Source organism: Thamnophis sirtalis, unplaced genomic scaffold, assembly GCF_051295495.1.
Source record: "Thamnophis sirtalis isolate CommonGarterSnake01/CBP01778 unplaced genomic scaffold, rThaSir2_p1.2 scaffold_1, whole genome shotgun sequence".
NCBI lineage: Eukaryota > Metazoa > Chordata > Lepidosauria > Squamata > Natricidae > Thamnophis > Thamnophis sirtalis.
This window is the reverse complement of record NW_028261381.1, coordinates 140,436,998-140,509,086: the sequence shown is the minus strand read 5'-3', so window position 1 is coordinate 140,509,086 and position 72,089 is coordinate 140,436,998. Positions and strand designations below refer to the sequence as shown.

General features: G+C 37.5%; 1 pseudogene; it reads left to right on the top strand.

Moving 5' to 3' along the window:
- The first annotated feature begins 23,077 nt into the window (after positions 1–23,077).
- Positions 23,078–33,713, top strand: LOC106542251 (cleavage and polyadenylation specificity factor subunit 7 pseudogene; annotated as a pseudogene).
- The last annotated feature ends 38,376 nt before the right edge of the window (positions 33,714–72,089 follow it).

Below are 72,089 nucleotides of genomic sequence, written 5' to 3'. Positions count from 1 at the left end.
GCAAAGAAATCTGTATTTGGACAAGATGCATTTATTTGGAAGTGATGTGTTTTAAAAACTATATATTAGAATAGTTGCCTTAAAATGTCTATGAAGGAAAATTGCTTTTGATGAGGAATCAAACAATGCATGAGAAAGTTCACAACTGTAAAAAATAAATCCCTAATTTGTTTTACCTCCTAGACACATATATATGATTGTGGTGTTATTTTGCTAGATGAATACCATAGAAAAAACAAGGCCTGCATTTAACTCTTTAAACATTTCACATTTGGAGGAGGAATGCAATTTGAAACCCATCACAATACCCTAACATTTCTAAGAACAATTTCCCCCACCCCCGCTTTGTACATTTCGTGCCTGCAACAATGCTTCAAGTGTTTGCTCCCACAACCGCTCTTCTGATTTATGTCTGTCCCACAACTCATGCTACCTGCCTGGCTTTTCCACTCTCCACCTGCCTCTCTCCTGCTCTCTCTCATCTCATACCACAAGGGCTGTGAGGCTACATTCTGATCACCTCTTTCTCAATGTGCCACTTCCTCCAACATGTTGCACTCTCATGGTGTTTTATCTTTCAGGAGGTTTACAACTACAGATAGAATCTGTGGAACGGTATCTACTTAGGAGCAGATACATACTTTTGCACCATCATATTAATTGCCATGCTGTGGCTCACCTACCAGAAGATGTTTCTTCATTTTATTCTTCTTTATTTCACGTTTTCAGATGATTACTGGCAGGAAAACTGGCAAGATGGGAACTATAGGCATAAACTCCTCTGGAGTAATTAAAAACTTACAAAGAAAGATAGGTTTTGAGATCCCTACCAACTAGATATCTAAAGTCTTTAAAATGGAATCTTCATTTTAGAATGAATTTGAAGTGAACCCAGTGTATTTTAAAGCAGAAAAATCAACAATAATAACCCACAAAATTGATGTACCTCAAGCTAAAATGCTATGCAGTCTTACTGGAAAATAAGCCACAATTAAACCAATAGAAATGGATAGTTTGAAGCTAAACAAATGGTGAACTAGTTTCCCTTAACTGACAAAGATTGTTCTTGCTCTAATTATTTAATTGAGTTAGTTTATTTACTGTGCAGTATATACTGCATACTCCCAACCAAGTGGATGCTTTGTGATTGATAATAAAGCTTCTTAGCGAAGCAATTTTTTTCAGAAATGCTAATATAATTAACGTGGAGTTGGCTTTAAAAACAAGTCTTAAATTGTTCAGATACTTACGGATTGATGTGGTACAATTCTCACCCAATATTATTTTAATTCACTTTTCACATGGTAAGTTGCTTGGTAGCTTCTTAAATGAAAACAAGATGCAATGAATCTTTTCCATTCTAACAGTCTGAACTAATTCAAGAATTCATAAACAATTTCATTCTTCTTGTGAAGAGAGCTTTGAAAATTCTCCATTTGAAACAGAGACAGGACTCATCCAATCATTAGTATTGAGTGTCATGATAGGATGTCAATTCTCCTTCTCCTCTTTCTACTGTCAGGAAGAAACACCTGCAATATGTTTTGCTCTCTGTTTGATGAGGATGCCACTTTGTTTGTCTTGGGCAAAAAAGTGCCTTATGTCACTCTTGCTAACGTTATTAGGTGGGCACCTTTCTGTCAGTTGTGCTGAGATGCTGGGCTAAGTCAGACACTTAGCAGAGGTGTTGTTTGCCACTCATAAACTGTGTCACTTCTTTTTCTTTTATGTGAGAATCACTTGACCTTCCATATGGAACTAAGTTTGTCATGTGAGCCTTTGAAGAAGTCTGTTGGCAAGAAGGATAAAACTGAGGATATAGAAATAGAAATAGGAAGGATAAACACAAAGCCAGATGACAACCTGAGCGAAAGCACACTATTTTTGAACAGGCAATCATTTTTCCCAGTAGAAGTGGGGGCTGGACTGAATATCTACTGGGATGGAAGTGGGAGAACCAAATGAAATTAAATTCAATAAATATAAAAATGGTATTTCCCAATAGAACATTGAATTCAAGGATTAAAATGCAGCTTTTGTGGAAGGGTTGTGCTTGCTCAGAAGAGATCTGCAGTGTTGGGTTTTTTTCTGATCCTCAGTTGTCTGGGGACATGGGAAATGGATCTTCCATTATGAACCAATCACAGACAGTCTGTGGAACAGACCTCTTGAAAATGCTCCTGTTCTTAAAAGTTTTTTTATTTGGCTGTGAAACATACTCCCTTGGCAATAGCATTTGCTTCCATTGCTCTCTGTCTTTTGAATAGTCCTGCTAGTCCCTCCTGTTTGGCAAAGGCTGCTGGTCCTATTGGCACTTATGCTTAGGACTCCTTTTGATCAAATCAGCCGAAATGCACTTTAGTAAAAACTTATTTAAGTTCAGCTTGACCTATGGGAACTACATAGACATAACACATGACTGACTGACTTGGCAAAAATATGGAATAGTTTGCCATTGCCTTCTTCTGAGATGTGTCTTGACATACTGGTCCACCTATTGTCCTCAGACCTCAAATGGATATGCATGCAATTTAAGCTTCGCAAAAGAATAAAAAGCCTAAGTAGAGGTTCCTAAGGAGCTCAACTCTGTTTTTACAAGCCTGATGCAGAGATAAATCTGAACTCACTGAGCCAAAAGCAGCTGTGCTTGAAGTCAAGATAGGTGGCCCTCAAATTGCTCAAAAAGTCAGTTTATTTCCTAGAATGGATGGGAGACAAACATAGTGGCCATCTTTTTCTTTGGATCTTCAGGGCTGTCACACTTAATGCTATGGGAAACCGGGAAGGGAGATTGCAAGGAATGGTAGAGATAAATAACCATAACATTTTTTTTCCTCTGGGAGTCAAGGATGATTCAACCTGCACCTGGAGTGGCATGACTGGGAGGCATCTCCAGTTGGGACAGTGGAGTGAGTGGACTGTGTGATGGGCATGCAAGTGCAGGGGAAGGGACTTTGACTTCCTTTTAGGTGGGGAAAGCTTTCAGATTCGGGTTTTCTCAGATGTGCCAATAAGACATCACTAATAAAATGGAACTTTGAGGAATTTTTAGCTCAGAGTCTTCTTTCGTTGGGGGTGTTACTTGGAACCCTGGGACATAGGCATTTGACTTACAACAGTTCATTTAGCAACCTTTCAAAGTTACAACCACACTGAAAAAAGTGACTTACGACTATTTTTCACACTTATAATCGTTGTAGCATCCCCATGGTTATGTCATCAACACTTGGACACTTGGCATGTATTTAAAACTGTTGCAGTGTCCCATGTTCATATGATTACCTTCTGCAACCTTCTGACAAGCAAAGTCAATGGGGAAGCCAGATTCACTTACCAACCAGGTTATTAACTTAACAGCTGCAATGATTCACTTAACAACTATGGCAAGAGAAGTTGTAAAATGGGGCAAGCCTCATTTAAGAAATGTCTCACTTAGCAACATAAATTTTGGGCAAATTGTGGTCATAAGTTGAGGACTATCTATACTTTGTGAATTGTGCTTAAGTTGGTAAACCAAGCAGCCTGTTTATTGCTACTATTTGCTTATTTGTTACCACCAGAATAGCCAAAAAGCTTCATTTTCTCAGAATAAGTAAAAAAAAAAAAAAGATCAGAAACATTAATTATTTCTATGGTTGTAAAGTATACGAAAGTTTACATGTGGAATGAATAGGAAAATTAGACCACAATTAAAAGAAAAGGAGAACAAAATCTAATGAAGGTATAATGTGGATAAGTAAGTCAAGAAAATTGTTTATTTAAAATGAAATATTTATTGCCAGCCAAGGCAAACTCTCATAGTGGGAGTAAAAAAGATTATGCTGGAGTTCTGCTATTACTTTAAGGTGATCACAGGCAGATGAAAATATAAATGCTGTTTGAAACATAGAACAATTTATTTGATGTAGCAAAAAACACTTGGCACTTGACTAGTACTTTAGAAGGACACTTAGAGTTAAAGCTAGTGTTTGACTGTCCTCCTGATGTCATATTACAGTGACAGAAGCTTGGATATATCCATTTAATCTTAGCAAAGAATAAAGTTCCTTTAGCAAAGCAAATGGTCTTTTATAGTTTTCTAGCAAGAAACTAAGTAAACAACTTTTTAGAGGTGAATTTTTTAAAATGAAGTGTAGAATATTTTTTAAAAGTAAGCATACTCCTCTTCAGTTAAAAAATAAGGAATTTGCTGGTTTAGTGATGGCAAAGCTTTCAAGGAAGGAAACTGAATTAACAAGAACAAATATGATAGATGGACTTTCTAATATATTATAGTAGAGCCTTATTTATTTATATATCGCATTAATACCTCTACGTCTGCCCAGCTCATCAACTCTGGGCAGTGTACAGATTTTAAAAAAAAAACCTAGAGTAACAAGAGTCAAAAGAAAAAGAAATATTGTCGTACTGATGAAACAAGGCAGGACCATTTGAGTCTCTGGGAAGATGCTATTCCTGAGGGGAAAGTACCAACCTTCTCCTGAGAGATCTCAAGCAACTGAGCTCTTGCTTTGTAGGTAACAACCAGCACGGTGGTGGGATTCCATTTTTTTACTGCTGGTTCTGTAGGCGTGGCTTGGTGAGTGTGGTAGGGAAAGGAAACTGTAAAATCTCCACCCCACCCCACACCAGGGGAAGGTTACTGCAAAATCTCTAGTTCCTCCCAATCAGCCGAGACTCAGGAGGCAAATAATAATAGGAGGCGGGGCGAATCAGAGGTGGCATTCAACAGTTCTCCAAACTACTCAAAATTTATCCTACTGGTTCTCCAGAACTGGTCAGAACCTGCTGAATACCACCTCTGAACCAGCACCAGTTGCACCCAGAACAACACATGTAACCAGTGAAGCTCCCATAGCAGAATTGTTACATGATGTAGAAGGAATATAGAATAGCCTTGAAGGACAGAAGTAAGAGCTGTTACCAAAACAACAGTCATATACTGTAGTTGGGGCTTAAGCACATTTATCTAAATTATTTTGAGAATATGTCTCAGGCTACATGACTCCCTCCATGACACAAAGATGAATGAAAGAGGGATGGAGGATGGCATCACATTCAGACTTTCAAGATTCTGTTTATATAAATGTTATAATAAAAATAGTTTCAACCTATATGGCATAGTGTCTTAGTCTAGTGCACCTTATAGGGCTGATATATGCTGATATACCACAGCACACCTGTAACAGCTCATGCTGGCTCATTCTGGAACAGCTAGCTCTTCCAAGGGCTCTTCAAGGGCAGATCGATGTAGAGCATACATGGTGTTTAGGTTATGAGTGACCATAAGAAGCCATCCTGGTCCAGGAAAGAGGACAGTTGGTAGAAACTTAAGACACTTCACATACTACTTTAGTGTAGCTTTCAGCATTAGTTACTTACTACAGCTCACTTGAATTGCAAGAAGATGCCATTTAGCAATGACTGGAGAACAATAGCTTTTCCCCTTTGGAAAAATGAACTGGATGATTTTGTCTTGAAAAGTCTGTCTTGTTTTGATAGCCTGTCCCACAAGATTCTTCCTGACAACCCACTTGAGATTAGCTTATGTTTTATGTTTTTTTTTTCTGGTGAGGGGGTCAGATGTTTTTATACTTCTCATTGATGGAGAACCAAGGAATTCTATAATAATGGCTTTGTAAATCACACATAGATATATATTATGAAATCCTATGGTTGCAGTTTTTTTTTTGCAGAAAATCCATTTCAGAATGGGAGAGATTTAAACTGAAAAGTTTTGATGGAGAATTGTTTCCTATTTTCCATAGCTCCAACAAAAACAGGTCCAAAAGATCTTCCTTTATAAGTTACAAGCACATATTTTCTGCATTTGGAAACCTTCTGGTAGTGAGGTCACTTTGCTAGCAGACAATCATGTTAGGAAAACATAACATGAGAAAGTGTCTGTCAGGGAAGAGGTTAACCACCTCATCTTCCCCTATCACTTTTCTTTTGAAATTCACCATTACTCTTGAGCTATTTTCCATTCTGTTTTATCTAACTTGGTTTTGGGTTTTTTGGGGGGGGTGGGGGTGGGGAGTTGTATGTGTGTATTTTATCACAATGGCTTTTATTTCTGAAAGAGATTTCTAAGCAAGATCGCAGCAATCTTTCCTGCATTGTTCTGTTGCAGATATCTTACACCTGTAACCAAGATCAGTTGTTGCTTATTGTTGGTTTCTACCACAGGGGGGGAAGGAAAAACATAACATGAAGCCACAATCTGAATCACTTGATGAGTGAGCCATGAAATGTTTCTAACAAAAGATGGTACAAAGAAAATGTTATTAGAAATTATGTACATACATTAACTTTTCTCCAGTTCATTGTTTAACAAGCATATCCAAGTAGCAAAAATCTCTAAGGCCAGGTTTAATCAAATTCAGGAATTACATAAAAGTACTACTTCAAGTATCTCCTCGAGATACATTTTAAATATTTAATATTATTCCTTCATGTTACTGTGTTTAGTAGCTCAGTCATGATGATAATGATGATGATGATGATGATGATGATGATGATGATGATGATGATGAAGAAGAAGAAGAAGAAGAAGAAGAAGAAGAAGAAGAAGAAGAAGAAGAAGAAGAAGAAGAAGATCTTTTGCACAGCAGTGGGATTCACTTACCTTCCCTATCGATTCGCAAATATGAGCGTGTATGCGCATGTGAATTACCTTCGGCGCAGTGCTTACTCATTACATTGGGGCGGGAGGGGGCGGAGCCTCCCAAACTAGAGAGAACCAGATGCTTTTGCATTAACTTCTCCATATTTCATTTTGAAATGCCTTCAGTGGATCTCTTAGCTCAATTTAAATCATGTCCATCCCAGATATGGCGGTACTTGTAGAGGTCTGCTGCTAGATTGTGGTGCAGTTGCCTTTTGTCTTCAGATTATTATGTTCACATGTTCAATTTGAAAAAGTTAAACTTCACTTGGATAAAGTGCTTGAAATTGGAGGGGGAAAATGGGAGGGAGGCATGGACAAAATACTCTAGGATCAAAGTGACATACAGGTAATCCTCAAGTTACAACCACAATTGTGCCCAAAATTTCCATTGCTAAGTGAGATGGTGGTTAAGTGAGTTTTCCCCCATTTCATGACCTTTCTTGCTACAGTTGTTAAGTGAATCACAGCAGACCTTAAGTTAGTAATGCAGTGGTTAAGAGAATCTGGCTTCCCCATTGACTCCGCTTGTCAGGGGGTTTCAAAAGGGCATGTACATATGTTCCTAGGACACTGCAACCATCAAAATCCAGTCACCAAACATCTGAATTTTGATCATATGATCATGGAGATTCTGCAACAGTAATGTGTGGAAAACACTCATAAGTTACTTTTTTTCAGTGCTGTTGTCACTTTGAACAGTCCTTAAACAAATTGTTGCAAATCTAGGACTACCTATAGTCAGTTTAAACTGATGCCATGGTACCTGTTGGAACCACATTACCAATCTAATCTACCTTGTGGTCCAGCAAAACATTCTGTGATGGTTTAATAATCAAAATTAGGAAAAGTACCATTGGTCTAACGACTATATTTAATAGTAGTTAAATTAAGTTCATCATGTTTGACACTAAAATGTGGATTTTAAAATTATTTTTCTCTAAGGCAAAATACAGTTTTGATTCTTTATCTGAGCATGAAACTTGACTGAAATGGGTCCAGATAATTAATTTTCCCCAGGCTCCTCCACCATCTCACTTAGCAATGGAAATTTTGATCACCTTTCTTAGAAAGGAGAGGTGGGAGATTGGGCAGAAATTTTTAAAGATGGCATGAATGTTCTTAGCCTGACAAGGCAACACCAGACAATTTCCTTCACAATAGACAATATGAAAGTTTTCCTAGCTGTTGCTGAACTTCATCTGTAAGTTCATCAACCACCTTTTGACAGATCTTTTAAAAAGTCAAATCTCTTCAGATTGCACTGATCCGACTTTTGAAATTTTACATGATCTTAGGTGCGAATGCTGAAACTGTATGAGATTTCAGATTTCTCTCTCTCTCTCTCTCTCTCTCTCTCTCTCTCTCTCTCTCTCTCACACACACACACACACACACACACACACACACACACACACACACACACACACACAGAGTTGATGTGTTTTTCTAAAGAGTGGAGGGGAAATATGCCATCCAGTGGTGCTGGTGTTGCCTTGCTGCTTGAATCTAGTGAATGGCCAGCACATACTGTAGGTCATATACTGTACATAGTACAGAGCCGAGGTGGCGCAGTGGTTAAATGCAGCACTGCAGGCTACTTCAGCTGACTGCAGTTCTGCAGTTCGGCTGTTCAAATCTCACCGGCTCAGGGTTGACTCAGCCTTCCATCCTTCCGAGGTGGGTAAAATGAGGACCCGGATTGTTGTTGGGGGCAATATGCTGACTCTGTAGACCACTTAAAGACGGCTGAAAGCCCTATGAAGCGGTATATAAGTCTAACTGCTATTACTATTGCTACTGCTACATATTTTACCAAACCATTGAACAGAAATACTTTTAATAAGTCTGCAGAATGTGACATGTTTCTCATTGTGGAACTTTTTCATACCTCATAGCTGTTTAGAACTACCAAACACTTAATATTCCAAATACAAATAAAGTCCAAAGATTTTATAACATTTGAGGGGAAAAATCCTGAGATTCGTGATTTTGATGGCAATTTAATGTAAAATAATTTGAAGGTTTAAGCAGGAATGGAATCTCCAAATCAAATAGAGAAATTTTGCATTGCTCATGCAACATTCCCAGTTTTTATAGTTCCCTGCTCCCAGTGAAACTCATTAACACTGCAATTCATAATAATATTCTGTAAGACTCCATCTTGGCCTTCTAGAGATAGCCCAGGGAGGGAAGGAACTGAAGGGAAAAGCATATATATTGTGTGAACTTTTCATTTCCAGGAGCACAGGATTTCAGCCCATTAACTTTTAAAAGTTTATCCATTAGAGACAGGGCAGATTTTGAGACTTTGGCCTTTTGTCTGGGGACAGAATGCATTTGATTGCCCACCTGTTCATGCACTTTTGTCTTCACTCTATTAATTAATATTAATATTATTTTTTTGTTTATTGAAGTCCAATAAGCTGGGGAACCACTAAAATATTATAGCCACACATACATCATGCTTGTTATATTTTAACTGATAAGTTCTACTGCTCTGAATGCAACCTATTACAATAGTATATTTGGTCATTTCAAATACTGCATGATACCTCCGATAAAGCTCTTTCCATATGAAGGTCCTTAGGCTTTGAAAAGGCATGCTCTGGAACTATGTACTATGTTTGGGATAATTAATAAAATCTCATTTCAAACATTAAAACAATGCCTCTTCTAAATTTATATACAGATAAATTGACTATAGAGCATATATTTGAAGACAGATAAATAGACAAATATCCCATGAATTAATGGATTCTGAAAGCTATACAAATCTTTGCAAAACAGTTATAATTCATTACAGAATGGGGGTTTGTGGACAGAGCCAATGCAAGCTTTGGAGAAGATAGGGATTGCATGCCACTCAGAATTGGATTCAGCTGAAATAGCTTATAAGCTTACTAAAATAAATAGATTAAATAGCTAGCTATATAGCTATCCAGATATCAACAGAGATATGATGAACAGCAAAGGCAGAAGGCCAAGCTGGCCACTTTTGTAATGGATTTAAAAAATCAAGTATCCTGAAATATTGGACAAGGGGATTGAGGCAGGTACTCTTATAGCATCAACGACTCCTTTTCAGCTCCTGTTCACTTCTGAGTTTTTTTTATACAAGTATGGTACAAAATTGCATTTTATATTTTATTTTGGTACAAGTTATGGTACCTTATGGTAGATGTTTATTCAGATGATCCCTCCACAAAGAAAAAATAAGATAATGATTTGGGGGGCGGGGGATAACACAACCAGAAATACCATTGATGTTGTTCCTGTTCGGTCACTAGGTTCTGTTTGACACTTGATGATCCCATGGACCTTTCCTGACCTCCCATAGTTTGCCCAAATTCATATTCATTGTGTTGATGACACTATCTAATCATTTAATTCTCTGCCATCCCCTTCTCCTTTTGCCTTCAATCTTTCACAATATCAGTGATTTTCCAGTGAGTCCTCTCTTCTTATTAGATGGTCAAAGTATTTGAACTTCAGCTTCAGTATCTCTCCTTCCAAAGAACAGTCAGGGTTTCTTTCCTTTAGGATTGACTGATTTGATCTCCTGGCAGTCCAAGGGACTCTCAAGAGTCTTCTCCAGAACTACAATTCAAAAGCACCAGTTCTTCAGAGCTCATCTTTCCTTGTTGTCTAACACTTACAGCCACTCATTACAGCTGGGAAAACTATAGCTTTGACTGGCAAGGTGATGTCTCTGTTTTTTAATATGCTGTCTAGGTTTGCCATAGCTTTCATCCCAAAGAGCAAGAATCCTTTAATTTCATGAAGAGGTGGGCATCCCATACTGTAACAACCGGTTTGCCCAGAACTAGAAATGTGAGCGCGTGCTTCAATGTTAGAGTCCAAGAAAATAAAATCTGTCACTGCTTCCATTTCTTCTTCTTTTATTTGCAAGCAAATGATGCGACTGAATGCCATAAACTTAACTTTTTAAATGTTTAGCTTCAAACAAACTTTTGCACTTTCTCCTTTCACCCATATCAAGAGGCTCTTTAGTGCCTCTTCACTTTCTGCCATTAGAAGAAATAAAATACAACTCACCAAGTGCCTCAACAGTGTTCAGTCCACTCCTCAATTACTATATGTTGATGTGTAGCTCCCAGGTCCATAAAAGAGGAGATCACCTGGTGAACATTTCAAACTTTGACCTGCCTCCTTAAAAAAAGAAAATGTACCCAACTTTTTGTGGCCTGCTAACCTCCTCTTTATATACTGAATAGCAGTTGAGCAAGGGTAGCTTAGCTTTGCTCAAGGCAAGATTAAAAGTCTTAGATAGCCAGTCATGTGAAGCAGCAAAAGGGTATTTCAAAAGCCACTTGAATGACCATAGAACAAACTCCCCAGTTCTTGACAGTCATACCCAGAGGCAAAGTGTATCAGAAGCAGAAGGAGATGAGAAAGATGACCATTTTTTAAAAAAAGAAATGCGATTAAAGTTTGAGATTTAGTTTGCTTTTTCAGGTAAAATACTAGATGGGCTAATTTTGATAGGAAAACAGGAATCTTTAAAAAGGTTTTCAATTCAATCTTAGTTACCTTTTCTGCTACCTGCAAAATGTATTAAGAAACATTTTAAAACACCATCCATAAGCAACAATCAAGAGTTATTTGCTATAATCCTAATAATGATCTCTCTCTCTTTTTCAAACACACATACATACACAAGGACAAACACACCTGCAAACACAATTTCTAAAACATTAGATCCAAAATTTCCTCTGCTATCATACACATTAGAATAAGAATACCACATTACTGGAAGATTTCAAAGTACATTTTGCTGTCTAAATAAAATCCTTACAACTGTAAACCATGACTAATGCCATGGTTAAAGTTCAACCATTTTTACAATTGCATATACTCAGAAATGTAGATTGTAGGAGCCCTTGGGTGAAACTGGAGTGAACAATGGACTCATAGTTTAAATCTTAAACCTCAGAGAAGAATGCTAAGACCTGACCTGTACATCTGTTTTCAAACTTCTCTTGCGATGCCCCGAATGGAAGTCAAGGACAACATATGGAAATTACTGCTAAAATGAGTAGCTCCATATTCATCGCGTTATTGGATAACTGTAAGTATTTGTTTTTTGAATTATTTGAATGTAAGGGTTTTGAATATGAACTAATCATATTTTCATTTTTTAAAATTGCAATTGTTTTCTCCTGCCTTTATTATTTTTAAACAATTCAAAGCTGTGAACATAATTAATACTCTTTCTTTCTCCTATTTCCTCCATTACAATAACCCTGTAAGATGAGGTGGGCTGAGAGGGAATGACTGGCTCAAAGTTAACCACTCAGCTTCCATGCATAAGATAGGACTAGAACTCACCGACTCCTGGTTTCTAGCCTGGCGCCTTAATAACTAGACCAAAATGGCTCTCTTTTTGAATTTTGAAAGTATCAGGCCTGCAGCGATCTTTTATTTTGAATCTTTGGCCTGCCACACTTTCTGTTATTCTACTATGCATTTTCTATTGTGGGAAAATGGGAGGGAAGATTGTGGAAGTTAGATGCTATGTAGCCATAACAAAATTATTTCTAGAAAGCCATCCTTTGTTTTTGAACCTCTGCACCTGATCGGAACTGGATGGGCGGAACTGCCAGCATGGCAGTGGAAGATTAGACCATGTGATGGACTTGTGGGTGTGGGGGCAAGATCTTGAACTTTCAGCTGGGTGGGGAAAACCGGGAAGCTTTCAGATTTGGGTTTTCCTAGATGTGCAACATGGCTTTCTTAATAAATTGGAACTGAGCAATACTTTGCCTTGGACACTGATTTACTTTTGAGTGCTATTTGGAAACCTGACAGAAAGGTTTTATCTTGCTAACACAGGGAACCAAGTAGGTCTGAAATATAAAAAATGAAATTGAAATATCCGTCCCTAACTAGTTTCTGTAGTTACAGTTTGCCATTCTTGCTTCAAAGAGGAAAAAAATTAAACCATTATTCAGTTTTGAACCCAAAGATAATTGAGAGATACACAGACATGCTGAGTGTAATGCACATGGATCATAGCAATAGCAGCAGTTAGACTTATATAGCACTTCATAGGGCTTTCAGCCCTCTCTAAGCGGTTTACAGAGTCAGCATATCGCCCCCACAGTCTGGGTCCTCATTTCACCCACCTCGGAAGGATGGAAGGCTGAGTCAACCTTGAGCCGGTGAGATTTGAACTGCTGAACTGCAGATAACAGTCAGCTGAAGTGGTCTGCAGTACTGCACCCTAACCACTGCGCCACCTCGGCTCATGTCAAACTAACTTCCATTCTCCATTTTCTTTTAATACTATTAGTAAAGGGAGGCAACTTTCGATGCAAGAACTGTCTCAGATGTACTTTGACAAACAGAAGGCCTCAAATTTCACTGCAAACATTATAATTTTAATTGAAGAAAATTCACTCATTCTGGTGAGGCACACATGCACACGTATTACATTTGGGTGAAACAGCTCTTCTTCTCTGATCCAGAGTCGCATCTAGGATAAATCAGCAAATGCACAAACCAATGCTTTGGAGGTCAAAACTCTTCATGTTAAGAAAGAAAACAAAATATTTTTGCTTCTATGAATCATTAAACACAGATACCTTCAAATCAATAAAGGCTGAAAAACTGAATTCAGTTGCAAACAACTGAACCATTTTTTATAAAATGAAATAACCTAATGATGTTACTTGCTCTTATTTTTTTTAATTTTTTTATAAAACCATACTTCGAACTATTGCATGATAGAATATTCAAATAAAAATAAATTAGGTTACTATTTTTTCATGGTACTTGCATTAATTCTTGTTATAGAGCCGTGATGGCTCAGTGGTTAGAGTGCAGTACTGCAGGCTACTGCTAGATCAGCAGTTCAGCGGTTCAAATCTCACCGGCTCAGGGTTGACTCAGCCTTCCATCCTTCCGAGGTGGGTAAAATGAGGACCCAGATTGTTGGGGGCAATATGCTGACTCTCTGTAAACCGCTTAGAGAGGCCTGAAAGGCCTATGAAGCGGTATATAAGTCTACTGCTATTGCTATTGCTATTGCTACTTCTGCTGACTGCCAGTTGCCTGCAACTTGTCAGATTGAATCTCGCCAGGCTCAAGATTGACTCAGACTTCTATCCTTGGTGGGTACAATGAGGACCCAGATTGTTGAGGGCAATATACTGATTCTAAAAAAAGCAGTGTGAAGCAATATATAAGTCTAAGTGCTATTTCTATTAGTGCTAGCTAAATAACAATTTAGGCTTGGCAACTAACTCACAATTACAATGGTCACCTTCACTGTCAGCTTCCAAGTGTGTCAATGGGTCATTGGTTGGCAGGAGGTTGAACAGGGCAATCACATGACCATGAAACACTGCAACTGTGTGAGAGTCACCTAATTATAGCAACTGGAATTGCTGCAATACTGCCTTAAGATGGCACAGTCACATGACATCATGCTTTACAACCACATTGCTTAGCGATGAAGTTGCTCGACCCAATTATCATAATTGAGCATAAAGAACTTTTATTCCCAACTTTGCTCTTCTTGGAATATTTCTTTCAGTTTCTAAGGGTGAGGAATTCATATCCATGAATGCAATGCCTATTGTCCTCTACAAGCAGCAATATCTGCAGGGAGGGAGTATAGACTAGCAGAGTTGGAAGGGACCTTGGAAGTCTCCTAGTCCAAACCCCTGCTCAGGCAGGAAACCCTACACCACTTCAGACAAATGGTTATCCAACATCTTCTTAAAAACTTCTGTGTTGGAGCATTTACAACTTCTGGAGGCAAGTTGTTCCACTGATTAATTGTTTTAACTGTCAAGGAATTATGGTGGCACCATAACTCAGCAATTATAGCCCAATCCATTTTACATGCATTATATCCTTCTGGAAACAACCTTGACTACCAATGATTGTGCTGCCTGAGAATGATAGAATCCAGCTCTTAAATGAGCTACAGGTTTTCCAGTCACACACAGAGAGAAAAAAAATCAGCTTTATGTTCATTAATGGCCACAGCATTACCTTCAATTATTCATCCCCCAGAGCTATTTTTCCTTACCTAGAAAGTGGGTGGAAGTTTAGTTGTTCAGAACAGATGATGGCTCTAATAGCAAACAATTTAGGCTATAGTCCTACAGCATCCTAAGTTTTGCATTCATGACATACTGATACTGAGCTTCAGCAATTTAAAAACTGAGCAGAAATTTAGTTTCATTCAACTTTACTTGTGCTTAGAAGCTTGAAGTATAATACACTTTGAGCATGTATGTGTAGCAAGAAAAAAGTAACTAAATGCAAGCAATATATATTTTAAAGGAAAGAAGTGAAACACCACTTAGTATTTGCCCTTGTATCTCCTAAGAAGATCTCCAGAGATCCTGGATGCTCTATAAAGAGCCTGCAGGAATCTCTCTCATTCTTTCTATCCAGATCTATCAGATCTATGCTTCTACATACTGCCTGCCACTTTTAGTATCTAATACTAACTATTGTGGACTTTAAATAGTCTACCTTGTAAAAGTGACATTATAGCCTACCTGGAATCTGGATATAGACAAGAGTTAACCAAAGGTCATCTCTGATTGTTCACCCAAGAAGAAAGGATGGGTGGCAGGAAAAAAAATAAGTAGTTAACTGGACTGAAGTAAAGGTTAAACATGTTTTAGGCATAAAGGTTAACTCTTAGCTTCCCAATTCTTTGTGACAGTACTAAGTATATTTCTTAAAGACCTTTCACTTTATCCCTTTTGACCTTTGATGCTACATATTTGGCAGGTTCAAGTAATGATTAGAAGGCTTGACTTCTGGTGACAAATTGGTCCTTGTCAAAGACTTCTTGAAATTCTATTCTTTAGCTTGATTTCCTATCTGCAGCAAGGGCATTGTCCCAAATCTCTTTGTTGAATCTTCACCGTTTCTATTGAAGCATTGAACAAAATCTTGTGGCATACCTGGAACTGCGGAGAACTCAGCAAACTTTCTTTAGATTTTCCTGGAATGGCAAGTCTGTGGTCTTTATCTACTTGTCTCCCTCCTTCTTGATTTATTTCTTAGTCACATCTGGAAGAGACGTGCAGTTTTATTCTGAGCTGTTGCCAGAACTGTCAGAAAAAGAGATACTTCTTTAGATTCTTTAATACCATGTATTTGTTTGGACCTGACTTATTTCTCCACTGGCTAAGTTTCTTCTTTTTATTTATTTACAAAAAAACAAACCCATAATAAAATAACACTTTAGGTGAATAAAATAACATTCACCTACAATAAGTCCATCTTCCATTGTCCTGTCATTCTGGAGCAAAAACTGTGGGCAGATTTTAATTTATAAATATACATTTTTAAAATGCCCGACTCCCTCCCTCTAGTAATTTTGAACACTTTGCACAATAAAAGCTGGAACAATAAAGTAAAAAAGATTTTTTATCTTTTTATATTCCTAGCAAAAACAGATCTTTATTTCTCCCCTTCCTCCTGTCTCAATGCCTGGGACGATAACCAAGTTTTCAGTGCCTCCCAGCAACCAAATTTACACTATAGATAGACCTCAACTTATGACTGGTTACTTAATGACTGTTCAAAGTTATGACCTATCCTTAAAAATATGACTACGGCACATCACCCTCCTCTCTGTGGCATCCCCTCAAATATTGGAACACTGCTGTCATGTCTCCCCAGTCCTTCTCTTCACTAGACTGCAACCGTTTTAGCCTCCAGTCCCCTATGCTCTTCTCTGCACTCTTTCTAGAATCTCAATATCTTTTTATAGTGTGGTGACCAAAACTGGATGCAGTATTCTAATATTGTTATCCATTCAAATTTTTAATGCAGGGTAGTTTTCGAGCAACAAATGATGGATTCCTTACCAACTTTTCATCTCTCTGTCTCTATTACTTCCCTGCTGAATGGATCAGATCCAACAGAGCTCTTTTATGTTCTTATTTGCATGGCAGGGTGTGATTTGGGAAATTCCAGGTTCTCTTTGCAGAACATTTTTTTGGGGGTGGGAGAAATGAAGGAGGCTGGCTAGAGAACTATCTCAAAATCTTATTTGTCACACAGCAGGGGGGGGAAAGTTTGGTTTGTTTTATTTTCTATAGGATTATGAAGATCAGGAAAGTCTCCAGGTACTCCAAAGGCCTTGTTGTTTCCCCTGGTTCCATTCCTTTATTTAGCACTTTATTTAGCACAATTATTTACTCTATTCTACTTATTTACTTTACCTCCAAGGGAATATTTCAACAAACTGCCATAGGAGAATAGTAGTAAATGTGATCGAAAATAAAATAAAATGTTCATTTGTACTGGGATTATTCATTTTCGATATCATTCTGTTACTAACAGGATTTTAAATAATATGTATTTATTTAAGAAATTGGCTACGAAACTCACTCATAGAGATTCCAGGTGACTTACAGGAATAAAACCCCAAATATGAAGCTCATTTTATACCTGCACCCCAATATTATCATTTGCCGCACAATCAGCCAGATGGATTTGGCATATTTATCCTGCTATCAAGTCCTTCCCAAGATCATGGGATAGGCAGATGTTAATGCCTGATGGTGTTAGAAGCATCATTGCAGGATGTAAGCTGCCTTTTGCAATTGACAGATACAAATATTATTATTTATTAAACTTCTATGATGCCAACTCTCAATGAATCTGGGTGCCTTGCAACAATCAAACAGATCACAAGAATTTGTTGTGTCTTGTAACAATGAAACAGATTACAAACAGATTATAAAATATAACTATAAGACATATAATATAAAATATTAATATCATAGATTTTATTTATATATTAAGTTTTGTTTTCTTCTGTATTAACAGTCTTTAAATTATTCCTTTGGAAAAATTGGCATCTTTTTGGTAACATTATTTTAGAAAGAATGTAAAAGAGATACTTTAAACCAATATAAATTTAATAAATAAATACATTGAAACTTAACTGAAATTTGGGGTGGAAAAAAATGATAATCAGGACTTATTGAATATTCTTTATTCTGTGTGAAGGAATAAACCACATACACGGAAAGAAATAATTTGCTAACCAAGATTTCGTCCTGGAGATCCTACAGAGGAAACTGCAATCCAACCCACTCAGTCATGTTTAAATGATCAAGTATTTAAGTATGACAACATCTGACCTTAGCCATGACTGTGATTAATTTAGGTCTTGTTTGGCAGCAAACATACAGCCTGCAAAGTTCAAAGTATGGGATCACACCACAGCAGTGTGCCCTAGAGTACATGTGCAAGTTTTTTCTCAAGCTGTGGCTTGGATTTTTATCAAGGGAGAGACAACTGTGCAGGGTCAAAATGGCAAACAAGAGCATAGACTTGACTCTGGGCCACAAATAATCTCCCGTGCTTCAGTGCTCCTGGCTAAGCATGTCAGAAATTCCTAATATCTTTCATGCCACAAGTTAGGTGATCATAATTAGATGATGTGTGGATTTGAAGAAGGAAGGTATAAAATGTGCAAAGATTTCCAAGGAAAATAAAAGTCTTGACTGGTTTCTCTACAGCCTCCTGTAATTGAAGAACGTAGTGAGGCTGAGAAAATCCATCATTCCTGATGGGCTTTAGGGCACCACTAAACAAGACAGCAGGACAACTACAATGAAATTTCTCACACATCTCTGCACATGGAAACCCTTTTAGGTAAATGACCACTATTAGGAGGCTTGAGACTGACTCCATAAACACCATTTTTTTAAAAAAAAATCCCTTTCTATTTGTTATGACTTCATTTATCATCTGAACATTTTCCCATTTCTAATATTACTGTATAACTTTTGGTTTATAATGTTATAATGATTCTGCACACAATAGGTAGACAAGACCACAAGAAGAGAGAAATGTTCATTAAGTAATGATGGTTGCTTAATCATTATAAAAAGTATAAATTTATAAAGATGCATAGCACAAGATATTCATTTCTCGTTGGTTTAATATAGGCTTTTGATCAAATTTTACATCTTTGCACATACAAAGGAACTTTGTTCCTCTTCATGGTCTTTGAAAAGGTTGACTGGCCATTTCCCCATCCTAGAATGTTCTGACAAGTATTCTGATTTATTACACTATTCCCCTTGTATGTGTCATGTCTATTTAGAAATTATTTGGAAGGCCTTTTTTGTCCTTATAGTCAAATATACACAAGAATATTCAAAGTTCAAATAGAAGCTGAAGGATTGTTGCAGATATTTGGGGTTACTTTAGGCCTTTAGAGAATTCCAGTTCTATTTAGGTTTTGAACATCAGTTGTAATCTGGAATCTTAAATGCTCTGATTTGAAGGTCTTCAAGGAATGACATTTATATGGGAAACAGGGACAACAACCCTTTTCTGACCCTGCTAACATGGCTGAGCACTGTTGTAATAAAAGAATTCTTGAAGGATTATGAAGCAATAATTAATGGTGGAAATACAATAACATAGTAGGTGTGTGAGTTGCCCTAATACTGCAGGACTCGCCTTTCCCCAAAATGTATTAATAGTGCATAGAGATGTTTGAGTTATGGAAAATGAACCCTCCTTAGTTAAGAATGTTTTCCTGGATTATTATGCGCTACTTGTGGGTCTATGTGAGTGTACAGAGGTGGGGCAGGGATAGAGTGGGAAGACAAACACTCCAAGAATTATATAATACAAATGTTACAGCCATTCATCCTGAAATGTTACAGGTTTCTACAAGCACCTCTTCATTATCCCGGGAATGTAATGATTAATTATATTATAAGGAGATTCCCTGCCTTTAGAGATTGTTGTAGACATTGTTAAATTATTGCCTGTAGACATTGTTAAATTATAGAAACAAAATGAGATTTGGACATCATTATGAGTGCTTTGCTGACCTTTATTTATTTATCCTAGATTTAATAAGATAGTCAGCAAAGCTGAAATCAGGAATTTTCAGAAGGCATTTATAAATTAGGCATCCTAAATATTATATTTTATAAATAAAAATGGAAATATAGATACATTTAAATGGGTCACTACTCGTATTTATTTATCATTTTGGCTTTCTAATAAATATCCATATTTTCCATAACTTCATAAAATCTTGATCAAGTTTTTTATTGTAACATATGGAGATTTTTATTACACATGTAAGTTACAATTAAGTCTATAATATCCAGGGCATATTGAGCTTTATTTAAAACATATTAGCGTTTTGCTATTGATTTTCCATTTGGTTATTTGCTGATTATTTGCTTGTTATTTACAAACTTACTACCCTTACAGGATATCCATTATTCTTATCAGTGGACATCTTCTTTAAAGGCTATTTCTATGAAAGAAAAAAAATGAATGGGGGCAGGAAGGCAGAAAGCTTTGGCCCATCTACCCTTGAGCACAAAACAACAACAAGCACTCTGTGACCCTTGCTAAGGCTTAAAATAATATTTCTAGTACTGACATGATTTAAATTTTCATGAACAAATAAGCTGTTTCACACAGTAGAGAAGCGTAATAAGCTAGGATAGGAACCGAGACCAGCCTGGGTCCTCTAAGAGACCCCCCAGGACCTTGCAAGGCTCAGTTCTCTCCATTTCAGGCACAGCCTCCTGTGCAGGTCTAATTACCTTTTAAAATTCATATCTAGAACCACAGGCTGCCACATGGGATTAAGCACAGTGTGCTTTGCAAATTGAAAATAAGATAGCTGTTAGACATATACACTTGCCTCTATGATTACAGCAACAAACAATGGGAAAAAAACATTAATTTGCTTCTATTATAATCGAGGAACAAAACCTGGGATGTTGGGGGAGGTTGAGAGGTGGATATTATAGGTAAGGGATGAATTTGTAAAGGTGATGTTCTGAAAAATATATTTTTTAAAAGAATATGTAGGCTCTAAAGGATAATTCTCTGTAGGGCAGATAACTAGCAATAACTGCAACTATAGCAAGTTATCAGGATTCAGGGGAAAAATCATTAATTTTATTTGCAAAATGTTGGGAGGTTTTTTTTTGGGGGGGGATAAAGCAGAATTATTCAGTTGTGATTCTAAAGTTTATGCAGGTGATAAGAAGAGGATGAGGAAGTGGGAACGGGCAAGTGTGGTTATAACAGCAAACCATGCTGGTCGGGTGTAGGATTTTTTAAAGGTGCTTTATCTGCTAGAAATGAATACAGCATTTACAAATTGGAAATGACTCTGTAAACTCAGATAAGATTGTCTTGGTAATATTTTACCCAGGAATCAGCTCACCACTGCTTACTTTCAATTAGCCATCTAAATCATTGCCTATACAATCCCTGCTGCTTTGGGGCAGGAGGAGTTGGGGAGCGGCAGTAAGTTAGAATAGTTCCTAGGAGTTTTCATTCACAATGCTGAATATGGAAGATCTGTAATCTTCTCCTTAGTTTAATGTAACCCCTTGAAAGTACTCTCCGTTAGCGGCTAGGAAAGAGTCCCCCACCGCACTCTTCCCCTTTCTTTTCATAAATGAATGTTGATTCATTATAGATAACCATTCCTGATTAATTTTGTTTTGACTTTAATTTTCGAACAGGAATGTTAGTGCCAAAGTCCCCTTTTCCAAAAATCCTTCAGCCGGATAGCAACTATTTTTAGACAAAAGTATATACTTTGTAGAGAGGAAGAACTAAATTTAGAGGTGTTGAAAAAATTAAAATCCTTGATTGTCATCAGAGTCTTGGCTGTCAGATAAAAAGTGGCAACTTTTTTTATTGATGTGTCTGATGAATTATAAATAAGTGGCTTTCTTGGATTTTATATTCAAGTTGTCTGGCTTCTGTCAACAAGATCCATCAGCTGAAAGATGTGAAGGACTGGTTAGTCAAAACCCCACTCATTAATTTTGCCAAGATGCATCCGTTTTATTTTCCCCCTAAAACTTATAAAATTCTATAGGCATATTCTTTAGGTTATTTTTTTTTAAAAAATGCTAATATGGAGATAAAAAAATATTAAGAGATATCAACCCTTGAGTTATATGTGTATGAATATTAGTTTTCTCAGCAATTTATAGCTGATAAATAATCTGTTTACAGGTGTTGCGTAATAGTATTACTTAAGGGGCAGAATTGTTTTTTTCTGCTAGTTGTTGATATCTAAGATAACTTATAAAAGCTTATAACCCTGCAGGGAAATTTTCCTTGCTTAAAAAAAAAGAAAGTGGCCAGTTGAAGGATAAACTTGCCTTTACATCATGTTTGACTCCTGGTCTCTACATGAAATATCTGTGTTGCTTCTTTAACAATAATAGGGAAGTGATGTGTCATTGTTCTTTCAAGCTTTAAGTCCCAGTGTAGGAGGTGGTTTTGCCAAAGAGTAATTAGCCTAATGCTATATAACTTCCAGATCCAAAGTTGGTCAATTGTTGTGCCCTGCCAAATAGTGGCACAGTACAAAGCCTGATTCTTCAAGAACAGAATGAGTATATAAGCCCTCTTTGCTATCCTGGCTAAGAATGCTGGGAGTTGCAGTAGAGACGTTGGCAAAAGGCTCCCTTGAGAGACACAACTCAAAGCTCTCAGGCACTCAAACAATTTCCAGAGATGTAGGTCATTGCCATTGTGACAGATTGCCTAATTCCTCTTTTGTTCCCAATTCTATAATGGCTTGAAGAGAGATCACCCTTCAAGCTGCCCCTAGAGAAAATTCAATCACGCTATTGAGTCAAAGTGTTCATCTGTAAAGAAAAAAAAAAAGAACTGTTTTTCCTGATTCTTCCCATTTTGTTAAATTTCTCCTCTTTCCCATTCCTCTTTCTGCTTCCTTACTTGGTTATCCATATTTATGAAAATGAAAGATTTTTTTAACAAGTTGTACTTTGCAGAAATTCTATATTTTGCTTTTCAAGTAAATCACTTCTGTACTTTTAGTTATTTTCCTTCTATGGATTCACTGTGATTATCAACTTCATATATTAGACCTGTCCCTCATTCCAGTTGCCAGTGACCAGAAAAAGAATTTTTTAAAAAGTTGACCTTTTCACATATGGCTTCTGCTTGGCCATTTTGATGCTAACTAATAACTGATGCAATAATTGCCTACCCCATCAAAAGTCTTGTACACACACTGCATTGTTACACACGACTTGCTCTTTTTTTTAATTATGTAAAAAAATCATCACATTAAGCCCAATCTAATTACTGCAATGTATATTAGAAGCAGGGCACCATCAAAATTTTATTTAAATTAATCAGGTTTTGATTTAAGATATTAAATTCAAATTAATCATGTAAAAATGGAAATGATCCTTGACGTGCTTCCAGCTGTGACTTCAGTCTGTTTTCTCGTGTGAGTCACTTTCGGGATGTCTTGGGGGGAACATTACAAAAATTCACGCCGGTGCTATTTCAATTAGAGTTATTTAGCAGGACAGATGTAAAGAATACGGTATAATTAAAAAGGGGGCTGATAACATGGCTACAGATTTTCAGGATCAAAATGGAAAAACAGAGATGGCTGTAACTGCAAATCAAAAATTGGTATCCCAGGTTCAGAAAAGCCAATGTACAGGTAGCCCTCTACTTATAACCATTCATTTAGTGACTGTTCAAATTACAACAGCACTAAAAAGAGTGACTTATGACCGTTTTTCACATTTACGGCATCTCTACAGTTGCATGATCAAAATTCAAACATTTGGCAACTAGGTCATGATTGTTGCAATGTCCCAGGGTCAAGTGGTCCCCATTGACAATCTTCCGACAAGCAAAGTCAATGGGGAAGCCAATTTCACTTTACAATTGTGTTACTAAGTTAACAACTAGCAATAGCAGTTAGACTTATATACCACTTCATAGGGCTTTCAGCCCTCTCTAAGCAGTTTACAGAGTCAGCATATCGCCCCCACAGTCTGGGTCCTTATTTCACCCACCTCGGAAGGATGGAAGGCTGAGTCAACCTTGAGCCGGTGAGATTAGAATTGCTGAACTGCAGATAACAGTCAGCTGAAGTGGCCTGCAGTACTGCACCCTAACCACTGCACCACCTCAGGTCACTTCAGAATGATGGCAAAGCAAATCATAAAATGGGGCAAAACTTACTTAACAACTGTCCAACTTAGCCACATAAATTGTGGGCTCAGTTGTGTTTGTAAGTCAAGGACTACCTGTAATGTATCATTAATGGAGGAATAGAGTCTTCAGGCTTCATTGTTTCTCATCCCAACTCTCCAGAGCAACAAAAAAGTCAGATGGTATCCCTTTAAAATACCATCAGCAGCCAGATATTACTTGACAATAGAATAAGTGCATTCTTAAAATACGTAGTTTCTCTTTCCAGGCTTTGTTTTCACTAAATGGTTTCATGGATTTTTTTCCAAAAATCTCCAGAAATATCTGAATTTCTGTTTCACTGAAAACTAGTTAAACCAAGCAAAAAGATGACAGGAAGACAAAAGAATAAACTGTAGATAACCTCCTGGACTTTTGTTCAGACAGCAGACTGTTAGGGGCCTGCTGGACTGGTCTTCTGATGAAGAGGAGGAGGAGTAAATTGAGCAAGGAACATCTAGGGATAATAGTTCTGTTCAGTGGTGGGTTTCAAAAATTGTTCAAACCTACTCTGTGGGTGTGGCCTCCATTGTGATAGTGGCTTGCCGCCCATGTGACCGGATATGAAGATGCTGAAGACACTTGTCACAACCACCTTAAATTACCTCACACACAGCACTGGCATGCATAAGAATATGATGTAAGCTTGTTTTTTAAAAGGCATTTTTGGTTTGTGTTAAAACAACTTCAACACACGAAATGTTCTGATTGCACCACAAACGCAGTAGTCATCCTTACCTTTCACAGAGGCACTGAGTTTTATAAATATGAGCATGATAGTGTAGAATAATCATATCCAAGGACCAGTGGTGGGTTTCAAAAATTTTTGGAGCCTCTTCTGTAGGTGTGGCCTGCTTTCCGGGTCCACTGGTGGAACCTCTTCTAACCGGTTCGGTAGATTTGACGAACCGGTTCTACCGAATAGGTGCGAACTGGTAGGAACCCACCTCTGGTTCTGTTGGAGGTGAGTCCAGCAGAATTACTCAACTTTGGATGAAGCAGATCCCCTAACATCCAAGACACCCTGCCTGCACCCACTGACAGCCTCTCAGACTCTGAAGTTCACCCATCTAACCCCAAGAAGAGGCATACTCTGAAGCAACAACAGCAGAGGCCTGTGCTCCATAGGTCAGATGGCCTGGCCAAGAAGCATGCTATCAGGAGATAGATTGTTCTACAATAGAGAGCACCACAATTAAGTCATCTTACCCTATATTAATAAATTAGATGTTGAGATGTCTCAACCTGGCCTTTCTAGGCTCCTCATTAGAAGACAGAGGGTGCTTACTCTAAGGGCAGATAATGAGCTCAAAAAACAAGACCAAGACAAGATGGGGAATGCACCAACCATTCTAAACTGTAATGCTGAATTCATTCATGTTCCAATGAATAGTGTTTGAAGACATCAGTGTTGCAAAGCCAGGCGAAAGTATAGCTTTGCTTTCCTCTTTTGACAGAAAGTTTTGGTTAGTTCAAGAAGTAACCCTCAAGCACATGCATTGATAGATTCCCTCATTCCTTCATCACATTTATATACAGGTAGTTCTCAACTTACAACAGTTTATTTAGTAACCATTCGAAGTTACAACCGCATTGAAAAAGTGACTTATGACCATATTTCACACTTATGGCCATGCAGCATGCCGTGGTCATATGATCAAAATTCAGCTGCTTGGCATCTGACTCATATTTGTGATGGTTGCAGTATCCTGGGGTCATGTGATCACCTGTTGCAACCTTCTGACAAGCAAAATCAATGGGGAAGCCAGATTCACTTAACAATCAAGTTACTAATTTAACAATTGCAGTGATTCACTTAACAAATGTGACAAGTTGTAAAAATGGGACAAAACTCACGTAACAATTATATCACTTAGCAACATAAATTTTGGGCTCAATTGTGGTTGCAAGTCGAGGACTATACCTGTACCACCCACCTGGAATAGCAGAAGCCCAGCTGCTATTTTCTCATCCTGCAAAACACATTATTGATATTAAGATAATTTGCATTGTCAACTCAGATTGGGCTGGGGAGGGAGAAGAATTCAAATGAAGTGTTCATAGATGCCAGCAAAGAAGGTGTCCACCGTTAGTGGTTTAATTGGAGAAGATAGCATGAAAGGCAAATGCTCTGTTTTGTTATGTTATTACTGCAGTTGTCTGTACCTTTGTTACACTTGTAGGAAGAACATGAAATACTGACAGTTTCTGCTTCCCACTCAGAAGAAATAAATATACACAATGATTGTTCTTTAATAGTAGTTAAATATATTTTTAAAACAAACCATGTGGTAGTATAACTTTTTAAAAGGTTTTTTTTAAGGTTCAGTCTTTACAGGAAACACTTTGTTGTGTATGACTGCTATAAGTGAAAACACAGAGGCTTCATGCATAAAATTAGTCTAATTACAACTCATTTGTTTAAAAGGATGTGATTTTATGTGTATGGTGAGTCATGAACTATATAATAAATTGTTCTCCATTGGGTTAATATAGTCATTTTTAGTGAAAATGCAGAGAACCAGTTTAATTTTAGTACTTAGAATCTGTATAAAAATTGGGTGAGGAAATGGATACCCTAGAAGCCAGAAATAAAACCCAAAATAAAGTTGATATGTTAGATAAATAAGTGAAGAATATCAGAATGAAAGCAGCAAACTGGAATGCACATTTCTTCACACAGGTGATACAAATCAGATCTATAGTCTCTAGATCAGGGGTGTCAAACTCATGTTGTCATGGCGTCATCACATGACATCATAACTTTTCCCCCCTTCGTTAAATTGGGCATGGGCATGGCAAGCACATGATGCATCCAGCCCGCGAGCAGCAAGTTTGACACCCCTTCTTTAGAGGAAAGATGCTATGCTATGAAAAAGACTTTGGAATAGTAGCTGATTTCAATTTTCTTTGTTTGTTTAATTACATGCATTTAATTTCCAGAGCTTCCCATCTTAACCCAGTTACACTGGCATTTTTTAAGCAGCCTGAAAAGCAAAGTTTGCAGAAGTGATAAAATTTATTGGCTTGGCTACTAATGAAAATATCAATGAATCCATCACACCATTCAATCCCACCACCAATTTAGTTTTGTCCATAAACAGAAGGACAGGTGCAACAGTGTTGGAGATTCTGCAAAGCAAACATTCAATTTTTGGATCACTTCTGGATCTCTAAAGCAATTTAAATGCATTTCATTTGATGTGATGATTTCCTTTCTCGAAAGATTTGATTTTATAAAATTCAGTTGAATTGAATCTCCTTCAAACTGAATTTATCCATTTAAATCTTTTCACAGATTAATCCTCATCAGGTTCACAAAGAACAAATTCGTCAAGCATGCACCTCCAAAAGCATTTTAATAGAAAAGAGGCCAGCATCTGGGAAGTCTTAACATTGTATCAGTACTACTTACAGTGTGTACTAATTCTCTTGCATGGTAAATCATCTATTGTGTTTTTGTATGTGTGTGCGTGCACACACACACACACGCCTTCAAGTCAATATTGATTCCTGGAAACTGCTGGACAAGCCCCCCACAGGTTTTTTTTTGGCAAGGTTTCATAAGTTTCATAAGTGGTTTGCCATTGCCTGCTTCCTAAGGCAATGAGAGAGAGAGAGAGAGAGAGAGGGAGGGAGGGAGGGAGGGAGGGAGGGAGGGAGGGAGAGAGAGAGAGAGAGAGAGAGAGAGAGAGAGAGAGAGAGAGAGAGAGAGAGAGAGAGAGAGAGAGAGAGAGGCCCAAGATGACCCAGCTGGCTTTGTCCCTACGATGAGGCTAGGTCCTATGGTCTCCAGGTTTCTCATTTATCCTCGACACCAAACTGGCTCTAGACCACCGAATATTTAATCATGTATTTAATAGCGTGAACTCTTTTTATAGGCCTTTAGAATAATTTACTATTGGACTCTAAACTCATTATTGTTATAAGCTAATGTAAATCATAATTTTGCTTGCATAATTGTATTGGCTTTTTTTTTTGTATTATTGTGCCCTTCCATTAGACCTGTGATTTGGAGAATTGGGAATTTGCAGTAGGAAATAAATATAATACATTTACTACAGTTAGGATAAGTATTTTTAGATTTTCATTAAAAAAAAACATTGTTAATCCCCTTGTTAAAATCCCTCTGACTTTTCAGCAGAACTCATATGCTTTCTTTGTTCTAAGGTTTTAAAAATTGTTTTCATTTCCATTCTTCCTAGGTTCTGAAATAGCCATGAGGACTATCACCTTTAAAAGTGAATGAAATGGTGAAAAGCTGCTTTAAAGCTATTTGTAACATACTCTATATATTGATAGACAGTGGAGGGTTTCCATTTTTTTTTACTATTAGTTCACTAGTGCATGCACGATGCTTCTGCGCATGCACAGAAGCATCCAGGCAGGTGGGCAGAGCCTCCTGCTGCTGCCCCTACCAGTTCACCCAATCTGGGCTGAACTGGGAGCAACCCACCTCTGTTGCTACGTAAGCCAAGCATTATTGATTTCAAAATATTTCCCCAAATTGAGTTTGTCTTATTCACAGATGGCCTTATAAATAGCAGTTTTCTTTCTCTCAGCTTTTAAAAACTAAGCATATATCTCATACAGGTAGTCCTTGATTTACATTCGTTTAGCAATTGAAGTTATTAAAAAATAAGTGACATATTACCGGTTTTTACAACTGGTACAGCAACACATGATCAAATTTTGAGTACTTGGCAACCAATATGTATTTAAGATGGATGCAATGTCCTTGGGGTCATGTGATCCCCATTTGAGACTTCCCAACTGGCTTCTGACAAGGAAAGTCAATGAGGGAAGCCAGATTCACTCAACAACTATGTGATTCACTTAACAACTGCACTGAGTTGCTGAAGGACCAAAGTGAAAAAGATAATAAAATCAGATTGACTCACTTAACAACCACGTTGCTTAACAACAAAATGTCAAGAATTACAAGTGGACTTTCACATTTTTTTTAAAAAAGTATGAAAAATGTCCCATCCATAGATAAGCCAACTGGGAAAATTAAAACATATTAAAAAATGTAAGGGTGTCAGCCTTTCCCAGTAGAACAGAAAGAAAACCTAACCAAATAAGCTAAGTCTACTTTATTGTAAAACTATTAACATTATCTTGCAAATCTGAAAGCATAATTCTCCTCTTGTCTCGCTCAAAACTAGGGAGGTACCTCTGAGTCTCTTGCTCCACTCACTATTCAGCTATGGGCAATGCACTCTCTTATCTGAGCATTCCTTTGCCAGTGTTTCTTCCACCGTCTCCCAAGGTTTTTCTCACATACCATTACAAAGGATTAATTTCTCGTTTTACAGGATATTTTGGTTAAACGTTTTAAGTCAGCTTTTCTGCAGATGGACTTATTTATAGGTACAGATAGTCCTGAACTTACAAATGTTCATTCAGTGACCAAAGTTATAACGACACTAAAAAAAAGTGACGTGAACATTTTTCACACTTATGGCCATTGCCACATCCCCGTAATCAAAATTCAGACACTTGACACTTTGCAACATCCCAGAGTCATGTGGTCACCTTTTGCAACCTTCTAACAAGCAAAGTAAATGGGGAAGCCAGATTCTCTTAACAATAACACTTAACTGTGTTATTAATTTAACAACTGGACTGATTCACTTAACAACTATGGCAAGAAAGGACAGAAAGTGGGGAAAATCTCACTTAACAAATGTCTCACTTAGCAACATAATTTTGGGGGTTAATTGTGGTTGTAAGCAGAGTGCTACCTGTATACACAATAATTCATTTTTGTACTTTAGTGACCCAAATATTGTCTGTGGAATGTGGATGCAAGAAAGTTAAACAGAGCAAAGGAAATCCTTCAAATAACTGCATTGAACCTTCAGGATGCAGATGCATTAATGCTTCATCAGACCTCTTGAAGGCTTTGTTCACTTTATTCATGAATATGGTTGCAAAGAATGCATATTCATGGCCAGAAGTGTGTCTAATCCAAATTAGGTGCTCCTGTAAAAACTGGAAGTCTCTACAATGATTAGATTTGTGGTAAGAACATTCGTCAGAGTGACTCCCTCACACACACCAGTGGTGGGATTCAAAATATTTTACTACTGGTTCTGTGGGCATGGCTTGGTGAGCATGGTGTGATTTGGTGGGCGTGGCTTGGTGGGCATGGGAGGGGAAGGATACTGTAAAATCTCTATTTTCATCCTACTCCAGGGGAAGGTTACTCCAAAATTCCCACTTCCTCCCAATCAGCTGGGACTTGGGAGGCAGAGAATAGATGGGAGCAGGGCCAGTCAGAGGTGGTATTTACCAGTTCTCTGAACTACTCAAAATTTCCACTACTGATTTTCCAGAACTGGTCAGAACCTGCTGAATACCACCTCTGACACACACACACACACACCATTGCTTGAAGAAGTTAAATAATGTTTTTTAAAAAGCAATAAAACACTTCCAATATATGGTACTTTAAATACTATTGTGATGATATTTAAAATAAAGAAAGATAGTTAAAGACAATAAATACAGACCAGCACTACCAATACTTTGTAATAAACAGTGACAACATATCCAGGTTTCTAAGCTGGCAATTTTTGCCCAATGCCTTTCATATTGTTTTGGGGAAAGATTCCTTTAGATCAAGTGACAGATATTCTCAAGTAAGCAGAGATACAATTGCAGAGGCGGTTACTATTGTACATAATTAATTTTTCTCAGTTAGCAACCCCTGAAGTCATTTCAATCTATGAAGTCATGTCTACATGTTCAAAATGAGAATAATAGGTCAAAGAGAACAAAGATGTAACAACCTCTTGAGAGCCAAATAATTCACACATCACTTCTGATAAGCAGGTAGCAAGGTTGCTGTCTCCATGGAATTGGTACTTACTTTTAAAAAATTTATATGTGGATCACTCAAGACACTGCAGCAATACCAAAATAGTAAAGAATAATTTGAAATGCATAATCTGCATTTATACGAATTGTAATCTTGGTGTTTTATGCCACCATGTTATTGATCACAGTTCACAAATGTTTGTTATGTAAATAAGCCCCTTTAGGAATTCTACTGAATTCCAAAATGAATTCAGGTATACAACTGGAATGAAATATGTGAGATTAAATCAGGACTTTTGTGATTTCAAATTAGTTTTGAGAAACTTACGGTAAATATGATTTTATTCTAAATAGTTGTAAATATGGATTTGATTCTAGGTCCTTATATGAGGATATGCATAGTAAAGATAAGGAGTGAAAAGGAATTATGAACCTTATTTTAATTTTGGGAGGATATCACACAAAACTATAAATAAATTGAAGAAAACACCCACATATATTGAAGATATTTAGAAGATGCTTACTATTGATAATAGAAGTACATTATATTTTTCACACCTTCTTCCCCACCAAGAATATCTCAGAAAAAGCATCATTTTGAAGAAAAAATATTCTAACAGCTTTTTTAAAATAGTGAACATTAGGGAGGCTGCAATTTTAGTACTGCTGGTCTATTTGTCTATTTATATATTTATTATATCTCCAATTTGCCAAGAACTCACAGTAGTTTACAACTCTTCATTAAAATATCAGCAGTAGAATCAACCCATTCATCATAAACAAACTAAAATTAAAATAATAAAATCTAAATACAAGTACAACGGTCAGAAGCTTTCTTAATCAATGAATGAAAACAAACCATAGTAACAATAAACAAGAGCAAAATAGATTTTCCCACATAACGATGGAATGATTTGTAATCACAGAGTTCTCTTGAGTTTCTCTTGGTTTATATGTCATCATCATCACAGCAACAAAAACAATAATAATGGGAAGAAAACAGCTTTGTCATTGTTCTATTATTGAAATGTGTTTGAATAACTCAGAGGCCAATGTTGACTTGCCAAGAATGAATAACAAGTCTATAAACTGTTTGACAAACCCTTCCTCAATTGCTACGGAGCCCTCACCATTGCTTTGAAGAATTGGAAGAAATGCTTTGTAGAATGGGAAGAGGGGTGCATTTTGCCTAATGATGAAGAAAACTATAGGCAAGCCATTATCTCTCAGAACCTTTTCCAACTTGCATCCAACTTTATAGCAGGGGTGCCTTTTTTTCTGCTGGGGTTCAACTTTCCATTCCTTTCTTTAAACCCCAGACCATGAGTCAGATAGATTTAAATCATCCTTAACTCTAGAAGTGTTAATATAGCATTCCCTGCTTTTCCTGACTCTACCTAGAACAATCTTAAGAATTTTGACTCCTGTTATATAGGAGGAAAGTCAGATAGCTGAGAACTGAAAGGTAGGTAAGGAATCCATAATGGAAATTTCATGTCAGCATTCTTTCCTACAGCTCAAGGATAGGTGGACAATATTTCAACAGTAAAGAAGGGGGGGCTCTTACTGGGGGGGGGGGGAAGAGAGAGTGGCAGTGGGAGAGGGAGCAGGGCGGGGGAGAAGGAGAGTCTTTTTTCCCATTGTCTCTATGGTGCTCCAGAAACTACCTCAGAAGAATATCTAAATCTCATGAATATATACAATGACAAGGAGTTTAACCAGAACTCTGAGTTTAGTAATGCTGACCAGATGGATCTATATGATGATGTGCTAGCTGAGAGCTCACAACCTTGTGAAAGTTGCACTAGCAGCTCTGAGCCACCAGTTGAAAGCTGCCAAGAACTGTCTCCTTAATCAAACAGCAAATTGACTGCTATTTTGTATACTTATAATGGACTATGCAATAAAAGGGCTATGGGTTATACTGGCAGCTTTGTTTGGAGAACAACTGGTTAGCAATTGACCAGAGTATGTTTATGAAGTTGTGGAGTTGAAATTTGCTGAGAATAGAGCCAGTAGCCAGTCTAAAGGATAGGCAGAAATGGCTGTTGCTTCTAAGAACTTAGTCCATACATTTCCAGAGCTGCTACCAGGGAAGATTCCGAATGTGGATAAATATGAAATTGGCTAACCATCAAAGTTGGCCTTTGCTGATCACAATTCGAGGCACAGGCCCAAAATTGTTTGCCCCCTAAAGATGGCAAGATGTTCTTCATTCTCTGTTGATGACTGACTGAATCCCAAAGAGAATGCTAGCCAACCACTACCCATTGAGAAGCTTGTTTTAGCTTTCTTCAACCTCCTCCCCCTGTACTTCCTCTCATGGGGCTGCCTCTTTCAGCCATAACACCTCCTCTACCATTCATGCCTTTTCCATTTCTACTTTCCTTCCAGGGCTGGGTTGCTGCCAGTTTTACTACCAGTGAACTGTGCATGTGCAGTCACTAAAAACCAAAATGGTGGTGGCAAGGGAAGCGGTTTGGGGGCGTGGCAGGCCTGGGTCACTGTCAGTTTTGTGACCAAGGCCTGAATTCCACTACCAGTTCAGCTGAACTGGGCCAAACTGAGAGCAACCCACCTCTGTTCCCCTCTCCATTCAGCTATGCCACCTCCAAGGGCAGTGCCACTGTCCTGCATCTCAATCCAGCTTTCCCCCGCTTCCAAATGTTGGCATGGGCCTCCACCTGATGCTTACAGCAAGACTTCTGCTTCATTTAATCACAACAGGTGAGATTTGGAACCATTATCTCCTCCTGTTGCTGAAGCAGAATTTGATATCCTGAACAGGAATCAAGCTATTTCCACTAATGCTATATCCAAGGCTATATCTGGAATTACAGCGATGCAGTTGAGACCCTGCTTACAGATGTTGCTGTGCTTATTTAGTCACATGCAGCAAATCATAAACAGTGTTGGGCCCTTATCTCTTCATTTAAGAATTGCCTTCATGGCATTGAAGCCAAGTTTTACGGCAGGGGAACTGGCAGCAACAGCAATTTCTCCAGAAAAAGACACTGCTGACACTGGTAGGTCACCCAATCGGTCATTTGAAAGCAGTAGGAGACACTGAGATGTTCTTCATAATGAAGATCAACATAAGGACTATTTCCAGGAAAGAATTCAGGAGCATGACAAGCACAGAGACAAGGTCAGAGAAAGAAATTGGCATTCTTGAAAAAAGGATGGTGGAAGTATTCAGAGTTCTTATGGGTCTTATAATCTCTCCCAACTCAAGACATAGTATGGAAAGACCCTCAGTCTCAGCTTTGATTTCTGAAATGAACATTGAGTAAAACACAGAAATATCATTTAAAATTTACTGAAATATGTAAATGTCATTTAAAATATGATAATATCGAGCTCCCATTAATGGACTAGAGTGTGAATGTTATGTAAATTCTTCTAACACTATATATCTGTCACAAATTATTATCTTAATCCTGTAGTTGATACAAAAAGATTGTAAATATAAATATTAATAACATACATAAGAAAGTAACTAAACCAGTGATGGCAAACCTTTTCGGCACTGAGTGCCCAAACCAGAACGCAAGTGCATGCACACCAGCCACCTGGTCTTCAGGTTTCCGGCACATGCATGCACACTGGCCAAGTGATCTTCACACACCAAAGACCAGGTGGCCAGTGTATACATGTGTGTGCTGGCCAGCTGGTCTTAGGGTTTCCAGCACTCCGGTCAGAGGTGGGTTCCTGCCAGTTCTAGCCTCTTCTATAGAAGAGGTTCCACAAATCTACCATGCCGTTTAGAACCAATTCCAGCTCTCGCTCCCCACCTGTCTGCATCACGCTTTCCCCATCCGCCATTCACTGATTGGCTGGCTCATCAATCACCCTGCCTGCTTCTAAGAGTCCTATCTATACCTTAAAGACTTAAAGCTGTCAAGTTTGAACACCCCTGGGGTTTATTTTCTAAAGGGTTAGGAGTGCCAGTGTCTTGTAACTTGACAGCTTTAAGACTTGTACACTTCAATGCCAGAGTTCCTGAGCCAACATGACTGGAGGAGGAATTCTGGGAGTTGAAGTCCACAAGTCTTAAAGCTGTCAAGTTTGAACAATGCTGGGGTTCTTTTTTTTTTTCTAAAGGGTTAGAGGTGCAAGGGTTTTGTACCTTGACAGCTTTAAGACGTGCGTGCTTCAAATGCCAGAGTATCCGAGCCAACATTTTGGTTGCTAAGGAAGAGCGTTGTTAAGTGAGTTTCACCACATTTTACAAGTTGGCCACGCCCGCCCAGTCACATGACTGCCAAGCCACTCCCACAAAACAGGCTGCACCTACAGAAGAGGCTCTAAAAAATTTTGAAACCCACCACTGACTCCGGTGCACATATAGACCAGCTGGTCAGTGTGCATGCACATGCCAAAAACCAGAAAAGCAACTGGCAATGGCATGCCTGCTCAAAGAGAGGGCTCTGTGTGCTGCTTCTGACATGCATTCCAGAGGTTTGCCATCACTGACCTAAACCATATGAGATAAAGCATATTCATTAAAATATAGGAGGTTAAAAACACCCCACCTTTTTTATCTGGAAAAGGCCTGTGGGAAGATACTTTTCTAGAAGATAGTAGGTACCACTCAAATTACAGGGGAAAGAACATTCCAGAGTGTTGTTATCAGTGAAAAGAAGACCTGTCCAATGTAGCTTCAGATGGCAATTTGGTGGCTCTTGGTATGTGGAGAACTATCCATGACACACTAGATCCCTAAGCATGCCAAATGCATTCTGACAGATATCCTGGTCCTGAGTTGTTTAAAGCCTTGTGTATCCCAAAACAAATTGTTGAACCTGGCTTGGCAGGTAATTGCAGCTGCAGAGGGAATGTCAGAAAGGTATAACATGAGGGCAGCCTAGTCTCTCACTCAACTACATTTTATGGTACTGTCTCACCTACACTATATTTATGGATGACCTACAGTGTGCATTGCAGAATTCCCTGCATTACTACAGGAACAAGTAATTATTAAAGGAACACACTTGGATGTGTTTCAATGAGCTACCTGAAATCACATTCCTGTTTCTCAATGCAACCCTATTCAGAAAAGGCAAGCTCCCCAGATCCCAAACAAGGATTCCACCCACACTCTTAGTTTCCATTTTTCAGGGATTCAGTTTCGATTTAGTTATCTATTTAAAACATTCCCCACCCATGACCTTACCATCTAAAGTTGAAATACACAAGGGAAAAGCAGTGGGAAAACACTTGTCATGTGAGATGGAAATAGTTCAGGTAGCTGATGGAATACCTATTGGCTAATTGACTCTTGGGAGAGACAATGGAACTGATCAAGGGCAGAAGAGATGAAATAACTCTCCATTTTTTTCCTTCTATTTCACAGCTTGATTGAATGATGGAAAGTGTTTAGTGGCTTCTTTTTCAAATACATTTTTTGGGACATGTGTAAAGAAGAACCCTTGCATAAAGCTTCTCTTAAAACGAGTGATAAGCCAATAATTGCAAATTTGGTCAATAGTAAGGTTCCACAAGGGAAGTGGTGGCTCAGTGGCTAAGACGCTGAGCTTATTGATCAGAAAGGTCAGCAATTTGGCAGTTCGAATCCCTAGTGCCAAATAATGGAGTGAGCTCCCATTACTTGTCCCAGTTTCTACCAACCTAGCAGTTTGAAAGCATGTAAAAATGCCAGTAGAAATGTAGGAACCACCTTTGGTGGGAAAGTAACAGCATTCTGTGTGCCTTCAGCATTTAGTCATGCTGGCCACATGACCATGGAGACGTCTTTGGACAGCCTGGCTCTTCGGCTTTGAAATGGAGATGAGCACTGCCCCCTAGAGTATGGAATGACTAGCACATATGTGCAAGGGGAACCTTTACCTTAAGGTTCCACATCCAGTGCTTGCATCTGCACTTGAGAACGTCTGGATAATTTTCACTTTTATGCTTGCCTCTCTCTCTCCACTTACTAGTTCATACCTGTTCATTGAGAAATCAATCATATCTCAGAATTGAAATAAGGTTGATGCTTACTCTAAAGAGAGGTAAATCCAGACTACATGTAATTGTGTAGATTCCACAGTGTTGGTAACTGATATATGCAGAACAAATATCTCTCTTAGGTAAGGCACGAACAATATCTTAAATACCTTTTTTTCATTAGGTAGATCCAGGGATGTGTTCCCACAGCTGCTACTGCCAGCTTGCTCAGGGGTGCACCGCATGTGCGTGCAAGCTTTATGTGCAATGTCTGCACTAAAATTGCTCTGCGCATGCGCAGAAGCAAAGAAACAAGATGGCAACACCTATGGCACTGTTGGGAGAATTGGTTTGGGGGCGTAGCAGGCCTGAGTCGCTGCCAGTTCTGGCAAACCAGACTGCCAAGTTACTACCAGTTTGGCTGAACTGGTCCGAACCAGTAGAAACCCACCTCTGGGTAGATCCCATAGAAGGAACATGGGAGAGTGAAAGATGACAAAACTCACACAAGACCCTTTTGCAAATAAAGCCTCTTAGAGGGAAAGAATCTGTAAAGAGGATTTCAGGTTTAAAGGGCAAATCAGTTCCCTACAAGAAAAATAAAAAGTATCAGCACATCAGTATGTGCCACCTCTAAGCCAATACAAGGCAGACAATCTTTGTCTGCTACAGACTGCCTACAATATTAGAAGGAGAGTTTTGGATGCCCTAGGAAACAGGAGTGTCCAGAGCAAAACAGGCAGTTTGAATATACCACAGAGCAAATTAATTCTTTGTTGTTGACAACAAAAGTAACACAAAAAGGCTGAGGTCAGTCTTGTTAACAAAACAACTCGTATATTGCAACTATTCCTTTCCAATGGCGTTTGTATCACCCCCAAGGGGAAATAGTACTTGGTGGTTGTTTATCTGTATTCTGTGAGGCCTTGTCCTGCAGGGCATATTAAAGCCCATGAAATAATGATGAAGCCAAGGGGTAATTAAAACCCACAATGACATTGATCTGCTGAAATTTCAGAGGGAGATCATGGCACACAGGGAGACTATCCATCTTACCTCATGCAGGGCCAGCTTGATTGGCCTACTGAGTATTGAAGATGGCTAAGTTCCTCACCTGTGGCCAAGAGGGCTCCCAGTGCAGCAGGCCTACTGGTTTAAGAGCTTTGCAAAACAGGAGGTTAAGGGAGCTTGTGTGGTCACAGCTGTTGCTCTCTGTCCATGAAAATCTGAGGAAACTATTTAAAGGCACAGAACTCTTTGTGTTTCAAGAGAAGTCAGCATAAGCAAATGCCATAATATGGTTAGAGCCACCTGCATATCTATCTTTCTGATACATTTAGGCATACAACTGGTCACTCTTCACTGAATGTAAGGCCCACAGTTAATATTATGGCTCCCAAAAGCTAAGGCTGCTGGAACGATTGTTTCCTTAACTTAGGAAAATGAGAACATGCTTAATTTGGGTTTAGAAAGAAAGATCAACAACAGGAAAAGATAAGTGTGGGGTTAACATGTGAATATTGAAATAACAGTTTTAAAAAGTGTTTAAAAAAGTTTTAAAGCAGGCTTCCTCTTGCAATTGGGCCCATGTTGGTGCCAGCCTTGATGGTGTCTCACTTCCCATGAAAACAAGGGAAGAATGCATAAGAAGCACTGCTAAGTTTATAAAGGAATGCTCTCACAAGCATGTCTTACTTGTATCACTGTGGTTGAACCAATCTTATTACATACATGAACAGCCCCCTCCAATGGAGATTTTAAAAACAAAGTTTTATTATAGAAAAAGAAGGGGGAGATTCCTTAAAGATGCTCGTGTATTGATACAAAGAAAAGCATATCTCAGTTCAACCTTAGGATACATTTCTGAATGGAAGCATACAAAAGTGCAGACCTTGCTGCACTTGCTGTAGCCTCCAGGGATATGTTGGGAATATAAAACTTTAGTTTCCTGCATGAAGTAGGGAGAGCCCTCTATTCTATGATTCCATGTTTATTAGACAATATACTATGGATACATTTAGAAAAAAGAAAATTACACAGACTGTGTTTAGTTTTATGAAAGAAAGTACATGTACAACATATTATAAAAATTAGTTACAGATCATAAGTACTCATTATAAAGGTGGGAACTGATTGTCCTTTAAATATGTTGCTGTAATTGCAATGCTTTAAAATTAATTTTATATTTATTAATATAGCCACCCTTTTTTACATTGTGACATTAGGCCAGGGGTGTCAAAGTGGCGGCCCATGGGCCAGATGTGTCATGTCTAGGCCACACTCACCCCAGCTCGCAATACGTCACAATATATCACATGATGGCAATGTGATGTGGCGAGTTTGACACCAGTGCTCTAGGCAGTGAACATAGAATTGAAACCAATACAAATAAAAGTACAACCCTTCCCCAATAATAATAGCAGTAATTATAGCATAACAACGTAATGGGATCTGACAAAATAACTCAATCTATACAACTGTAGCCATGTTGTATAATATCACATTGATGGACTCCCCCAACTTTGAGATACCCTGTTCAAGAGAATATTCAGATCTTCAATTATGGAATACCAGCAGGATTGGGGCAAAACAAATCTTGGGGTGTATGTTCCAAAGGGCAGGGGCTGCAAAACAGATGTTCTGCTTTGTGAGTCCCACCGAAGGGCTGAAACATTTGGAGAAAGGCAGTTCTGCAAATAATATGACTAATACCACAAAGGGCTTTAGAGATGGTAACCATCATCTTGAATTTTATCCATAAATCTACTGGGAGCCAATACAGTTAATGAATAATCATGTAACATGGACATACTGAGATGCTGTCATAATTGCACACTTTCCCACATTTTAAACAGTTTCTGAGTGGTCTTCAAGGACAAACCCATCTGGGATGCATTATAGTAATCAATTCAGAAGTGACCATGGCACAAGTGACAGTGACTAATTCTAGCCATTCTGGGAAAAAATCAAAACACAAGATGGAATCATCCAACTTTCCATAGCAGTCACTTGTTCCTCAAGCAGCAGCTGTGAGTCCAAGAGATTCCAAATTGTGAACTAACTCTGCCATGGGCTGTGCAACCACATTAAGAATTAATGATGGATTCTCTCTGGAATTGGCAAATCTTCAAACCCCAGACTACTGTCTTTTCTGGGATGGAGACTCAACCTGTTCTTCTCCACTGAGACTTGAATAGAATTATGTCCCTTATCCAACCAGGGATCAAGATATACAATTGGGTATCATCAGCATGCTGACAGATGGTGTAACCCAGCAATTTCACATACTGTAGACATTGTATAGGAACAAGGAACAGCACTGAATCCTGTGTTAACTGTTAAAGGGCCTAGGGCTTAATTTCCCTACCACACTGGAACCATTTCTGCAAGAAGGCGAAGATCACTTAAACCTTGGAGACAATTCAGCAGAGTGCTATGATTAATTTTATGAAGAGCCACCAGAAGTTCAAGGAGGATCACATTATGTCTATTCTAATCCTGCCATAGATTATCAAAAGCATAATCAAGGTTGAACCCATGCCTGAAACAAGATTAAATCCATGCTGAACCCAACCTTGAACCTAATTAAAATGATCCAGATAATACACTTCCTCCATACCCTTTGCACCTGAAGCCTAACACCTTTTTCCACAATGTTCACCAAAAAAGGATGTTTGGAGAGAGATCAATAATTGTCCAGTACTTCAGGATTGACTGAAAGAAGAGGGTAACACATCATTCTCAAAGAAGCACTGACCATTGCTCCAACCCAGCTACCTGTCATTCTTTGAAAGCCTTTTACCAACAAGGAGGGACAAGTATTCAGACAGCAAGTAGCTGATACAAGAGAGTAGCTTGCTTACTTCTTTGGGATCCCAAGATTTAACCGAACCCAAATAACATTGCAATATAGGACCTCAGCCACTTTGCTCCGAACCAGCTTGCCTTGTATTAAGCTCTGAATGAATTATGTGGCATTGTCCTCTAGATGTCTATAAAAGTGGCCTTTTCAGTGGAAACAATAAGAGCATAGAAATATTAAACATTCTGCTGCTTGTATTGCTATAGTACATGCCTGTTCAATCAGGTTTGCTCCTTGATTTATGCCAGTAGTGCTCTAGGAATCTCCCCATTTATTTATTTCCCTGGAGCTCCTTAGAACACCAATGAGCCCCCAAGGACAGAAGCCATTCAGCAACAATTTCAGCCAAAGCTGCTTCTGCCTCTCTTTTCAACCAGAGACTCTGGTTAGAGTCTCAGAGAAACTGTCCATCATCGTTTCAAGCTGCCTTCCAAAATAAGCAGACTGCTTCTTGGAGTTGTGAGTGCTGCATCACTGGACGATTTCAAACAAAGTTTGGATAGCCTTGACTGGGGTGGTTTGAGGATATCTGCCCTGGACTAAAAGACTTGTAAGTTCCCATCCAGCCCTATGAACCTATGATTTTGTGAACTTGGGAAACTTCTCATCTGCCCTCTGGAAACAGATTCCAAAGATGAACTAATTGAATGGCCCACCACTCCGTAGAAGGTTGTGGCAATAGCAAGCCCTAAAGCAATTAAGGACTGCCCCACAAGGGCTAGATGTTAATGAATTGCTTATTTTCTTTCAGTGAATATTAATACAAAATTTTTATTTGTATCCATTAATTTATTCTGGCACATGAGATACATATAAGAAAAACATATCTCTGTAACCTATTTCATCTCTCCAGCACTGAAAAAGGGGAAAGAAAGAAAGAGGTAGAATTGTTTTCTTTCCACTCAATCCTACATTGCTCCAATGTCTTTGAGCCCTCTCAGGCTTCTCCTTTGTATTTAAATAATGCAAATTTAAAAGAGAAAAGAATTTCCCCTTCTGGACTCTTTCCACCCAGCTCCATCGTGATGCCATTGCATAATTATGTGGGCTGGTTGAAAGAATGAAATCCAGTTCAAAATGTATGAGTTCATTTTTATGTTCTACTGAGAAAATTTATTCAGTGTGACTGCTCAGTAGCGAGTGCAGTAAAACACCTTAATCCCTGGTTGAAGAAAGGTAATACCTTGACAGATGTGTGCCTCCTACTTTCCTTGCGGCCATGTTTCAACAACAAACCTTTATTTCTGCTTCTTGGCTGTAGCAGGGAAAAAAAAATGAGTGGAGCAATAAAGCAGTCAGACAAATCTCTGGAGCCAGGCAGCAATGCAATAGTAATGACAGATTTTTTAATGTGGCAGGAGAGATTGACAGGAAAATGTCTTCAGAGCAAACGCACGCCAGATGGAATGAAAACGGTTTATTGGAGGATGAAGGTGCTACTGAACCGAATAAGGGGTGGGTTTAAGGTGGGTGTTTTAACTGATTCTAGTAAACAACAACAGCCACCCTATATTTCCTCATTTGGCCATGGAAGAGACCCATCTGCTGATAAATAAATAAATAACTAAAAACAAAATATGTGTACTTGGGATATGGGGGGGAGAGAAACGAAATTTCCACCAACTTGCAAAAACTTTGCAAACACAAACTTTGAAAGCCAGACATTCTGAGTTCACCTGTCCTGGGTAAAACGAACATAGAAAAAAAGCTTTAGTTTAAAATATTTTTTTCCTCTTAAAAATGCAAGGAATAAAATGTCTTAAGGGTTTTCAAAGTGCATCTTTTAGCTATGAGAATTGAAAGAGAGATCTTCAGTGGAAAAAAAATAGAGTCTGGTTAGGTTTCTCTCTCTCTCTCTCTCTCTCTTTTTTGTCTTTTAACAGGTTCTGTCACAAATCCAGTGAAATAGAACAATCCTGTTGTGTTTCCTTTAAAGAAAATCAGCATCGTGATTTTCTAAAGGCTGGCCCTAACAACTAAAAGTAAAAGACGGCAACATTTGGGATGTTACAAAAGCATGAAGCCTCTCACAGATATGATAGTAAGTAAGAGAAAGTCAGGGGGAGGAGAAATCAGGTGATTTCAGTGGCTAATTGTTTTAACACTTTCAGGACTGCAACTTATTCTTGGAGAAAGATATTAGAAAGACCATATATATTGTCTTAAATATAATATATATAAAATATAATTAAATATAAAAAATAAAAATATTTTGGGATCTATCTATCTATCTATCTATCTATCTATCTATCTATCTATCTATCCATCCATCCATCCATCCATCCATCCATCCATCCATCCATCCATCCATCTATCTATCTATACTTCTATCTATCATCATCTCCCCAAAAATATTTTTGTGTTTCTAATTTCCTTTTAACAGGAGAATTATTCATATTTTATTTTTTTTTAAATTTCTTTATCCAGATATTTTAGAAGGTGCATATTTTGAATATGAATTAGTACAATAAATTATGATGTAAATAATACCTTTATTTTGCACACTCCTATTCTGATTCCTATGCTTAGCATGATACATTTACCTGGGGGGAAAAAAAGCAAGACAAAAGAAGAAGAAAAAGACTGATGTGTGCCCTGGCATTCTTTAATTTGTGATTGCATTAAAAATGTTCTTCCATTTTTTCATATATTCCTCTCATTTTTACCTTTTTTTTTTTTTTGCAGAGTAAAAGTTACCATTTTCTTCTTTCACTTCTGGTATATGGACTGCAAAACCCCCAGTTTGTGTCAAGGTAATGAACAGAGGTGACTGCAGGTGGAGGATGGAAGCTCAAGGAAAGCCTACATTTCTTTTTAATGTCATTTCATCTGATATCTACAGCATTAGGATAACAAAGCTTTAGGCAAAATGGTTAACACTGACAGGGAAAGTAATTGGCAAAGCCTGGTGACAGTCACTTTTTATTTTAAAGATTCACTGATTATTTTCTTTTTAAAAAAAGGAACAGGAGGAAGGGGGGGTTCACCATTTCATTATTAGATGCCTAGTTGCTGTAATATTCTTTTTAGTCCCAATTTGCTTTTCAGCCTCATTATGTTTTAGGAAATATAAGTTTGCTTTTTTCTCTCTACTGAGCTTGCAATCTCTTGAAACAAGTGCTGCCTAGTGCATTTTTTACTCATATTATTTGCCAAAGCACTAACATGCAAGCTGATAAGTGAGATATGAGATTGAGGAAAAGAAATTAAAAAGCGCCTGAAATAACTATAATTCCTCCTTCAAACAATACATACATTCTCTCTCTCTCTCTCTCCCTCTCTCTTTCCCTCTCTCTCTCTCTCTCTTTCTCCCCCCCCCCATTAAAGGAAAGAATTGCAATTTTTAAGAGAGAAAAAAAGCACATGTGATTGGTGTAACTTGCATTCTTTATTCGTTCAGGGAACGGTTTGCATTCAGAAATCAGAACTCATCTTGGCTTAGATTTGTACAGATCCTTCTTATAGGGGTGAGTAATTAAAACATTCTAGACTATTGATGACAGGCAGTGCTTGAATGCATGTGTTTGGGGGTTACTGTTTGTTACTTAGAAAGTTATTTTATTTTTTCTTTGATTTTCCAGGGGAAAAAATAAGAATGCATGATATGCATCTAAAATCAAGGTTAACCATTTAATTTACACACTGTTGAAGAGAATGTATTAGTTGCCTTAACCCATTTGTCTCTATCTAGCAGGTCATTAGTATGAATCTCTTTTCAGAGAGTTGGGCAAGACAGCAGACATTCTGACAAGTTTCAACGGCTACCTTAATGAAGAAGTCCTTTTGCTTATTTTATACAGTTTTGACAAACCATTCTCTCGCCTACTTCACTCTTAAAATACTGCTAGACAGAGAGCTGAATTTATCATCTAAGTGGTCAATTTAGCTGCTTACACAGATTTTCCCCTTAGATTAACTAGTCTAATAGTTTGTGTTTTCAGTTCAGAAGATGCTAAATACTGACTTTCAACCTCAAAGTGTGTTCATTAGTCATTTACAAATTATTTTTTATTCCTAAAATCACCCAGCATATCAGCATGCTCTCATGCACCCCGCACTGTGGAATTTTGATAATGTATGTCCTAACTGCTTAATTGATTGATTAGCTTACTGCCGCTTTCTGAGACACCAAATTTATCTTTAATAGCCGGAGTCAGGCACGGCAGGCAATCGAGGGGAGGAGGGGGTCCCTTGGCGTCGATTTGCTCTTAACTGGAAAGTCATTACCACTTAATACATGTAGATTGTGTTGAAAGAAAATTATGTGTAATGAAATGAGGGAAAAATTAGTGGAGTGTTATGGGCGAAAGCAGATGTTACGGAGGAATTATGCTAGCAGAGATAATCACCTTCGCTAGCATTGTGTGTGCTGGGGTGTTAACTCAGGGAGAGAGTTGGTGAATGAACAAAATAAATGTATTGATTTACATGGATTTGCTCCTGCAAGATACAGTCATCAGCGGCACACTAAACCTCAAGGTCTATTTCAAAAAACTCAAACTTCTTGTTCTGCTGCCCACTTCTCTCTCCCCCCCTTCTATTATGTATGGATGTCCCTATCTGAAACATGAGGGAGAGGCTGTTAAATTGCTTAGTGTTCTGAAGTCAGGAGGTATCGAAGGACAGTGTACATAAAATCAGATGAAGAGCTAGATGCTCGATACTGAGTGCAGGCTGGGCAAAGAGAGAATCTCAGAAAACTGTACAAATCAGAGAGCGTAGCCATTTGTAGAGAGAGGCTGTAGAAAAGTTATAAAGTATTTAGCCAAAGAAAGATAAATGTTTCTATTTTATTAAAGGTATTTTTGTTCAGGGAAATGGTGGCTTACAAAAATGTCAAAAATAGGGGTGGGGGGAAATCTCCAAGATGTGTAGAGGTTTCTAAAGTGCTATTTATTTATTTTTTTGTGAAGCCACATTTGTTCTAATCACTTCAAAATATCTGATATGTGTAAATGTGACATATGCTTATTTTTAGTGTTAGGTGCCCATATTCAGCGGAAGGCTTATTTGCAGTAAGAATCTCCTCTTTATTGTTTAATCCCTAATAAAATAAAGTTGCCTCAGGAAGACATTACTTTGTAGAGTTGATTATAAAAGCCATGGATAATTGGGCTTTTCTGACACATTATTGTGTACCTTTGCCTTTTAATGAAGCTTCTGCCACTAGGTTTTGTTGGTTAATTACAATAATACACCCCCCTATCAAGATTATAAGTCTCCTATTCCCAGTATTCATGTAGAGTTAGCAAGAAGGTTGTCAATTCACTTGTCACGATATTAATGAGTCAAAGAGCTGAAGCCAGCCAGCAATGAATCAATTGGAAAACTATGATGAATGTTTCAATAATTAAGGGAATAATTAAACTCCTGAACATAGGATGGCTCTAAATGAAATAGCTTTTGTAACACTGCCGTATTCTTGTTTGTAAAATACAAAAAGGAGATGCTATTTCAGCAATGAAGTAGCTTTTCCACAAAAGTGAACATGTCTTACCTTTCTTTCTTGACTATGACTTTACATACAAATCTATAACTCAAAGATTCCATTGTGTGTACTTGGGCACAAGATAATGTTTAAATAGTACCATCTATGTAGATGTAGCCAAAGTTTCCAGTGGTTAAATCCACATATGTCAAGTGAAACTTCTTTCTTAACAAAACAAAAAAATGGTAATAATACAACTGTTTTCCTGCATCTCAAACATTCCATATGAGAAAATTTAAGCTCACACTTATGTGTTCATTGACAGGTCTTCACGTTCATTTCAGACTTCATATCTGTTGTCCTAATTTGATCTACTAGTCAGAAAAATCAGATCTACTGATGCATCAACCGCAAACATTATTCTGGTATATAGAAAGTCAAATGTATAGGAAGCTGGCTATCTTGCCACATTGAAATGGTTAAATCACTTGGTAGCCCAGCTTTCATTAAGAGGATAGAGAAGTGGAAAGCTTAACAAGGAGTTAAAACTTAATACCTGGCTTTAGTTTGGTGTAACTGGATGGATGGATGATACTGATATTTGATACAAATATATTTCAGGTGCTGAAATGAAAATCACACAGCCTTGTGCAGATTTTGTGTACATATCAGAAGGAGGAACAACATGACACTTGTCCACTTGTGTTTCCTTCCAGTTCCACAGTTCTGTTATTGTTTTTACACTACCCCATCTTAATGCTCACTTTCAAAATTACATTTATATTTGGGGACTAAAAATGGCAAAAATTGATGTCTTTAAATATGACACAGAATATAAACAATGTAATCAATACAAAACACAACTCAAAACAAAAAGGTTCTTCCCTTATTGATTACATGTAATTTCATTGAATGATTAACTATGGTAAAATATATCTGATTAGATGGCTTAATTATCAGGGCCAGAAATATTAATTGGAAACTAATTTGGAGGCAGTACAGTTAACAAGCATATTGTAGTATGGCTGAACACTCCAATGCCAGTAGAATAAATAACTATATTCTAGACAATAAAATAAAATAAAATTTAAAGGCAGAAACACAGAACTCACATGAACATTTGATGAAATGTACCAACAGACATCCCAGGCTGTGAATCTATTTGTTTAGAAGAATCCTGAGAACTTCCAACCCTTTGGCCATATATGTTCCATAAAGATTCCGCATCAGTCCCACCAACTTTCTCATCTTTTTAAGTTTTAATTTTAAATTTACTCAATAACAAAAAAGAAAATTCTTGTCACGTTTCACTCCATTTCATTCTGCTTCTTTTTTCATACTCCAGTTGACAAAGGTTCTTTATCTTAGGTCTGAGAAGGAAAAGAATTTTATTTCCAAATTGATATAGTTTGCAGATAAGTCAATTATACTTTGTCCAGCATTTAGCTAGCATTAGGGCATGGAAGAAGAAGAAGAAACTATTTCCTATGTGCATGTTGAGGAGTTAGAAGGAAGGGCATCTGCAGCATGGATGAAATGGTCAGGATGGAGTGAATTTATTTGCAGGACTATCTTTCCCCAGTTCCTTCTAACTGTCCATTGCATCTGGCAGGAGAGCTGTGCTTATAGGTCTTGTCAATTGAAGAATATCATCATGCATGACCCAGGAACTGAGTCTTTTCTGTTGTGACAGCTACCTTTTGGTACATCATTCTTCTAGAGATTATACTGGCTATGATCCTACAAGCCTTTCACAAGTCCCTCATCCTTGACATGGGGGTTGGGCTGTCAGTTAGAACCATCAGACATTAATGGTTATTGATTAGTTGTACCTTGGATGTTGCAGCATTGTCACCATGATGAGATGGACAGCCATATAAAATAAATAAAGTTATGATCACATACAGTAATCACAGTCCAACTATTTTTATGTGCATCACACAACTCATGTTTAAAAAGAAATGACATAGATGTGAGGATTGGATTACATAGCTATGGCTACCACTTAATTTTTTTTTATTCCTCCTCTGGCTAGGAGCAACCATCAAAAAGTCATTATAGATTCTATCACTTTAAAATGTTAGAATAATGTAGGGGTAGTCAATGCATAACATCTTGGTTCTTTCTTCTCTCAGTGAAGAATTTATTACCTTAGTGGCTATTTCCACTTAAAAAGCAAATTTTAACATGATTTGCTTGATCTGATTAATTCATCAATTCATTTAACAAACTCAGATTAATTATTTTATTTCTTTATTATACTTGTATTCCATATGATATTGTATGATATTCTCCTTCAATTCTTTCCACTAAAGACATCGAGTTAACTGTTTAGTCCTGCTACTTCTCAAACTTTGCTATCATGTGTCTCCTAAAATGGAAACAAAATACTATTGTGTTTCCCCAAAAATAAGATCCACCTTGAAAACAAGCCCTGGCCTGATTTTGGGGGTGAGCCTAATATAAGCCCTACCCTCAAAATAAGCTTGGGGATGGGTATGTCCTACTGTTCCCTTGGCGTAGTGCAGATATCGTAGTCCGAGCATGGAGGCAGGGGGGGAGAGAGAGACAGGAAATCCGGATATGCTGCATAGCTGCCTGGCTTGAGAGAAGATTGTGGGAGGATTGTGTAATGGCGCCAGCAGCAGGTGGAGGCAGATGCACGATGGAGGGGGGAGACAGGCGATCCGGACATGCTATGTGGCTGCCTGACTCACGGGAGCCTCATGGTATCTCTGGCAGCAGGCAGAGGCATAGCCATGGGGGAGCAGGGAAACAGGCAGTCCTGATGTCCTGTGTGGACGCCTGCCTGGTGCAGCCATGAGCAAGCCAAGAGACAGTGGGATGAGTGGGTGGTATGTTGGGATCATCTGCCCCCCCCCCCCCGATGCCTCGGCCTTTGCTTGCTCCACCATGCACTTTTCACCCAGAGGGAGACAAAGCTTCATCTGCTTGCAAATGGAATGCTCCATTTCAAAGCATCCCATCTGCAAGTGGATAAAGCTTTGAGTTTCCCTCATTTCTCCATCTGGACAAAAAGTATTTGAGTGACTTTTGGTCTCTTGGGACTGGAGTGTTTTACCTGGTTGTATCGCTCAGTCTCCTACTCTGGTGTTGCACTGATGTTGGAAGAGGTGGCCATGTGGGCTCCTGCTGCACATGGTTGCTGTGCTGCTGCCACCAGTGGTGTAGAGCATGGGGCTTTGAGGTAAGCTGGTGTGTGCATGTCAGGGGGCTATGCCACTCCTACCTTGCAAGGGTGGCGCTAAAAACAATCAAGACACCCCAAAAATTAGTTTAGGGGCCCAAAAGAAAATAAGACTGGGTCTTATTTTCATGAAAACACAGTATTTACATTCAATAACTAAATTTGAATAGATAGATAGATAGATAGATAGATAGATAGATAGATAGATAGATAGATAGATAGACAGACAGACAGACAGACGTACGTACGTACATACATACATACATACATACATACATACATACATACATACATACATACATACATACATACATACATATATATATATATATATATATATATATATATATATATATATATATATATATTGTGTGTGTTTTCTGAGGTTTTTGCGGGTGTTAGTATGTAGGTCTTTAGTTATTCGGGTTTTCTCCCGCGTAAAATTGGAGGTGTCTTGGCGACGTTTCGACGAAGTCTCATTCGTCATCTTCAGGCTTGGTGCTTCCAGGAGCAATGTGAGATCTCGGCTGTTTCTAACTTTTAACTGCCAGTGGGGGTTTGAGCTGATTGGGTGGGAGCTTGGCTGTGTTCTGATTGGGTGGAGGTGTGTTCTGATTGGGTGGAGGTGTGTTCTGATTGGTTGGGGGTTTGTGTTTCATGTAAGGATGGGAGGGGTTTGAAGAGGCTAATGGTGCATTTGCAGTCTGGCTTCTGGTCCTTGGTCGTGCCTCCTCATCAGTGTGGGTTTTTGTCTGCTTTCTTTGTGGGTGTTTGGTGGTGATATCCTGTGTGGCTCTTGTGAGTGTGGGCCTGGTGTCATTCATCATGTTAGGGACTCGTTTATCAAACGCAATCAGAAAAAAGGAACCAACTTCTTCCCTGGTCCAACACCTTAAAGCCACAGGACATAAAATTGATTTTAATAAGACTAGAACTATAGCCAAGGCTGAACATTTTAACATCAGAATAATCAGAGAAGCCATCAAGATAGAAAAACGCCCACACAGCATGAACAGGCGGGATGATACCTCCCGCCTGCCAGCCATTTGGAAGCCTGTCCTTATTGATAAACTGAAACTAAATTGAAGAAAACTAAATAAAAAATGAATCATAAAACACTAGTGACTGCTGTTTTTCCCAGGTTTAGACCTCTCTAAAAACTCATGATTTTTTTCCTCAGCATTTATTTTGTGAAAGACACTTTGACTGCCCTAACATAATGGAGCACATTTTAAGATTCTGGGCCAGCCTGATCAGCTTTAATGGCAATTTCTGACTCACTTCCCCACCAAAAGAATTCACCAATTTGAGGAGCATTGTTCCAAAATTTAAGAATCAAAGCCATAAGGTAAACCAGTCCAGAGATGGTATTCAGTCAGTACCAGAGAACCAGTAGTGGAAATTTTGAGTAGTTCAGAGAACTGATAAATACCATGGTAAATACCACCTCTGACTGGCCCTGCCCCCATCTATTCTCTGCCTCCTGAGTCCAAGCTGATCGGGAAGAAATGGGGATTTTGCAGTAACCTTCCACTGGAGTGGGGTGGGAATGGAGATTTTACAGTATCCTTCCCCTGCCATGCCCACTAAGCCACCCCACGCACACCATCACACCCAGAGAATTGGTAGTATTTTTTTAAAACCCCACTACTGAGCCACTCATTAAATTGCTTCCACTTCTGTAAGACTTGTTTTGATGTTGAGAACTTAAAAATTCATTTTAGGAGGAGTAGTTTAAGGAGTATTGATCTTTATTTCTTTGTGGTGTTTTATTGAGAAGTCCGTTTTATTACACTGTCATATCATAAGGAGATAGAAGTCACAAAGAAGATACAAATAATTACATTCCTACATACAGCTGGGTTGGTTGGATAGAAACCTACCCCAGCCAGCTATAATTAAAATTATTTTGATGGTATTTGCTTTCTCAGAAAAAGTAAGCAGTTGCTGGGAAAGGTGGAACTAGTTTGGCTGAATATCGGGACAGCTTGAAGCTGGAAGATTTCACTCTGACTCACCTCCATGAGGTTTTTCCTAAGTGATCATCATCTTCCCTATCCACTCTTTCTAACTGGAACAACAGTTAATATGTTAATATTAAAAACTTATTATTTGCTACCGTAGATAGCATTTGAATCATTGGGCTGGATTATTGTTTTTTAGCTAACTGGTATAAGACACTTCAAGGAATAGGAAAGTGGAAGTGGACTAAATGAGGGGTGACCAAATAGACTGTCAGTCTATCTTGGGGATTAGAAGGCTGGTGTCCTTCCTAAAATCAAAATAAAGCAGAAGATTCTGATATTCCTGGACATGCAAGCCGGGAGAAGTTCATCCATCAAGCAACCTGACTAAAAAGTGAATAATCCTGGACCTATGATACAGCAATCCTCTTCCAGAACTATAAAAAAAATAAAGCTATGATTAATCTTTCCATTAATTGAGTTTTGTATCACATCACATCTGCCTTTCGACCCTCTGTCTCATGTGGATATTTCATCCTCTCATCCAAGTGTAGCACCACATGGGTGCTGCCTAGAACATGGTGTATATACTACAGTACCACAGAGAGAAATGTTCCAGTTCCACTGATAGGCCCAAAAACATATTGAAAGATCATTGTGAAACATCTTAATTAAGGAGCATTACCAGGTAGATACCAAACCATTCACGGAGCAGATTAAGCCTCTCAGAGTTCAGTTGTATGGTCTGTGTATCATTTCCATTGTACTTGATCATGTCTTTTTGCTCCTGTGGCAGCAGGAGTGTTTTTATTTGCTATTTTTGCAAATGAGAAACTTTCTTTTGCAGAAATGAGTGGTACTTCATAAACATCTATATTGTGTTTCAGTGACTTCTGCAGTAGTCTGTTTGGCACCTTGGAACTTTTTTGACTCACTCTTCTGCTCATTTTTTGTTTTTCCATCATAGACCAAATAAAGAGGCATAATATATGATCCTATGATCAGCAAATCATACTTGGCTAAGAGTTGAGTTCTCACTATCAAAGAAGAACCATAACCTTAGTTGTCTTTGGTCAAGTGCCAACAATTCAATACATCTTTCCCAAAACACATTATCTATTCCCATTTTGTCCATAACACAACTCAATTAGATATAGTTAATGACTACCACATACATAACAGCCCAAGGTGATCCAGTTATCCTTATGGTTCAGTGATAATAACAAAGGTCTCACTAATGCCAGTGAAATGTTGCAACAAGTCTTCAGAAACCTATCACCTTCCAGATATGTCGGGTGTGTAATTTCTATTCAAAATTACATTATTGCTGTTGTGGGAATTTTGGAAGTTACAGTTCCAACACTGTAGTTCCTCTTGGGTTGGTGAAACAACATTATACTACACTATATAGGGTTATAATATTATCAGCCCTGCAGTGGTTTCTTAAAGGAAAATGCCTAGGACTACCCAAACAAATGTAGAACTGTTCTACGCTTGGGGTTTATTGGTATATATGTATGTGTGAGAGAGAGGGGGGAGGAGGGAGGGAAAAAAGAGAGAGAGACTTTTAACAGAAAGTTCTAGAAATATCCCAGGTGAAGGCTTTCTTTTAATAGAAGTACATTTCAGTATAGATGATAGATGCGATCCTAAAAAAATATGTTTCTTATACAAAAGGCATTATTTCTTCTGAATACTACAATTTTATAGTTTTATATTCATATTAAGGAATGGTCTCTCTGGAAATTTTTGCAAAGGACATAGCTCTCTGTCCTCTCTGTGTACTCTTCCCTTTGCTTCTTTTAGAGGTAGATTTTATTGCTAGGGGGAAAAAAAGCCTAGCCTAGTCTGCAAATTCATTTTTTGCATAAATGTTTGTGGAACAAAACCATTTTGTCAGATTTTTATCTAATGAAGTAGCTTTATGTTACAATAAAACAATCTTGCATATTTTTATATACAATGCATTCTTTTGGAAGCTCAATTTGCATTGACAATACTAAGGTGTGATCCTTTCAAGACTGGGATATGGCTCTGGAATTTATTTTAAGTGGATGTAGTCTTATCACAGTAAATCTTTTTATTAATTCTTTAGGAACATCAGGAATGGACCATTATGAGAGATGGAACTTATTCTTGGCATTGTGAAAAACCTCAGATTCAATGCCCAACATCTGTAGCTCAGATTATAAAGATATAAACAGATGATGGAATGGTTTTTATTGCTTACTCTAAGAAGAAATTGCCACTTCATGTTGATGGCTAAGCTATATGTATCATTGTTTTGATTTAGCATGGACCAATATTTTTGATTCAGTGTTCCAATCCAAAATTGGTTAAAACAAATTTGATAACCTAAGCCATTTCTATAATATGTTTGTAAACTTGTTACAACTAAAGTTTTTACATCTCTGTGTTTGAAGTACAATAAATAACCTGTTCCATCTTCTCAGGAAGTATTTAGAGACTCAGGATTATTCCAATTTAATGCAATTCATTTTCCATTTTTTTATTACTTTCCAATTTATAATCTATGGCTTGCACAACATTTGGCTTCCAAATTAGAATAAGGGACACTTAACAAATATAATACTAGTTCCGATTTTGGATGAAAAAGTGCAAGCCATAGAAGGTTAATTCAGTAATTTCTAATTCTAGTTTTCTACAAAACATACAATAAACATATTATGAAGAAGATTCTTGAGAACACAAGGTATTTTTATTTAATACTATTTTGAATTTCTTCTGGTACACTGGTGGCTGTATAATTTTATAAAAATAAATACATTTATCATGCTTTGTCAAGGGCTTGACTCACTCAAAAACTGCCACACAGTACTGAGAGCTGGAGTATTGTATATAAAGGCAGTAATTATCAAGTTTGGGAGACCAGAAATAGTCAAATGAAGAAGGTGTTTAAATACTTCTTACATCAACTGCAGAGATTAAAAAGTAAGCTCTGACATTACAGAGCTGAAGAAGCTTCTTGGATGAGAAATGAAATGAAACATCTTCAAAGAAAAACAAGAAAGTTCAATTGCCTCTTGAAAAAGCACCTTTGGGACTCTGGTATTACAGTATTCTAGGATTCAGTGACCAGGATTGAGTGACCATAATTTCAGTTGGATGAATACTTGGAAAAACTAGTATAAAAAACCTTGAGAAGATGTACAAAATGGGAACATTAGGAGGAATAATTTATTTAGTGAGCCACCCAGAGCCAGCAGGAAATTGGGCAGCAACAAAACTGAATGAATGAATGAATGAATGAATGAATGAATGAATGAATGAATGAATGAATGCTACTGCCTTGAGCTCCTATACAAAAGCTAAGGTACAAATGAAATAAAAAATAAATGGAATGGATGGATGACTAGAGAGGGAAGGAAGGAGACTTTGCCACAGAGATGGGTTGATGCCGGTTTGGCTTAGATCAGGCGAACCATAGTAGCGGCAGCGGGAGGCTCCACCTACCTGCCCAAACACTTCTGTGCATACACAGAAGCATTGTGCGTGCGCACGAGTGCACCTGGGAGCACACCCAAACCAATAGTAACAAACAAACAACAAACAAACCCACCACTGCTTTGCCACCATGATTTTAATGCTTCCTTTTAAATTTCAATTGAAACAAATGGAAATCAACGTTTATTACTTTAAAATAATTAAATGAGAAGTGATGCAAATAAAATATTTTTTTTTATTTACAGGAGCCTTACCTTTGTTTTTTTAAGATAATATAAATGGTGGGTGATTGCATTGCTAACTTTGAAAGAAAAGTAAACAAAGAGATATATGAATGGGCAGACTCTGCCTCAATATTTTGCTTTGCATGGAGGACATGATTCACTCTACCTTGGCACTTTCTTTCACATGGCAGAAGGTTGCCTCACCTACAGAAAATGAATTGTGCTCATGCATTCCACCTACTCAGAATCCACCTTGGTTTGTTGTAGTGAGCATGGGCATAACACTTCACTGCTTAGAAGAATGTATGGGGGAGTAGAGGTGCTTTACATAATAGTTTTGCTTCCATTAAGTTTCAGAGAAAGGGAGGCGCCTCTTTGACATTCCAATGATAACAATAAGCTCAAATGATGAAGAGGGCACTATGCAGGGGCATTAAATGGACTGGTAGAAAAAGGCAGTGCTTACTGTGGCAGTCCTTTTTTGAACAATAATGCCTCCCCATGGCAATTATTTTGTGAAACCCTCCACAACAAACCTTTAAAATGTGGGAAGAGGAAGAGAGGAGTAGGGGAGAAGAAAGGGAAGAAGGAAGGGAAAGGAGAGAGGAAGGAAGAAAGTAGAGAAGAGAGGAAGGGAGAAAAGAAAGGGAAAAGAAGATGGTGTCAAAACAGGAGAGGGATGGTAAACAAAGCAATCCAAATGGTATATTGTAACCTTGTAAATGGAATGACAAATGTATAAGAATGACTAATGTAAAAAAAGAATAACTATGTGAATGTATACCCATAATTGTATATAGAGAACAAAAAAAATCCCCTCAAAAGAGTGAGATATGCTGACCACACCAGAAAATAGTCCATGCTAATGTAGAAGATATCAAAAGTCATTGTCAAGGAATCTGGGCTTGCAGAAAAACAAAATGTGGCATCTTATAAAGTATACCGTATCTTCCTATTCTTGAAATAAGATATGATACATATCTGCAGCTCTTGGTAAAGAATAAAAAATTATCCCACAAAAAGGTACAATTTAGAATGTTTTTCTATTCATTTGGTGGAACCATATCTCTTTCTTTTCAATTTAATTCACTTTAATTTGTTTAGATTTTAGATTTGATTATTTGTTTCTCAAAGATTCTTTGACTTACTACTTTTCTTTTTTAACATTCTTCCCTCCCTCCTCATAACTGCATCTTTAGATATTAAGAGTAGACAAATAGAAATGTATTATTAGTGTCAGTTTTGCATGCTTTCACTTATAAATTCATCCTGTTCAATTTCTTAACTGCAGTTGCATTTAAATATATACATGGCATAACAAAGGAAGGGGAAAAATCTTTTGTAAATGATCAGTGGCAAATGTCACGATTTTCAAAAGGCTTCAAAATAAGCACAGTTATCATAGTTTTAGATAATCGAGATAACACAAAGATAACACAATTATACATAGTTCTGGTTTCTGCCATTGTATCCTCCCTGTGAGCCTTCTATCCTTCAGAACCTTAAACCAATCCCTTGCCACGCCCAGACTTGTTATACTTTAGGACTCATTATCTATTATGAGACTCACTATTGCAGAAATATGGGAATGGGTGCCATCCAATGTCTCTGGAGCCAACCAAGCTTGGAAAACTAGCTGGCATCATCAAGAGAATCAATGTTTGAATAGATGTACTTTTCATCTATCTAGCAAGATCCTTCTGACAACCTTAGGTCCTTTTGAAAAGAGCATGCGTTTAAAATTACCAGTTTGATATCTGCTTCTTTAAATCTTGCAACTCTTAAATGGCTTTAGAAAAAAGAATGGGTTAAAAAAAATCAGCAAAATATTAGGTTACAAGCTGCTTGGTGTATCTGAAACAGAATCTAACCACTTACCTAAAGCATTGATACATTATAATAGTTGACAATTGTTCACCACTGAATAGTTATAATAATAAACTATTCCCCAGACCTATAATTTTGAATCACAAAATTTACCACAAACATAAAGTGCATATGCTGCCGTGAAACTATTATGCTCTCCTGGAGATAATAATGATTACCTTGGATTGGAATACTGCATATTAATATGAGGGCTGAAATAAAAGATTTGACCCATGCATACTATATTACAGCACTGTATTTTTGGATGGTCATAATAACAGTTTACCATTGGTGTGGTGCTTGCAAGACCACTGATCACGTAAATGTAGCAATGGGGCTGGAACCTATAGAATATGGTTGTTGTTTTTTTACCAGCTACCCCTGTATTCTTTGCACTAACTGACAGGTCTCCAGATATTTCATGTGACAGTTCTACGTGAATATTGTGATGTCAATGCACACCAACCTCCACAAAAGGTGCATAGTCTGGGTCTATAAACTTAATACAGTTGGGAGGTTTTAGGCAACTGATCTTCTAATCTGGATCTTCCTCTTTCAGTGACCCCTGGGTTGGCCCATCCTACTATGTTTCATTAGTGCATTTGCTAGGCAATTGGTGTTTACCCCCAAGAGGGAAAAATTCTCAAAAAGCCAGATAGAGTAATGGGGCGGAGGGGGGGAGGAGTTGCTAATTCTGGCCAGTTGTCCCTGCTTGGAATGCTAGGTCAGGAAAAAGAAAACAACAAGAAGAGCCTAGGGCAAATTGTGATCTCTGCCAGGATGTGGGACCCTTGGCAACTGCCCAAGAATCCCAGGTGTTGGTGCTGGCAATGACTACATGCAACAGCTGCTTCCAGTAAGTCAGGCATGATGTTGTGAAAGGACTATGGGAACAGCCATGGAATGGAGACTTATTTAAGCATCCCAGAAATAAATAGGCTACCAATATGCCTGCAGATGCATGCAAGACTCCCTGCACCTGGGTTTTAAAATATTGTTGTTTTTTTTAAAAGTGGGAGCATGGGGCATTGCAATGCAAAACCCCACCTTCAAAAGTAACCTGGAACCCAGGTGGCAAATTAACACAGATATAAAGTGGTTAGAATGAATTAAAAATTATATAAAGAAACATCACCCATCCCATCAGGATGGAAACTGCTGACAGCTAATTTATTTTTAAGAGCTGGAATTTCTGCTCTCCCACCTGCCAGAGACCCTGCCAGCCACTTTTCATATTTTCCAATGTGCCAGTTTTCAGTTCCATTGTGTAAGATTCCCTCTCCAAGTAAACATACTGCAAGTTCCCATTGCTGCCTTGCCTGTGTATACAAGCTGTCTTTTACACGTTGAAAGCTAAGGATGGATGAAAACATAAGAAATGACAAAGAATGCAAAGAATTTTGTGGTATCTGAAGACTGGTATATACATTTGTTAAAAGGCATATAATTTCTGGATTACAAATGATTTCATCAAATCCCTTATCCAATAGAGCAGTTCTATTGGATGCTTCCAAGACAATATGGTACAGACTCTTTTTGTAACTGTTCTGAACAGCCTGAATGCTTCACCTTGGCAAGGGAGACAAAGCTTTAATCTGAAGAGAAGAGGAGAGGTTGCAAAATAGGTATCCCATATCAGGGTGGAATGGTATCAGCTCAGGTTGGTTTGGTTGGTTTGCTTTGAGGAATCTGTTGTAATGCAATGCTCTAGAAGAGAGGCCTGCCAATATTCCTACCAATAACATAATGTGTCTGGCTTCAGGAGGAAAGACAACAGGAGATTGATTGATTGGTTGGTTGAATGTTGTGTTTTTTAATTATGTATTGTCTTATATGTTAAAAAGTTTGTCTCCCCCTCCCCCTTGGATTGTGAGCCGCCCTGAGTCCCCCCAGGGAAAAGAGCGGCATATAAATAAACTTCTATCTATCTATCTATCGATTGACATCCCACCTTAATTATTTGCATAAATAATGTACAATTGTATAAATACCACAAGATGGCAAACATAGCAATTACTCTTTCCTCCTAGTTTTCCCACAACAACCCTGTGAGATGAGATGGGCTGAGAGAGAGTGTGTGATTGGCTCAAAGTCATCTAGCTGGTTTTCATCCTAAAGGGGGACTAGAACTTACCATGTCCCGACTTCTAGCCTGTACCTTAACCACTAGAATATACTTGCTTTTTTATATCTATCTATCTATCTATCTATCTATCTATCTATCTATCTATCTATCTATCTATCTATCTATCTATCTATCTTTATTAAATTAATTTAAATTATAATTATATAATTTATATGTATATATAATATATAATTTAGATTTCAATTAAATTTTAATTTATATTAATATAAATTAAAAATTAAAAATAAAACCATAAAAAAGTAACAATAAACAAAAACAAATGAGAAGCATGACATCTATATCAATGTTCATGTAAACATTTTGAGAGAATTAAGATATAATAAAAATATTGATATTAGATGTTCTGATTTTTTGCTACATTCCCTTCCCCTATTTCTTTTATGAATGCATTCCATAAATATGGACCTGTCACTCAGAGTTTTTACTCATTCTAATTGTATAAGCATGTTGCCCATTGTATGATATCTCTTGCCTTCGAAACCTATAATCAATATTGTTTGAATTAGATATTTCCAAACTATTGTTGTATAATTTGGTAATCTGTGAAGTAAGGGGTCAACTGCAAAGACAAATGGATGCAGATTAAAAGTTGAGAAATCCCTTACATTCTGTGAGTTTGTTGTTTTTAAAAAATCGTCTAGCCTCCCCTTTTCACCATGGTTATCCTTTTTCCCATTGTTCCCATTGTCTCATTGTCTCCCCTTTTTTTGTTTCTTTTCCTTCCTTCTTTCATTCCTTCCTTCCTTCCATCCATCCATCCATCCTTCTTTTATTTCTTTCTTTCTTTCACAACCTACATTAGACTATTAATTAGTTTATGATACAAATCTCTAAACCTTGGAAGTGTTCAAATGATCTTTATGGTTAAAAAAAGTAAACCTCTCTGCCTGTCTGAGAAATGGGCTCCTACTGAAACAGTGAAGCCTTTGCAGGCTGGAGGTAGTGATTTTCTTCTGCAGATGAGACTTCACCAGCCCTCTATGTATTTGAGCATATGCTTTCTATGTTTTCCCTCTGAAAAATAGTTGCTATTGGAAGAGAAAGATGCTCCTTTAAGGGACAGTTTCTAGAAATGGAATTAATTCCCTCTGCATCTCTTTTCAATGCTCAAATCTTGAAGCTAATTGTTACTTGAAGTTATTTTACTTCTTGAGGCCTGCCTTAATTGACTGTTGTAAGACCACTGGCCATTGGCTCCATCTGAAGTTAATGGCTCTGAGTTTTATCCTGCTGGTCCTGGATGGTCCCCAGTGCCATTTGCCATTAAGGTTTTTTTTTAAAGATACCAATATTGGCATGATAGGGAGGCCATGCTACATATGATCTTAATTTCTCCATTCATGTCTATGGGATCAAAGGGTGGGGGAGAGCATGTTTCCTTTCTCTGGGGAAAACATTTGAATAGACACTATCCTTAATTTACTACAGATTCAGGAATTGCTTCTATATACTATCAAAGTGCTTGTCTTTATGATTGATACCTAGCTATGCAAAAAAATGATAAGTATATATCTGTTCATCACATTTGGGAGGCACCTTTGGTTTAGCAGTAGCAGTTAGACTTATATACCGCTTCATAGGGCTTTCAGCCCTCTCTAAGCGGTTTACAGAGTCAGCATATTGCCCCCAACAACAATCCGGGTCCTCATTTTACCCACCTCGGAAGGATGGAAGGCTGAGTCAACCCTGAGCCGGTGAGATTTGAACAGCCGAACTGCCGAACTAGCAGTCAGCTGAAGTAGCCTGCAGTGCTGCATTTAACCACTGTGCCACCTCGGCTCTATATTGGTTGATAGAATGGGAGTACACAGGACTGGAAAAACTTGTGCGAACGAGGTAAGCTAAGGCTGCATGTGAAATTTATGTTATTGGGAATGACATAGCTGGCCCATCTTTGCAAGAGTTTACCCACTCTACCAGTGGTGGGTTGCAGGCAGTATGCCCCTGTACAGGCATACCAGAGCCTGCCCGGAGCATTGGGTATCGCTCCAGTATGGTGCTCCAGAGGGCCCACCCCAGGGGTGGGTTTCTGCCAGTTCTAACCACTTCTATAGAAGAGGTTCCACAAATCTACAGTGCTGTTTAGAACCGGTTCCAGCTCCCTCCCCCTGCCCGTCCGCACATCATCAAGATGAAGAGCAAGAGGAGCAATTCTGGGAGTTGAAGTCCACAAGTCTTAAAGCTGTCAAGTTTGAACATCCCTGAGTTTTTTTTCTAAAGGTTTAGGGGTGCAAGCGTCTTGTAATCTGCAAGCTTTAAGACTTGCGTGCTTCAAATGCCAGAGTTTCTGAGCCAACATTTTGGTTGCTAAGCAAGAGCGTTGTTAAGTGAGTTTCACTACATTTTACAAGTTGGCCATGCCCACCCAATCACATGGCCAGCAAGCCACTCCCACCTGGTCACATGGCCAGCAAGCCACTCCCACAAAGCAGGCCACACCTACAGAAGAGGTTCTAAAAAATTTTGAAATCCACCACTGGCCCACCCATACTGGCTGGAACAGGATCCAGAATCCACTGCACTCTACCCATTAGGGTTTTAGCAGTTCTTGGGTAAAAGAACTAGCATCACTCCTGGGTAACATCAGCAGAGACAGTTACCAGGAGGACCACCAATATTATTACTAGCTGCAATAAAAAAAGCACTTCTTAAAATGTTTTTCCCACCTAATTGTCAAAACTGAATAATATTATCAGCTTTTTTTATCCTTTGAGTATTTCTCTAATAAGAAAGCAGAGAGATGCACAGCAAATAAAAGCAGAAGATTTGAGGATGCAAAGCAATCATGCAAAATGACTTTCATATCAGTTCGATAAGCAGCTGAAATTTAATAACTACATCTCTCCTATGGTGCCAGATGAAAGTTTAATACTTTATGCTTCAGCTTCTTCTTTTTTTTTCCTGCACGATGCTCATTCAGAACTGTAACTTTTCCTTTTATAGTCTATGAAGTGTTGGGAGGGAGGTTAGTGCAATAGATTAATCAAAGCTCTGGAGAACAGACCAAAATTGAGCTTAGTATGGAGAATTATGATATGTGCTTTCCCTGTTAACAAAGCCATGCCTCCCCCCATCCCAAAAAGAGCTCTGGCAATCATAAAGAAAATGAACGGACATCCTCAACAAAAGTTAGCCATCTTTGAGAATGTCCAATCTGGTTCAAAGTTCTTTCTCTTGTTTCCATTCTGTAAATGTATAATTGACAATCTTGTTAAAATTTTAGATAACAATGACAGTTTGGGAAAGTGCACATAAGGTAGATGCTTGTTTAGCAAACAATGGTTTAGTGATTTTAGCAAAAGCCCATATATAGGACTTGAAAGTCACAATTTCTGCTCTGCAAAGAATATTATCTGATTGTTTTTTCTCATTTCTTAAAAGCATTAAAATTTGTGATTACAACTTTTATCATTTTAAAAAAATCTGCTAGGGTAAGGATGAGTAGTCAATTTCCTATAGTATAATTTTTGCTTTTTAAAATACATTTTAAATTTTGCTTTTTTTAAAATAGATCTCATACATGCTTATAGCCACCAATAAATATTTTTAATAAAATCAACCCCCCAGTTTATTATATATTTCACTGGATGAAAATGGAAAATAATTCTTGCTTAGAGGTAATTTTGGATGACTTTTGCCAACCAAGACCTTTTTGTTTATAATATAATGAAAAGATACAAATGTCTTAGAGGGACAATGCATCTTTTTGTAAGAACTTTTAAAAACTTTCTGTAACCCAAATGATAAGTAGAACATAAGGCCACTAAGGAACTTGATAAAATATTTTTTAAATAAATTAAGAAATGTGATTTAGATTTAAAATAGATAAAAACCTATATATAGATGGCATAAAAGAATATTATTGACTATGCATCAGTCAAAATTAATAACAAATTCAAAAATAGATTGAAAAAGCTTTTTAAAAAACCCTGGAATTGGTTATCTAAATATTATAAATCAGACAAGCAAAAAAAAAAAAGCTTTATAAATATTAAACACAATAATCTAAATCACAGCCACTAATTATACTGTATGTTTTTCATTTAGAATAGAATAGAATAGAATAGAATAGAATAGAGCTGGAAGGGATTTATTGTTTACTTTCTTTAGAATTTAGTGCAATCATTTCTTTCTTTCCCTTTCTTTTTGCCTGCCTGAATACTATTTTTATTTAGAGAAAGTGTTCTTGCTATTTCAAATATTTAGGCCAAGAAATAATAATAATAATATATCAGCCTTTTAAGGTTAAGACTGGTGTCACTATTCATAAAATAATTGAGTTTACATAAAAATGTGATTTCTGTAATAGCCTCTCCCTTCTCTACCTAACTCTCCTTTTTACAGTATGTACATTTTATTTAAAATTACTGACTCAAAAGGTAAGCTGTGGAGGGGGGGGCAGAATCACCTCCAACAACTTCCTGTAATTGTGAATTATTGTGAGGGAAACAGAAGGAAAAGATTTTGAAATTATGAGCCATTATGCAAGGGAGGGAGGGAGAGAGAGGCAGAGAGAGAATGAGAGGCAATGGGGGAAAAAAAGACATCTCGGCTTCATGAAACACAGCTGACAAGCTCGACTAAATTACCCCCGGACCATTACAAAAATCACTTAATTGCCAACCATTTTGTTAGGTCAATTGACTCTAATTGAAAAAATAACAAAAAGCTTATTATGCTGCAAATGCGGCCGTGGAAAATGAGTCTTCTGTTACGAGGAAACAATAATTCTAAATTTCAGCTGCTGCTAACACTACAAAGTTCAATGTTTCCTTCTGATAGAAATCTACTGTGTGGCAGAAAGCAGACGTTGTGCTTGTACAGATTGATATTTCTTTTAATTCCAGGTCCCCCTACCTTTCATGTTAGCTCCCCTTTCCCCATTATAAATACACCGGTTCCTTTTCTCTCACCTAAAATTTTCACATTTCTTCTTCTTGTATGCCAATATTCATGCTCCTTTATTTCCCAGGAATTGTTATGCGTTAATGAATGGTATAGCCACTCTATAGGTTTTTTTTTTTTTTTTTTGCTCACACTATGAATTTGCTTCTGGCATTCTGGAAATCACTGCTGCCCCCCCCCCCCCCCACACACACACCCTCAAAATGCTGGGCTGAAAGTGTTGACAGACTGATGTTTTACTTTTTGTTTCTTTTTAATCTGTATATATTTATATCCTTTTAGGTACAGACAACGGTGCCCGGCAGAAACGGCTGAGATTTAATAGAATACCTGCAATGAAGAGAGACAAAATTGTAACCAGCTCTTGAATGGTGCATAGCTGTTATAATTAAAACTCTGGCTGGTGACTCTAGGTGAAAGATTATTTCATATGGATACCTTTTCTTCTGCAGAGTGGTTGAGGGGAGGGTGTAGCGTTCCATTGCAATAAGTGGCTCGGAGCTTTCTTATTGTCCGATGTACAAAACTGAATGGTGGAGATTTATGATGGGCCGGAGTTGAGAATTACTTAGCAAAGTAATTATTTTTTTTGTCCATAGCAGCAGCTAGAAATGGCTGGAGCCTTTTGTTCTGTTGCCTTGCTGTGAGGAGATAGGGAAATGACATGAAGTTCTAAGGGGCTCTGATGCACGATTAGATAGTTGCTTAAAGCTCAAATTTGCATGAAAACATTTGCCTGATGAATTGTCCTCCTAACATCCACCTGTTTTTCATTTTTCTATAACAAATGGCTGCCTTACTGGGATGGGAGTGTGCAAAGGCCTTCCCCGTGAAACCCTGAAGCAAATGACAGGCCCCCTTCCCACATTAAACAGGTTGAGGGTAGAATAACTAGGGATTCAGAGACTGCCATTCCAATCCCTGCATTGTTCCATGCTGTTCTGCATCATGGATTTAAACAGTTTGGTGGCTCACTATGTCTCATTTTTATATAATGTATCCATTTAATACACACATCTGTTTTTTTCACTCTTTGTAATATAATCCTTTCTGTAGTTTATCATATATAGGTATTATTTAGACTCCCATTTTTTTCCTCCAGAGGTGTACAATCAATACAATGTTCCTTTAGCATGTACTTTTCAAATCTACTTTACATTTTAAAATGTTTTTTTTAGCAGGTTAGCAATGACTGCATTTGTATGTAATTGTCTTCTTTGAAATGAGCATCATCGTGATTTCTACAGGTGCTAGGAAGGGGGGAAATGATGGCAGCAAGAGAATAAAGAGTACCCTAAACAAAATTTGGAATAATAATAATAAAAAAAAGATATGCAAGACATTATAGGCTCTCAGTATGCCATCGGGCTCTCCAAATAGATGTTCAAAAGGAACACGGAACAGAAGCATACAAACAAACAAAAATATGGATTTGTGTTTATCATCTAACCCTGCAGTGTTAGCAGATCAGGTTTGCAAGGTAGCAATTCTATTTTTGGTATTTAAGAGAAGTCTGTAATTTTCACTCAAATCAATAAATACAGAAAGTAGGCAGAGGTTGGGAGGAAGAGGGAATTAAGCAAAAACATTCTTTTTTATCATTATCATTAATAAATAATAAATATCAGTTCAAGATAATGTACTGCTTCAACCAAAGACAAAGGGTTACGCTGATAACACGTTGAAAGACAAAAGCAAAATTCAACCCTATTTGGGAAAGAAAAAGTGTCTCCCCATTTCAGAATAAAACCAATTTCTCGATGAGGAGGAAAGTCCAACCGAGAGAAATAAAAGTGAGGAATGGTGAATTCTGTAACACTTGCCAGACCAATGAGCTTCATCAATTAATCACAGCAAAATAATCACCACCTACATTAAAGAATAATACATGAAAAGGACAGGGCAGGCTTTAACTTATTCAGAAAGGGCTGACTCCTGAATCCCTCTGAGTCTTGACATGTTAACTGGGTAGCGACTAATTAGATGTCAAAAATTCATAAGCACTCTTTAATATTGCATATATCTGCAGCAGACATTTCAATATGAGAGCTGTATACACAGCGAAGTCACTATAGCATTAAAACACAGCAGGAGGGGAGGAATAAAAGGAAAACAATAAAAACAATGGCCCTTAAAAACTCCAGAGAATGCCTCTTTGAGAACAGTGTGCTTTCTTATTCAGAAAAGGTATCACCTAATAAGAATTATAGGCAAAAAGGGAAAAAAAATCCTGTTCCATGCTGCGTGGACGGAAAGAGGGAAGAAAGACTGACTTATCAAAGAAACTGCCAGGTAAATAGGAATTTACTATGCATGCACAATGAGTATTACACAGTGCCTTGACACAGGGCGATAATGAAAGACACGCTATTGTAGTATCCATCCAGGGACTTTCCCCCCCTTCATTTTTCTTCCCTTGTCTCTCTTGAGCAAAGAAGAAGTGATGTTCCTTGGCAGCTGCCTCCTGTTTCAAGCCATTTCACATAAGACAGGAAGAACCTGAAGTTTAGTGTATTAAATAAGTGAGTTAGTTTTCTCTCAGTTTGGCAATCTATACATTGCTTGTGCATATGCAATGGAGCTGAGACAGACAATACTGTATTCGGTATTGGGGAGGAAAAATTAAACCTGTCTAGGGAAAAATAAAGGATAGGATTTAGATCCGAAAACTGTTAAATTGTAAATAGCAATTATATAAAGCAATATATTATTACTCAAATCCTTTAATTGATGCTCTTAGGAATGGCAGTTGGTTTTTCTGAGTTACATTTCTTTCTACACTAAAATTTTATTTTACATTTTGACCCTAAATATTGTTCTTATCTCAAGATTTCTGGTTAAAGTTCCTGTTCTGCATTCCTCAGAAATTAAAACATATATATGGGGGCATTGCTATGTGCTCCAGGCATCCTAATTCTAATTTTTTTTTACCCGGAAGTATGATAGGTCTTACTCCTCTAGAACTATTCTAATTATATAAATGTAGCACTATAATTTCAGATCCAACATGTCACTTTGAAAATGTTGCGTCTTTAAGACAATATCTTTCAAATGACCTTCGGTATGAAATTGGTGTTTGTTATGTTTCTCTGGAGGAGCATCTTTTAGAGACAATAGAGCTCTAATTGTATAGCATTGGGGTGTGTGTAATAATAAACTACATGCACAACTGATTAGAGCCTTCATATTCAGACATTCCTCCATGTGATGTCAAATCATTAAATCACATTAAATCACAGGAAAGAGAATGAGATCTGATTTAATGATCTCCCAACTATGTAAAGTCAATGGTCAATCTTTAGCTGGATACTTGAGGCCACTGATAGGAACCCTACATTTTCTCCCCTTACAAGACCTCTTTATGACTGATATTAAAGTCAGAAAGAACTGAACGCATTCTGCTTGTTTTTACTGATTCCTTTGCCTGTAAATAAATATGCTTGGGAATATTAATTCTCCAACTTTGCAGTTCAGTCCCAAATATTTGGAGTTGTTGTTGGGTTTGTTTTTTTGTGTGAATCTCTTTCAAAATGAATGATGAGAGTTTCCAGCATTTCTTCCCTGCACCCTGCAAACATTTTTAACTGCACATTTTTATGACTTCTTAATAGAAATGCAAGCATTAATGTGACATCATTAAACTGCTCCCACAAGTCTCGCCTTGCAAATTAGAAAGCATTTATGAAGACAATGCAAACATCCTGTTTCTGTTACACAATAGAAGTGGGATCAGAATAATTCTGATCTGTTTAACAGGTTCTACCAATGCATGATTTGTATTTCTTCCTACCTTTACCCCTTGGGCATAGGATCGATTTGTATGTCAATGTGAGGCTTTTCATAAGACTAGTTCTTTTCGACATGGAAAAATATTTGCTTTTGAATTAAAAATTAATCCGTACACTGCAAATTCCTTTAAACTAATTTCTTAAATACTTTGAGGCTATCTGACCCTCCTTTTTTTTCTTTTACAATGACTCTATATTTGTGGAGGAAGCAAGGTGGAGTTCTTTTAATACAGGTGATGATCACTGGGCATACAACAGTCTTAAATTAATGAAAGACTTTTAATTATTGTATTCACAATTAATTTATATGATTTCCTTTGTCTACACCTGATTTTTTTAGAATCTTATACTATCATTGAAATAGATGGAATGAGAAGACTAATCATGAGATGACTGCAAGTACCTTTTCCTTTATTCATAGTAAATATTCCAGGAATAGTGTTGGGAAATGCATGGGATTTTTTTCCCCTCTCCGAGTGTTTCCTAAGTTTCAAAAAGAACTTCTCTTTTGCATCTGATTTTCAGGTGGATTTCAGCAGTATCTCAGCCCTGGAATGAGTGAATTCTAACAAATGACAATCCCAAATCAATATTGCACATCTGAACTGAGAATTAGGCCTTCAGTTCAGTGTGTCAAGTTTCTGTGTTAAGATCATCCTTGCTTTTCTTACTTTTCTTTTTCTTTTTAGCTATATTTTCAGTGCTTGTAGCAGATTTTTCTGAGTGACAGTTTGTCCATCAAAATATACCCATTATATGTTGTAATTTAACTCACACATTGTTTTTTTCATCCTAAGGTTGCTCCCCACCACCACCACAGATTCACAGATTTATTCTTTCTGATAACTGTCTGATTTTCTCCTGATTTTTGAGGGGAAGAAAGAAGGAATTCATCAACATTTTAATGAGGAGCAAGATATTTATCTTATTAAATCTTACAGGTTTTGCCATGTATTATGTGACATTCTCTCCAGAATAAAAATGGAACTCCAAGTATAGATTTTTTGCTGGTTACATTTAGTCAAATACTCTGGAAATGTTACCCCTCCCTCCCTCTCTTTCATTCTTTTTCCCTCCTTCTCTCTGTCTCAAATTCATCCTCTACATTTTGTCTTGTTAGTTCTTTTAAGAAACTTGACTCCTTTATGGCTTCATTACTTTACCTAGTTTCTACTGTGACCTATCGAAAGCTAAGACAGGTTGGCAAAAAGTATATGGTAACTTGGGATTTTTTATGGATAGGGAAGGAAGGAGGGAAGGAAGGAGAAGAGGGAGGGAGGAAGAAAAAAAGAAGAAAGGACAAGAAGGAAGGTAGGAAGGAAGTAAGGAGAGAGAGAGAGAGACAGAGAGACAGAGAGAGAGACAGAAAGAGGGGCAGGCACGCAGGCACGCAGGCTGGCAGGCAGGCTGGCAGGCAGGCAGGCTGGCAGGCAGGCAGGGAGGAAGGAAGGAAGGAAGGAAGGAAGGAAGGAAGGAAGGAAGGAAGGAAGGAAGGAAGACATCTACCAAAATTACAGTGAAGGTACCATCAGATTTACCTGGGGAATCATGGGAAAAGTTGAATTCAGTTGAGATAAATTATTTTCTAGATTTATTTTCTAGATTCTGATTTAAATAATAGATATTAATAATACAAAATAAAATAATAATGAGCCATGGTGGTGCAGTGGTTAGAGTGCAGTAATGCAGGCTACTTCTGCTGACCACTGGCTGCCAGCAGTTTGGCAGTTCAAATCTCACTACCTCAAGGTTAACCCATCCTTCCAAGGTGGGTAAAATGAGGGCCCAGATTGTTTGAGGCAATATGCTGACTCTGTAAACCGCTTAGAGAGGGCTGTAAAAGTACTATGAAGTGGTATATAAGTCTAAGTTCTATTGCTATTAGTGCTAACTAGTAACAGAGAAAGTACTTGTCGATCCAAGTCAAAGATATTCTCCAAGCATGCAAAGCACAATGGTAAGAAAATTTTGTTGATTTAAAGTTAAATCAAACTTTAAATCAAAGTTAAATGTAAATCTACTGAAATTAATTCAGACAGTGTGATTATTTTCCATGTACTTAATCTAATTTCTCTGCCATCATGAAAAAAAAATTAAGTTCAATGATAATATTTGGATGGGTTCTTAGACTTAGAAATTTGCATGCAGCACTAACTCTGAATTTTTGCATACACACTTAATTGCAGTTGTTTCTAAATGGCCAGCTATGTCACCAATATTATACAAATATCTATCCCCTTTTCCTTTATTATTTGAATGATCTGATGGCCTTGCTGATCCTCAGTCTTGTCCATTCATCTGAGCTTCTATTTTGTCAGCAATTACAAGGTCAAAGAAAGGGAAAGTATTTTCTACCTGCCTTTCACACTTCTGGTAAGTTGTACAAATGGGCTCTGAAGTATGAAATTATAAAAGAATGAATAAGGAAGGCACATTGAAAGCAATGATAACATTCACCGGACTCCAGATCTGAATGCAATATTAAAGGATGCATTAATTCTTCATGTAATCGTTAAATTAGCTGAATCGTTGTCAAAAATTGTGTTTCCGATATTCCACTTGAAAAATCTATGTGACTATGTTCTATGCTCTGGGTGCAAACTTGTTGTAATCCTCACAGTTTGGTTTCTCCACTTTAAAGTAACTAACTTGGGGATGGAGGAAAAGACATATGGAACATTTAAAAAGGATCTTAAGTAATTTGTTTTCCATGACACTTGAATAATTAGTTCTTGTATAATTAGTTCTCTATAAAAAGGTTGTATCTAAACAGGGAATAAATTTGCCCTGCTATTTTAAAATATACTTCGTATAAAGCATTTAAGCAGTAACTATTTGCAGACTACCTTGCTGCCCTCAATTCCTATAGTTTACATTATTTTACAATATGTGGGAAGTATTTTATCTTCAGACTTCATACACTGGTAGAATCTACCAATATCTGATTTTCTTAAATCCATGCATGAATTTAATTATATTTGAATTGTTTCAATATATATTACTACAAAAAATAAGTTTACTTTAGTGTAAAATAGTTTGCTATTAGTGTAATTATTCTAACTTGGGATAATAGAAAATATAACTGAAAATGCTGAGCAAAAATCAAGAGGAAGATACAAAATGGGCAGAATGCACCATGAAAAGGACAAATAACAGATGGACAAGCATAATTCAAAAGTAAATGCCAAATATTAGAAGGAACAACAGAGTTGGCTAACATATTGGCACAATAGTAAAATAGATTCAAAAGACCAGTACAATTATATAAAGTCTTTCCAAAGGGAAGAAAAGATTGGCATTTGTATTTAACCTTAAATAAGGCTGAATGAATTGATTATTCTTTTTTGATAAAAATACATATTTAATTGTTTAGTAATGTCCCAAACTTATTCTTATAGATGGACTTGGGCTGCACTGATGGTTGAAGTATCTGCTTAGAAAAAACATTTAAATGGCTACATCTAAATCTACAATCCACTGCTGATCCCACATACACTTATCATTTGTATTATCTCATCTGAAGTACATAGAAAAGAGATACAGGGAAAGTCCTGGTGTCCACAACAAATGATGAATCATTATGACACAATGATGACATGTGCACGATAATATCACCCATAGGCTTCAATTGCATATCTATGCACATCATCTAATACAAGAATGCAAGGAGTAGCATTTGTATGATATTTTCATCATGTATATGTTATCTCCTCCCTCCTCCCAATATCTCTTGCTCCTCCTTGTGAGATAGGTGACCTTATATTGATGACATTCATTTCAAAATTTTAGATGACTTGGACCTTTGGAGTCCTTGTTATAAAAGCAACAAATGACAGCTTTCCATGCCATCTTTTTATAACTAGCCACTAGTTAGAAATGGATACATCAAAATAAATATCCTGATTTTTAAGCCAGAAGCACCACATTCAGTATTTGGTTATATTAAAAAATTAACTATAGGGAGAAAAAGAAATATCCTGCTTTTTTCCTATCGGTTCTTAAGCTAATTAAGACAAATTTAATTTCAAAATTTCTTTCATAAGATTCTTACCGATGAAATAGGATCTTCTTACATTTATTTGGTTAAAAGGGTGTATGTAAAATCATCCCTCAGGTTCCCTACTTGCTCATGTATAATTAGATTCCAAGGACAGAGGTATCACATTCAGATCAAATTTCCCCTGGTTGATCATTCTTCTGAATCTGAAAATGCAATAGAAGAATGATCAACCAGGGGAAATTTGATCTGAATGTAAAATCCACCCCCCCAAAAGAAAACTAAGCTAAAAGAGGATTTGTTAATATTTCTGCCTGAGTTGCCATTCTTTAAATGGGTTGATATCAATATTATTACTGTAAGAGTTCAGTTTATTAATCTCTTCACTTTATTCCAAGATTTAGCACCCTTGCCAATGCTGTTCTTTCCCCAAAAATCAATAACCTATATGCAAGTAATATTGTTAGTTATTGTTTAATATGCCAGAAAAAACATAAAAAATAGAATGCAGTAGATAAGGAATATTAAAAAGATTTGAATAGTCAAGAATAAATGAGTGATGAATGCACATGGATTAGTTATAAAAGTGAGTAACCAAGGATGAAATAAGTGCTTTGAAGTGGGTTAGTTATATTGAAATAAAGAATATTAAACTCCAAATCCAATATATAAAAGATTGAGGGAAATAGGAAGACTAGGAAAGTCCAGAACATCGTTAATTAATCTTCAATGTTATCAAAATGTTCACA